Source organism: Hirundo rustica, chromosome 18 (genome assembly GCF_015227805.2).
Source record: "Hirundo rustica isolate bHirRus1 chromosome 18, bHirRus1.pri.v3, whole genome shotgun sequence".
In the NCBI taxonomy this organism is placed as follows: domain Eukaryota; kingdom Metazoa; phylum Chordata; class Aves; order Passeriformes; family Hirundinidae; genus Hirundo; species Hirundo rustica.
The window spans coordinates 4,890,025-4,946,003 of NC_053467.1; the positions used below are offsets into that span (position 1 = coordinate 4,890,025).

Consider the following 55,979-nt stretch of genomic DNA (forward strand, 5'->3'; position numbering starts at 1 on the left):
GAGTGCCACATCCACTCTCCCCCTAAACACCGCCAGGGACAGGGACTCCACCACCTCCTTGGTGCGATCGGGCCCGGGGTGGTCACGGGAAGGCGGTGTGCAAAGAACACCATGTGAGACACTGAAGGGGCACTGAGGGGGCCTGTGGCAGGCGTCCCAGCGGCTTTGAGGAGATTAAAGATTTGAGAGGACCAAGGATACTGGGAATGGCATGGGGAAGTTGTGTTCAGGATGGGCGCGGTGCGGAGCGCGGGGCGGGGCGCGGTGCGAGGCGCTGAGGGCGACCCGGCGGCCATTTTGCGAAGGACAATGCCCGCCGCGCGGGGCGGGGCGGGAGCGCGCGCACGCAGCGCGCACGCAGAGCGGCCGCGGGTGCGCGCGCGCCCTTCCCCTCCCGCCGCCGCCGTGTTATGTAACGGCCGCGGGGCGCGCGCGCGCTCCCTCCGCCCCCCCTTCCCCCTCCCTCCCTCCTCACCCCTCCCCCCGCCCGGCCCTGCCTCCGCCCCCTCCCCGCGCGCCGGGGCCCAATGGGCGGCGGGAACGCGCCCGGGGGGGAGGGGAGAGCGCGGCGGGTGCGCGCGCGCACGGGGCAAGGCGCGGCCCCGCGGCTGTGCGTGCGCGCTCCCGAGCCCCCCCCGCCTTCCCCTCTCTCTGTGTCCCTCTCTCTCCCTCTCTCCGCCGCGCTCGGCCGGCTCTGCCCCCCCTTTGTGCGCGCTCCGAGCCGCCCCCGCATCGCCGACTCGCCATGGCCGACGAGAAGCCCAAGGTGAGGCCGGCGCGCTCCGCAGCTCCCGCCGCCGCGCTCGGCCCCTCAGGCGGCGGCTCCGGCCCGCAGCCCCCGCGCCGCCTTTGCGCGCCATTTTCCTGCGCGGGTAGGGGGGGGCCGAGGCCGCGGCTCCCGGGGCGGGCGGGGGATCCCCGGGGAGAGGGGGAGCGAACGCGGGCCGCCTTCCCGCCCTCCGCGGGGAGAGAGGCAGGTCTGGAGGCGTTTTTTGCTGCCGTCCTCCTCCTCCTCCTCCTCCGCGGCCGAAGCATCCCCGCCGGCCGCTTCGGCAGCCGCTGCCCTCACGGTCCCCTCACGGCTCCGGCCCCTTTGTGCCCCTTCTGGGCCCGCTGGGGGCCGGGGTGGGGGGGGCTGCGGGGGCTCCGCTCCGCACGGCAGGAATTAGCAGAGGCCGCCGCCGGGGGTTTGGCTGGGTTTTTTTTTTGTTTGGTGGGTTGTTTTTTTTTTTTTTTCCTTCACCTCTCCTTCCTTTTTTTTTTATTTATTTATTTATTTTTTTTTTTTATTTTTCTCCTCTCTCTCCCCCACACGATTTATAAACCGAGTTCGAGGTGGCGGAGGGCGCGGTGCCGCGCGCGGGCTGACACATGGCGGGACCTGGCTCCCAGAAAAGAGGGAAAACAAAGCTGGAATGGGGGTGCCGGGCACCCCCGGAGTGGAACAGCCCTGATCCTCGTCCCTCTGCCCTGAGGCCCGGCCAGAACACGAGGGACCGAGCTGGAAGCTGATCCTCCGCAGTTTTCCGCTCCGAGAGGGTCGGGCTGCTTGATGTGGAGTTTTTTTAAACGTTTTCTGAAGGAGAAGACTTTGGCCACTTCTGGTTTTATCACCGTTTCAAATATGGCCCTTTAAAGTATATGGAAAGTTTTTTTTTTTTAATGAGGACGTCAAACGGTAGGAAAAAGTTTAGGATGCAATGAGAAAGAGCCTTGATGCTGATTGGGATCACAGTTATAACACAAATCAGCTATAACGGATCATAGTTATAACATAGGTAACTTAATTCCTTTCAGTGGGAACACTGGTGCATATTGTTGTGTGCCTTTGAGAGAAATTTTTTTTTTTTTTTTTCTAATCTGTTTTGAACGCCTGGCCTGGTCAGTTCTTCACTGTTAAATTTCTAGTCTGCAGAATGACAGCTAATACCTTTTTTTTTTTTTTTTTTTTTTTTGTATGTGGCTTTTTTCTTTTAAATTTTCAACTGAAAAGTGCTGACCTTTATTCCCTAATTCAAGGTTTCAAGTCAGTAAACTGCTTTAATATCTTTATTTCCTCCTTTTTAATAACCTGTTGCACTTTGGTAAAATGTTAACTTCTTGTTTCATACCTTTTTTAAAAAGTGTTGGTTATTTTTTTTTTCTTTTATTTCCTTTACAGGAAGGAGTGAAGACTGAAAACAATGACCACATTAATCTGAAGGTGGCAGGGCAAGATGGGTCTGTGGTGCAGTTTAAGATTAAGAGGCACACACCACTTAGTAAACTAATGAAAGCCTATTGTGAACGACAGGTATGGTCTCAGGAGAACAGTGTCTGGGGGGAGAGCTGCTCTCCACAGAAATAGAGGAAGACAGAGTCTTAAAACTTAAGTAAATATGCAAAATGATAGAGATTGAACAGAAACTAATTGTGCTGTGGGAAGTGTATTGTCCTTGGGTTCTGTTACAGGGTGGACTGAGAGGGTTGTGACAGGAAACGGGAAATAAAGATCTGTTGTCATCTACGAAATCTGCATTTATAGGTGGAGGCTTCTGGGAGGTAACGGCTGCTCAGAAATATTAGTGTGGAAAGGGTGGTTTTGCAATGAACTCAAGGGGGGGAGAGAGTTAAGTGATAATCAGGGATTTTTATAGCTCTGAGTAACTGCTTGGACTGGTCATTGACTTCTGATTTATTAGCTTGATTGTACTGAGATGAGAAGGTACCTTGAGAAGGAGCTTGTACATTTAATGATGAGCTTTGTTTTTTCTCTTGTGCCCTGGTTGACAAATGAATCTTCTGAGAGACAAACACACCCCATGTATTTGCTGATGTGGTGGCAGCTGCAGCCAGTCTGTGAGGCTGCAGGCAGCTATTGCAAGTTTTAAAAACACCTGTTTGAGTAGAGCTATGGAGCTCTTCCTTCTGAAGCTTCTGATTAGGGAAGCTTTGTCTCTGTTATCCACGATTTTTTTTAGTGACTGTCTGCCTTTAAAAAGTTCTAGCTCTACAAAAGTGCTCAGAATTTGTGAATTTTTCATATTTTAAAAGAGAAATATTCCAAAATACTGCTGCATACAATAAAGTCAGTATTAGGATATTAGTGCAGCTATTTCATCACCAGGAAAAAAACCCCTGTGATTCGCATAGAGAGTGGTAAAACCTCTTTGGTTTACCTCGTGCCCCAACAGAGTAAGAGTAAAGACAGGAAAAATTATCTCTTGCTGAACATGTGAATATGTTCTTGTATGAATGTTCTGTGGAGAAATTAGTGAATGTTGGAAGCTGTGAGTTTGTTTTTCCTACCTCAGTCATATAAACTCTTGTTACATTTTGCAAATCACTATGTTGCTTTTTCCAGTCATAGAGTGCAGTTATATCTATTATATATAGTTAGGGAATTTGAGGATTGGTTACTTGTCTGTAAAGTCCTGGCATATAAAATTTTAAAAGTATCATTCATTCTTAGTTACTTTGAAACAGGCAAAAGTAAGATTCCAAATTGTTCTTAGATTGCCAAAATGTCTACTCTGCTTAAAGAAAAACAAAGCCAAAGCCAGCAAAAAAAAAAAAAAAAAAAAACAAACAAAAAAACCCCCAACAACAAAAGCAGGTATCAGTTGGAGGAGAATAATCAGTAAATCTTGAGAATGGGAGACGTTTTTTCTGATCTCAGTTTTAAGCTAATAAGTATCCAAAGAACATTTTTTTGGATGTAGATTTATCTTTAGGTGTTTACTTCTGAAATTTTGCTTAAAAACATTTGTTCTGAGTGTGTCTACAAGTTAGATTTAATTCATGTGTTTATTTACCTAACTAGGTACACCTTAACTTAATTCCTTAAACTGTGGACTTTAGATTTAATTTTGGAGAGGTGGTAGAGAACTTAGCAGGTACGAAGGATGATAGTCATGTGTCCTGTGTAGTAGATCTAAAATGGAAGTAACCGAACTTGAGTGATCTGTTGGAAGATCAAGACTATTTGTGATTATTTAAAGTGATGAAAAAGTCATCCATGGACCATACTTTATGTTTTGTGGACATTAAGCTCACCAAATGACAGTTTTTCATTATGTTTTCAGCTAACATTTATTTACCTCCTAAAGTTGTCATGAATCTGGAGAAAACCAACACTCTGGGAATAGGACATACATGTTTCTTAAAACAAATGTCATAGAAAAGGGCTCAAAGCAATTGTTGCTGTGCAGAAATGTGTTGCTGCCATGAGACTGAGCCACGCACTTTCCTTAGACCAGGTGATGTTCTGAGTGAGCGCTGCAGGGTCTTGGTCATGCTGGAGAAGGCATTTTGCTGTGAACCATAAAGTTACTAAAAAAAGTTTACTCACATTAATTAAAATATTTTTACTGACATAACTACTCCTCAGAAATAATTACTATATTGTTTTCTGTTGTGTGTGAGACATCTGTGCCAGGCTGAAAGAAGGCTTCTCTTCTAACTCAGAGATGCCAAAGCATGACCCTGCAATCCAATGGATTGACTTCAAAACCAGATTGGGCTCTTGGATATTTAGATACTCTGGAGAGAATGGACAGAACTGGAAAGGAAGTTTGTATCCCCAAATGTCACTGACCTGCCTTTGCAGAATATAGGGTGCTGTAAAATACCTTGGAAAATTCACTGGTGATTTTGGAGCTGATGTTATCAATAGATTAGGGTTTTTTGTTACTCCCAAGTTACATTTTTCTGTCTGTTGGCTCAGGTGAGAGTGAGATATAATCTTCTAGGGATGGAAGAGGTCAGCGAAATGAGTGTTGTGTGGTATAAATGCTTATCCAAAATACTGGCTAATTTCTGGAAGTAGAAAATTCCTTTAATTTTTCCATCTGTGCATGGAAAAACATTTGATACAGATTTCTTTATAATAGGAATTGGCAGTCAAAAAGTTCCCATTGCTTACTCTTTGTTGCTGCAGACTAATTTTGTTGTTGCATTTCTGGAAGGAATGTTTTAGAATACCTTCGTTTTTGGAGAAGATCAAAAAGGAGTGTTGAGTGTCGCTGTTAGACATTTGTTGCCTAGAGTGTTTCACCTAAGTTTTTAAGTGAATTATTCTGAAGCACAATAGACCTGCTGGCCTTTGGGGTGTAGCAGAAACGGCTTTATTTTAACTCAGTCAGTGGGGGCACTATTGCTTCTCATGAGTTGTTGGACACAATGCAGTGTTTAATACAAAACAGATTGCAGGGATTTGGAGTGAAATGCCTAAAAGTCAGGGTATGATGGAAGGACAGATTCTCTGGTGGCTTTTAATGATGGTGCTGCAATTCAGCAAGAAGTTAAAGAGTAAACCACTGAGTACTTTTACACCAGATTTATTTCCCTTTGTGTTGCTTCTCTTTGTCCAGGGGTTGTCAATGAGGCAAATCAGATTCCGGTTCGATGGGCAGCCAATTAATGAAACAGACACACCTGCACAGGTAAACAGCACAAGCAAGGCTAAAGAACTACTTGAAATTTGCTGCTGGAGTTGATGCTTCTGTTTCCTATCAAATAGCTATGTAAATGTGTATATTATTGATAGAACTGGATCTTTTTTACCATTATTTTGGTGTGACTAGGATGATTAGAATGGAACATTTTATTTAGTGTTTTGAATAATAAATCTGTATCACTGTAATAGTAAAACAGAAAAATCAAGTACAGTGTACAGATAGTGAGTCCTGTAAAACTTCTGCTTTATTGATTCATGGCTCTGAGATAAGGATGGTAAGTTAAGAATTGAGTTTTTCTTGAAGCAATGGCTTTATTTTTTATATAAAAGCTTGCCAGGATGTTATTGGAGAGATCCTGTTTGCAAGCTTGCATTTGTAATACAAAAGTAATTTTCTGTTTGTAATCCGAAGCTGTTTCAGCAGCATTGAATTAATGAATATGGTGACATTTGGGTTGTCTGTGAGTGTTTGAATTAAGGTAATTCCAAGAACAGAATGGTTCCTTGTGGCTCTGGAGGATTTTTCTGTCCTGCTCCATGGAGCTGTGTTTAATCAGCCTGGACAAGTGATAGTTTTATCTGCTGTTCAGAACCTCTTGTAATGAAATAATGGGTTTTAGTTTTGAATTTTCTAAGCTGTTGCTTCAAAGATTGTGCCTCTCGTGGCCAAATGTATGCAACTTTTTAATTTGCAGTACTGATAATTGAGGCAACGGGATAATTTTTCTTTCCATCCATGTTATCCTGAAGCTCAGGATCAGTCTTTTTATAGCTGTGGTAAATGGCATAGACGAGCTTGACTTCCTGAGCAGCAGTTGAGTCTGTCTAGAAATATAACTTGCATTTGTTACAGTAGCACCTTCAGTTTTGGTACAGATTTTGTCAGTAGGTGCCATTAACATCCCAGGAATATCAACTGTAAAAATTAGGGTGAAAAAAGAGAATTATATCAATGAAGTATTGCTGTTCTTCACTGGCAGTTGTTATATGGTTACATGCAAAGTGTTTTTAATTTTTTTGTACTTGCTGATCCTTGGTTTTAACTGCCTGGTTAGGCAGAGGCCTTAATTCCAGTCTGGTTCCCCAGTGCTGTAGCCATTTGAGCAGCAGCAGCCAACTGGAATTGTGGACATGTTGTAAGGTAAAGTGAGGGAGTAAATAGGAGAACAAAGACGCAATGGCAAAGCAGGCAACAGAAATTAAATATTATAAATCTGTTCCTTAGGAGTCACACAATGTACCCTGAAGTTAGTACTAGAATTCATTCTATGTCAGCAGTTATCAACTGGCTTTTTTTTTTTCCATGCAGTTTCTTTGCTTTTGAGTTAGTGAGTTTTGTTAAATGTACAAAGGGGTGGTGGTGGAGGGGAGTGGGGCTTCTCTGGTTAAGTTGCATAAAAAGTAAACATAAAGTCAGGAACTGTAAGAACAACCCAGGCTGCTGCAGAGATATGAGAAGAGTTGAAAGCCCTTTTTTCTTTTTTCTGCTGTAGTTGGAAATGGAGGATGAAGATACAATTGATGTGTTCCAGCAGCAAACAGGAGGAGTTTACTAAAACAAACACACAAAAAAGAACCTGCTACTTTCCTCTCCAGAACTGTGCTCCCACAGGCGACACTTCACAATTAGAAAAATGAGACTTGGTTCAGCCACATCCTGACTACTGCAGTATAGTTTTCTCTCTTCTCTCTGATTTTTTTTCTTATTCCTTTTATTGTACATAAAGTAACTGGTGATGTGCACAGACATAATGCATATTTTTTTTTAACTAAATGGCCAATGGTATGTTTTGATCAACATTTAATGGAGATGGGGTGGGAAAACAAACTGGTTCTGTGAAAATGCCCCTCTCTCCCATAGTGGCATGCTCCTTCTACTTTTACAGAATCACAGAATCCGAGTTATCTTTATATTCCAGTAAGTTATTTTGCTCTCACTGTTCAAAAACAAAAAACCTTGCATACCTTGTTTGATTGGATAATTTCAATGTTTTTCTTTTATCATTGTAAAACCAAGGGCAATTTTATAACTTTTTTGTACGTAGCTGTTACATGTAGAGCAATCTCTGTCTAAGTAGGGGTAAATTACTCTTTAAAAAAAAAAGAAAAAAAAAATCCTAGATAGTTTTCCCTTCAAGTAAAACGTCTTGTTGTTTAAATAAACTTCTTGTTTAAAATAACTAGTTTTCTTTCTTTTTCTGTGGAGTAGTAGTACTCAGCACCTGTATTTCTTTGTCTGGAGCACTTTACGCTTCTCAAATCTCAGCTTTCTTTGTAGTAAGCAAGCATAATCTCCCTTGTCTAGGCAGAAGACTGTTGGAAAAGGAAAAGCTTCCTTGAGACCTGTCAGTCAGCAGTTGAACTGGAAATAGAAATCAGTTTTCTCTTAAGTTTGATTTATTTTTATTTTTTGTGAATGTTCTGCTAAGCCAAAACTGTTTGATTAGGCAAACTGCAAAATCCTGAACTACTTAGTAATGCCTTTGGGTTGAGCTCTTCTTTTCAGTCTTTAATAGAAGCATCAATATTGTTGTTGCGGTAGTTTATTTAAGACTCTGTATTTGAATGCTTATTGATGTAAACATTAAGTTAAAGAGAGCAAATAATTTCATTAACCGTTCAGTTTACCATGGTATCAAATGGGAGCTGCTTGGAAATGTAAAGCAAAAATAAAAAATTGAGTTCAGTTTTTGGTGTATTTAGCTATGGTGGTGTAGATTCCAAGCTCTGCTTTACCCCACTCTGCTGTTCTGCTTGGAAGATGGAAAGAGGCTGGAAGTACTGAAGGGCAATACAGTGATCGTGGTGTTTTTCAGAAGTCTTTTCCACAGTTCCTGAGTTCTTGGGAACTTTTTGGGGCAAGTTTAGATGTTGGAGTGAAATCCATGGAGATTCATGGAAGGTTATATACCTGTCAAACCCACAGCATTCTCTGATGTCCTAGGAATGTTCCCATACTTCATAGTGTTTGCAGTAAGTTAATGCTTTTTTAGGTATAAATTTCTTAGAAGAGGCCATTCTTCAGTGGTAGTTTTTGTAACAGTTAATGCAAGGAGTGATTTTTACATGTGAGGTCTGTGCCTGCTTGAGCTAAGAGTTTTGTGGCGGAATGATGGGTGTGTGCATTTAGCTGATGAGTTGTGAGCTATTTGTGTTCTGTCAGGAATAACACATTTGATGCTACATTAGTTCCATCTAATGGAGATACAGGGAAAATTAAAATCTATTTTTGCTGTTGCTTTTGACTCTAGCTGAAGAATGTAATCTACTGCGTGCCTCTGTTTTAATTCAAGAAAATGCTACTGCTAAGCAGATTACTTATTCTGGGATGTATCTTGTAGATTTCTGTGGTGTTTTGCAGGATTGAAATTCCTTGTGAACAAATGTTTACATATCCAAACTCTAAAATGCCTAGAAAAATCTACTTTGAAGAAAAAAAGAGGGTGGTAGGGGAATATATTTCATCATCTTTCCTAGGTTACACATTGCTCTTTGGGTTTAGAATCTCTGGCTTTTAAGTTGGCTAAACTTCTGATATTAGTGAATAAAATTCTTTCAACTTGGTGTCATGCCAAGACTTTTCCCAAGAGAAAGCTGTCTTTATCTTGTTTGGCTAAAAAAGTTGTTTGGACTTGCTGAAGTTTCTGAAGAAAGGGTGAGGTCTCCTTAAGTACAATTTTTTTTTTCAGCTCAACTTAAGATCACGAAGCTCAAAGCTCCCTGTTGTATCTTGCCTTGTACTTTTTTATTTCCCGAGGCAACAGAAGTCAAGTGACAGGTACTGAAGAGCATTTAAAAACAGTGTCTTCGTTTCCTGAATTAGTTGAGTGTTACCTCATCTGTCATGAACTTAATGTGCAGTATTCACCTACATTCCTCCATTTTTCACATCTTTTTGCTGTTACCTGGGCTTGCTCATGTTCCTGAAATGATTCCCCTAACAATGCTGAATGGGGTTATGGTAAGGTGGTGACTGCAGCCAAAACCTGCAGTAGTTTCTTGTTTTTTTAATCTAGTCTCAAAAACATCTCAACTTCAGTGACTTAGTTCCTCAAGAGCCTCAAATGTTGAATTTCCATTAGTGTAGCAAACTAAAGTGGGCTGATTTCCAATTCTGGTTCTGATATATAACACATCTGGGTAAAAGTAATGCAGAAATACAGTCCTTTAAAAAAAAAAAAAAAAAAGAAAATTAGCACTCTTCCTGCATGGTCTTGCAAATACTCTATGTCAGAACTTGTTTTTGTCTGTACTGCTCTGGTGCTACAGATTCACCTGTGGATTTGTGATTGCTGAAACCCTCAGTGGTTTTACTGTGACTACTTCTTTTAAGGAAGCTGCTGCTGGGGGTGATTTGGAAGTGGTATGGAAGACAGGGATATGGACAATATAAATCAACTTATTTGGATTTCACTTTGCTGCTTGGCTTGGTTTGTGGCAGTTCTCAGGTTTATTCTGGTACCACATGGACTTCTGGAAGTCCACATGTCAGAGGATAAAGGAAAACTGGGCAAAGAGGTCTTGTCAGGCTGGTTGGGAGGTAAGTTCTTCATGTTTTATTAAACAGCTGGGATCTTTCAGCATCCTGGGAAAATGACATTATTACCCACAATTTTCAAATAATGTGTTCTAAAGTGATTGCCGTGCAATTTAGTTAATATTTCTCCCATGGTTTTTAAATGAAAAAGGATGGAGTAAGTCATAATTAGATACAGTCCTCTGGTGAGTTCTGGTGGATGGCTGGACCCTGCCTTCAGCCTGTGCTGGGGTTTTAGTCCCTCAAATGTTATGGGCATGACCAGTTATTTAAAAATAGGTAACCAAAGTTGTGTCATGTACCTTAAGTAAGGCATTTTTATTCATGTGCAGGGGAGATAATGACAGACTAAAATCTCACCTGGTTTGGGTGGTTGACACCTGAAGATCAGTGCCTTTGTTTATCTGGGCAGTGGGGATCACACCTACCCCAGGGGGCACCTGTGGGGGGTCAGTGGTACCTGGCTGGGGGTGCTGATTCAAAAGGGGTTCAGGAGTGCAAGGCTGCTCTGGCATGGAAACTTCCAACCTGCCAAGACTGTAAAGAAATACTCCAAGTGGTAACACGAGAGATTCCTCTGCTGGCATATGGAGGTGTTTTAACAAAAGAAAAATCCCTGAAGTAACACTAAGATAATTGCTGCTTCAAGATAACTGCAATATCAGAACAGAGACAGCGTCTCTGCAATGGTTAAGGTCAAAGTGAGATGGTTTTCCAGCAGGAATTTTACTTTCTAGTACCTTCACTTCGTTATGTCCAAGTCAGTGTAACATAAGTGCTGTCATTTGCCTTGTGGATGCTGGTTCTATTGTGTCTCTTACTGCAACATTAATGAAAAGTCATAATGTGGCTGGCTCAAAGAGAGGAGACTTCCTAGGCTTCAGCCAGCTGGAAATAACTGAATTTCTAAGGAATAGCAATTTATTGTCAAATCTAAAGATGAAAAGATGCCTCCTTTGTCATCAAGTGAACAATAAATCCAAGTATTTTTCTTGGAATTTTAGGTAGTGGCCTCTTCTCAGTACATGTGTGTCAGCTGCTGTGATGTACTCTTGTGGAGTATTAATCTAAAACCATTTAAATAACTTGGATTATTACTAATTATATTACCAGCATAATTAATGCATTTAATTCTCTGGTTTATTGAGGTTTGTTCATTCTGCCTGTAATGAGTTTCCAGACAATGTGTTCTGATAGGAAATAATCAATCCTTTAGTTTGTCTTGCTTTTTAGTACTTAATGGCAGAAGGAATCAGTGGTACAGCACTTCTCCTGGGTGATTAGGATGTAGGAGTGTGAAGATAAATGGAAGATGGAATTTTGATCCCTATTCTCAGTTTTTGATTGACTTCCAAGATGCTTAATGACAGGGGTTTCCTGGTTTCTTCCCTAGCAGCATGGGATGGTGATCTTACTGTAACATGGACGTGCTGGGAGCCCCACCCAAGGTTTATGGAATAGTTGAAGTCCCTTTAAGGGAAGAGTTTTCCCTTATCCCGGAAGGAATTCAGTTTACATGGGAGTGGTGAGGTGGGGTGGGTGATGCTGTGAAAGGACTGACTGGGTGTCAGCAGAGATCCCGGAGCAGAAGGTCAGCAGGTGCTGGAGAAGGGATGTGTGTGTCAGTGAGGGGCTGCAATAGGAATGGGGACTGTGGGAAGAGCAGTAGGTTTAAACAATCCAAATATGAGAATGACTTTGGGGTCCTGGGGAAAGGCGAAGGTTATGGAAGCCTAACTAGTAAATAGAGTTTCTCCTTTGGAAAGGAATATTCTTCAGGGAAACATGGATGCAAAGGATACACTTTGTGGTGAATTTTGTGTTGGTTTTGGGGGCTTAGATCTCCCCCTTCCAGCACTCAGTCCATGGATCCCATCAAAGCACATCTGACGCCCTGCAAGGGCTCTTGAAGGATCACTTGAATAAGAAAACTTAACTGTTTAAGAAAACTGAGACAAAACAAAACTGAGACACTGGCTTCTTTTCCCAGTTAAGGAGGAACACTGGAACACTTTGGAGTCCACAGCCAGGCTTGGTGTTGGTGGATGCCCATACAAGAACAGCAGCATGAGTTGGCCGCTCTGCTTTTTGTGTTCAGAGCTACATCTCTGCAGCGCTGAGAGAGGTCTGGGCACTGTGGTGCAATGCCCCTTCCCAGACTGTCACAGGCTGTTGGGAACTTTGCCTGAAGATGTAGAGAGGTACCAGAGCAACTTTCACAACTCATGCAAACAACAGCATCAGCTCTTTGGGACAAACCATTGGGTCTGTAGGATATCACATTCCACTGAACCTCCATGCATCACTCCAGATGCAAAAATCTGACAGTGGCAAATCCAGCTGTGACAAGGATTGTTTATTAGCTGGTACGTCAGCTGTGGATGAAACAGGGCAAGAGAAGACTGAGTCAAACCCTCTTTTTTTGTGCCTCATGCTTGGAATAAAGAAGGCATGCCGTTTGTGGCAGCCATAAGTAGCAGAGACTGGCATGAAGAAACCCTTGGTCACAGAAGGATGACCAAGCTGAGGCTTTTCTCAAACCAATGATCTCTCTCCTTGCCTAACCCTTGCATTTTCTGGAGTCTTGTTCAGACTTCAGATGATTTGTGCATTCCTTGCTGGTGGAATTTCAACAACAGGTGGAATTGTTTGGTGTCTGAGTCTTCCAGACAGCTGCTGAGAATTGTTCTGGTCAAATGTCATCATCCTGAGATGGATTGTAAGCCCACTTTCTGTAGCCATCTTCGTAAACCCCTTCATCTTTTAATGGATGGATGAATAATCAGAAAAACAGCTTTTATTTAAGGGCCACCCTGCAGCCAGGCCTGTGAGAGATCAGTGGGCCCCTTAGAAACACTTAAGGTTTAGAATTCTAAAGCTCCATGTGAAAACTGGCTTTGTCATAGGGAACGGGTTTTTCTTCATCTTGACTTTTAAAAGTGGCTCTGTGTGTGTCTCAGGGGTACAAATTAAAGAGTAAAATCCTGTGGATTTGAATAAGAAGCATCTAGATGACAAAATACTTCTGCAAGTTCGTGAGAGAGCACATGTTTACCTGTGTGCAGGTAGGTATCATTTGACTTCTTAATGTTTAAGCCTAAGGGTTAATAGAATTAAAACAACTGTATCACATTACATAAAATTTCCCTTTAGTCTACCTCTAAAAAATATGGTGCAACATAGAATTCCCTGGGGATCTAAATAGTGGTTGGAGCTTAAAAAAACAAAAAAAACCAAACAGGATTTTTTTTTTTTAAATGAATCCTAGATTAGGAAAAATAAAACACTGGTCCTGTTTGTGTATATTTAACAGTTCTTCTCTTTCATGATCTGCGTTAATATTAAGTCCGTTGTTTAATTCAGATACTGGACAACTCATGTTGTGCATAGAAGGATGTAACACAATCAATCCTTGTGTTCTCCATACCAAAAAACCCTCCTTTTCTAGAGAAAGTGTTTTGGGAGTATTAAAGGCTTTTATTAGTGCAAATTGGGAGGGGTGGCTGGAAAAGATGGGTTTTCTTTGTCCTTTCTCCCTCCTTTATGCAAGTGCTAATTGAAATATTGCTGATGCATAGGTTTTGGAGTAAAAATTGTGATCAGGGAAGCATCTGTGTCTGTGGAAGTTGCAGGGAACCCACAAATCAAAGATGGATGTGACAGATGGGTCAGCAGCCAACAAGTGATGGTTTAAACTCTGTCCTCTGAGTTCCGTGCTGGCTCTGGAGGGAGATGCACAACCCAAAATGTGCAGCCTCGTGCTTTTGACACCCAGGTGAGCAGCATTGCTGGGGCTTGTACTCCAGCTACACTAGCCATGCTGGAACTCAATTTTCATGCAATAATCCAAAATAATACACTGATATTGCAAATTATTTTATTCTGCCATGGTTTTTGAGGGGTTCGTGTTCCCCACCAGGCCTGTGGCCCTGTAGGCCCTTGGCTGTGTCTCAGCCCTCGTCGGATCCGGCCTCCAAAGCCACAACAGCCTTGTGCCAACACCTCCCGCACCGCGGTGGCCTCGGTGCGGTTCATCCCTGTACCTTCGAGCCGCTCCATGACACCTCTGAGGTCCCTGCGGGTCTTGCACAGGCCGGGCACGGCAATGAGTGAGGGAACCAGGCCTTGCGCAGGCACGTGGGTGCCAGGGGTGGGTTTGGTGGCGCGATGGCCGCTTTGGCGGTGTGTCCTGGGCGGTGTCTGTGGGGACAGGAGCCATGCGGGGGTCGCGGACCCGGCGATGGGGCGGTACAACCTCGCTCACGGCCCGGTCCCTGCAGAGCGGTAGCATGGCGGGGACTTTTGTCTGGCCTCAGGTGCGGCTGAGCCAATCACAGCTCGCCGGCGGTGAGCGACAGCCTTCCCGCCAATCATCAACAAGGGGCGCTACCGCCTGCGGCCAATCACCGCAGAGCAGACGTAGTGCTTCACCAATGGGCTCTAAGCGGTGAGGCAAGGCGCCTCGGAGTAGAGAGGCGGGGCAAACGGCAGAGTGGCAGGGCACTGTCCAATAGGAGACCGCGACTGCCTTTGAACCGGCCAATGAGGAGGCCGAATGTGGGCAGGGCTTGCGGTGTATATAACTGGTGCGGCGGTGCGGGCGGCGGCCGCAGTTGTCACCGGTAGCGGGAGGGTCGGTCGGCACGAGCTGCTTGGCCCCCGGGACCGTCACTGTACAGAGCCCTTCCCTTGCCGGCCCCTCCGCCATGACCACTACGGCTACGTTCTCGGGCATGGACCCCAATGGCAGGAACAGCTCCAGGTGTGCGGGGGCTCGAGGGCCGCTGGGACCCGGAGGGCGGTGGGTCTTGGGGTCCCGGGGAAGGCATGGCCGGAGCGGCTCCAGAGCGCTGCTAGGGCGCGGTGCTGGGGCGGGGGCTCCGTCCGGGCCGGGGCCGTGGGTGTGCGGTTCCTCCCGGCCTCTCCCGGGCGGGTTGGCCGGAGACGAGGGCGGCCGCACCAACCCGGACCGACTGCGGGGGCATCCCGGGGCCGCGCCGTGCCCGGGGGAGGGAGGTGCGGGAGCTGCCGAGACCCGCCCGGGCCGCTCGGTGCGGCCCCGCCGCCGAACAAAGAAGGGAGGCGACTCCCCGCCTCGCTGCGCAGCCACGGCGCGGGGGCGGGGGGCACCGCGCCCCTCCGCCCGCCTGCCTTTCCCTCATCGCCGCGGCCCCCGCGCCCCTCGGCCCCGCGGAGCCGCCGCGGGCTGGGTGGGGTCGGGCGGGGCCGGGCGGGCTCCATTGTCTGCGCTGCCCGGCTCCCCCTGCCCGCCCCGCGCCGCTCTGCCCGGGGGGCCCGTTCGGTCCGCGAGCTGCCGGTGCTCGGCGCCGGGCTCGCCCCTTCCCTGGGCCGCAGCCCCGCTCCCGGGGGCGACTCGGGGCTAGAAGGGGCGGGGGGGGGGGTGAAGCGGGGCCTGTCTGGAAACAAAGAAAACTTGGCAGGTTGGTGTGTAGGAGATGCAGAACGCTGGGTCGGGCACCCGCGGTCTCGGGAGTCACATCTGGAGAGGATCGTGTCGTTTTCCTCGCTATCGTGGCTTTTTTCTGAAAGATTTTGGCCTGACAAAGCGGATGCTTCCTGTTCCCTTTTGGCTTTTCTGCGTGCTTTTTAAAGCAAAAAAAAAAAAAAAAAAAAAATCTTTACAAAGCTTGTTTCCAAATCTTTTACCAGAGCTCTTGTTGGAGCTGTGGGTGGTTTTTCGGTGGACGTCATTGACTATCAGGTGGAATTTTAACAGCATTTCGTTGCTTGAAGTATTAAACGTGGCTTTCATAAAGCAGGTTACAGCATTTCGAGGCTATGTGAGGCTTCTAATAAAACCTGTCAGCCTTTACCTGGGGCTGGTAAAAGGGATTATTCCTTTTTAACAGTTTGAGTGATGGATATTTTTCCCCCTTCAGTTGCCTCTTCTGTTAATGTCATTAAGTCTGTCAGTGGAAACTGTTGTGCCCTTAAGAGAGTACTGGTTTCACTGGTCTGGTAAAAAGGAGATCTAAGATTTGGGAACAAGCTCTGCTTTGCACCTGTTCTTCAGATTAGTAACTGCAACACCTATAACTACGAAAATAAACCTTCTATACATTACCTCAGAGGGAAAAAAAAGATAAAGGAGCGATTCAAGACCATTACACTACATCTTGATTCAGAAAGGAGACAAAACAAGCCATAATAAAACATACTTTCTAGTCTGCTGGGATCCTCCCCATTAGCAGCTGAGCATTAGTAATTCTTAGAAAAAGAATTTTGTTAGGAAAAGTATTTTTCTGGTTGTGTAACAGTGAATATCCATGTCACACACCTTTAGGAATTTCCCTTGCCCTTGGGGTGTTTGGACTCTGTAGGCTGGAAAAGCGTTTTTGTGTTGCAGCTGGAATGTAACAGGCACAAATTCTCCCAAGATGTGAATTGTACAATTGGACACACTCTTTGTGTTGAATTCCCAGGTTTGGAGCATTAACAAGCTGGGTACTGTTTCCTGTTCTAACTTTGATTCTTTAAATTATTTGTTAAGAAGAGGAAGTGTGCACCATCCTTAGTTTGTCCTGATGTTCATTTTGGAGCACTGGCGGTGAAGAAGCCTGATGTTCTGTTGGTGTCCTCACTCTGGGAGTTTTGAAAGTTCTCACACACAGTTTTGTTCTCCTGGCTTTTGTCTGGCTTCTCCACTAACCCAAGATCTCCTGCTTATGAAAATAAGATCAGGCAGAGTTTATGTTTCAAGATTTATTTTGCTGCAGCTCTGCATTTAGGTTGAATTCTGCAGGCTGGAAAGCAGACTGCAATCAAGCTCTTCAAGTACTGAGCAGGCTTCTTTCATGTCTGAGAGCAGATTGTTAGATTTAGGTTACATATCTGGAGCTTTGTGCACGTGTCTCTCCTAATAATAGTCAACGCTGAGCTGTTTAATTTCACCTTTTACTTCTAGACCAGCAGCATGCTGCAGACTTGAAGGTGTTTTCCTGAGGAAACAAATCTAACTAAAGGCTGCAGCCCCCAGCCGTCAGTGGTGCAACCAGTCTTTTGGTTCAAACTTCAATCTTTGCTCTGCAGCTAGTTTGAACATTAATATTAACCTTCCCAGGGTACTCTTAAAAAGGCTGGAATTTGACATGCCCACGTAGTTATTTTTATTTTTTATTTGGCTCAGAGTGGTGGGAGCGGCCCTTGGTGATACTGGATGGAACAAGGGCACAAGAAGAGCGTGAGAGTATTTTATTTTTGTAAGTGCCATTGAAGAGCAGTGGAGATACAGTGCCAGGATGGAATTCTGGCAGGAGCTTACCTGGATAGTTGAAATGATGTGCTGGGAGTGCTGCTGGCTGCTGGCACGGGGTGTCAGGATGCCTCTCTCCACAGAGTGCTGCGTCCTCCCGGTGGCGGCTCCAACTTCTCCCTGGGCTTTGACGAGCCCAAAGAGCAACCTGTGAGGAGGAACAAAATGGCATCCAGCATCTTTGGAACTCCTGAGGAGAACCCACCTTCCTGGGCTAAAGCATCAGGTAAGGCTGTACTGCTTTGTTTCCATATCTGCTGACGGGCATTGATTCATTTTGTGGCTCAGCCTGATGCTGCTGGTGGCTGGTGTGGAAACCAGAGTTCCCTTCCTACTTGGTCCTTTGGGGTTATAAATTATGTCTGCTTGCCGAGAGTTGTTTATTTCTCATTAATTTCTTCCAGAAGGGTTTATGCAAGTGTTGGGCATGTTGCAAGCAGAAAATTGTATTTTGGATGCAATTTCTCTGAGTTAAGTCACACAAGTGGACTTGTGTCTTACTGTTTGGAGTAGCACTGATTGGTCCTGATTATTTAGAGGAATTTTAGCTTTGTGTTCTCACAGCTGGGTTTAAGCTTCCTTTTCTGCAGAGCACTGCCAGTATGGGTGGCCTTGGGACCCCAAACTCCCATCTGTTTAAATTACACCCTCACTGCATGGGATGCTGCAGACAATAATTTGTGAGTTGTTATCTAAAGGACCAGGGCTTTTTAGAATGGTAAAGCTCTAATTTCAAAGAAAAACCTCTCCCAAAGTACCCAAACCTGTGATTATTTATGATCTGCTTTCACATTAAGTTTATTTTGCTACCTGATTAGAATCAATCTCTCCTTATAGGGGCTAAGCCAGGTGAAACCAGAGACAGCTGTGAATCCTCTGGACCACAAAGAACAAACTCAACTGAGGCAAACTGTGGAGACTTTGTAGATCCCAAGGTCAGTACTTGACTACAAAGAGCCTGATAATGGACAATTCACCTCTGTGTGGGATTGATTTATCATGGATGTTCACACAGTTGGAAGCATTGTAGGATTTGAATCCTTTCTCTCAATTTTGTTTTTTTCTTGAAGGTTGCCCTTTCCATCTGATACTCTTCCAGTATGCTGAGGAAGGAAAGGCTGGATTTTTCACAAGGGCCACTTTGTAGAGCTCTTAACCCATCTCATTGCTGAGACAGTAATGAAGTGATGTGAAATCTAATTTCAGCTCTGTGTGTGATTGTGGGTTTAAACATCTCAGAAACAATAGTTACTGAAGCAAAGTCTGTGAGTCTGACAAAGAACTTGGTTTCACATCCCAGCAAATTCTTAGCTCAGTAGTATCAATGCTTGTTTTGTTTTAATAATACCATCGGGTGTGTTATTTTTTAGATAAATTCTTTACCTAGTAGCAATATGGACCATGATTTGTAGTGCTAATGGTGTTAAGTAAAATTTGCCAGATGTGTAATTACATTTAATGGGAAAAACAGGTTCTTTTGAAATGCAGTAAATTCAGTAAACAAACAGTAATTTGTCTGAACTTAGATCCCTAGGAATGTAAGATAGCCTTGTATTTGCATGAACAAAGTGGAAAAAAGATATCTTGTTTAAAACTCTCCATCCTTTGCTTTTCTGAAAAGAGCTGGGTAGGTAAATAAATATCTCAAACGTTGTGGCAGACACCTTTTATCTTAGGTTTTATTTTGGCAATTGGCATCAAGCACCGCAACCTATTTTTGTTATTAATTGTAGCTTTAAGTCACAAAACTGTGCTTTGCTACAAAAAATGTCTTGTTTCAATTTAGGAAATATAAGAAAGTTTGTCTTCTGTGGTATATTTTCAGCTATAAATTTAACTGTTTAGTCTAATTCATTCTGTGAGATTGTTTAAAATACTGTGGCTCTCAGCTTTGCAAACAGATTCTTCCCATGCAGAACACTTTCATTTTTTTCAGTAATTCAGCTGCAAACAGCCTGAGACTTAAGGTGATACATTTGTGTCAGTTTCTGTGCTTTTTTTTAAATCCCAATTTCTGCAGTTTCACTGTGTAATTAGCAATGTTAAATCTATGAAAGTTGATAAACCTGATGCCATTGAGGAGCCTAGGCTGCTGCTGGGAGACTCCCTTTCTTTGTGTCAAGCTGCAGCCTGCAAACAGATTCAGCATATAAAGAACTGTTTATGTAGTGAAGGAAACTTCATCAGGAAAAAAAAAAAGCTGATCTATGCTTCACAAATGAAGTTAAATACTCTGGACAGAACAAATGCTCTTGGCCTTGCCAACAGATAAATGTTTGGTGTTGCAAAGAGTTGCTCAGTAGAAAGCAGAGGACACTCAACTCCTGCTTGTTGCTGTCAGTGTAATTTTTTTGCCCTGCCTGCTGGGCAGTGGGAATATTCTGGATCCTGTCAGTGCTGCTTGATGTGGGTTGCTCTGTACAATAAAGCATTCTTACCCACCTCTGTCCTTCTCTGTAGGAATAACAAACGTGCCACATGTCATCAGGATTACTCCAATATCTATTTGAACTTCTAGAAGTATGTTAGGCAAATAAAGAACTGGTTAGGTTATTAGTCAGTCTGTAAGAAATGGTGCATTCAAACCCATGATTTCAATCTGCAGAATTATGAGTGCAGAACCCACTGTGCCACTCTGGGTTCTGTCCCTCAGAGCCTGTTCCTGCACTCAGAATGTGGTGCCACATAGAGCAGTCTGCCCAATCACCATGTCACACCGTGGAGGAGGATCCACTCCATGGGATAGGAAAATGCTTTGTGAAACATGAGGTGTAACATGTTCCTCTCTCTTTTCTAGGGAGGAGATGTTGGTGCTGAGATTTTTGGTGAGTAACTTCCTTGGACTCCTCTAGTAAAAGCCTGTTGCAGATGGCTTTGCAGCAGAAGAGCATGTAGGATCTATAAATGGTCATTTATTAGGAGAGAGGCGGCCTGGGGTTGTCCCTGGAACCCATCAGATCAACAGTGACCAGTTGCTTCAGTGGAGTTTGGGCATGGAGGGAAATGGTGCTGTTGCTCATCAGGGTAAAAAAGGAGAACATCCTGTTGGTTTATTTTGCCAGCAGCTGTTGGTGTCAAGATTTGTCTAAGTACTAGAAGGTCAGGTGGAGACTCTTGCAAAGGGTTCAGTGATTGAAAGGCCACGCTGCTGTTAAAGTTGCTTATAATTAAATAGGACAGTCAACATAAAGGATTTTATTTTAGCAGTTTCTTTCTTGCCCATTGTCTTCCCATACAGTAAACTCCACATTCACAGAAAGAATCAAACCCAGTTACTGCTTCTGCAAGTGTCTGCATTAACCAGCTCTTGACTTCCTGTTGCTTTTTAAATGCTGATTTTTACTAAGGAAGTTGATCTGCATACTGCAAATCTCCTGTAAACAGGCATTTCCCCTTCAAGTGCTTTTTCTAGCTCTGAGGCTGGAAATGTCTCCTTTGCAAGATTTGCTTGAGGAATATCTGACTTCCTGATGACAGGAATGTGTGTGTTGACTGCTGCTTTCCAAGTGCTACTTTCAACACCTAAGAGTGGTGGGACATCCCTGAGGCCATTAGCACCTCCACGTCCTGAAAAGACTTCGCTGGGAGGGGGGAGAGCTTTTCCAGAACATTTCCACTACCTCTGAGTGTATCTGTGCCAAAAATAAGTGTTGCCTTTCTAGCAGGCTGCTTCTAGTCCAACTGTACAGGCTCTAGGATTTCTTTCCCATGTCTGTCTGATCTTAATTAGCACTTGTAGGCATCTAGAGTTTATGCATTGAGTAGGAGGATGTGGTTTGCTAATACAAGAAAACTGCTCTGAGGGCTCTGCTGCTTTTCCTGGTGCTTGTTTAAACCAGCTCCCCACAGGGCAGAGGAGATCCCACAAACAGCAGGGAGGTGAGAAGGGCTGAGATGCCAGGAAGCAGAAGCAGGGTTGCCTGGGATCAGGACAGCTGGCTGAAATTCGGAGTGCAAAGTGGTATTCTTGACTTTTTTTAGAAGTTCACATTTTCACAGGTGTTGTATTTGTCTTTTGGTTTGTTTCTGGCAAGTGACAGTGAAGGAAGTTTGTATTAAAGGTAAGGTGAATCTATGCTGAGAGTAGTTAAAAATCAAGTCTTATGGAAGGTAACTGGGATTGTTTCCTGTTGTGGCCATGACTGAAAATGAAATTTTTAAAGGTGGCCAAGATGAAATAAAAATGGCAGTCGAAGGTTTGAATGTTAAACTTTTTACTGATGGTACTTAGGAAGGAGTAGAAATTAACGAGTCCTGGAAATGGTGTCTGTGGCAGATACCTGAACATCCTGATGGAGTGTTAAAGGAATTCCTACCGTTGATTGCTTTGGGTGTTGTAGCTCAGTGGAGCCCAGTCTTGCTGATCTGACTGTCACTCTCCTGGATTTTCCTGCTGTGGCATGGCAGACCTGGGCTGCTGAACATCCCACTGGTACACCTGTGACTTTGTACTGGCATTGTAGGGCTGTCTCTGGGTTTGGGAGGGAACAGTGAACACGCCTCCAAGCAAAAGCTGTCTGCTGACAAGTTCACAGTGCAACCAGATTCTTAATAGATTTCTATAATTAAAAATGTTTATTCCTTTGAATGTAGAAATTATTTTCTGTATGTAACTGATTATAAAACCCCAAGTATGTGTCAGGTTGGATGTGTATGTTTATTAATCAAGCCTGTCTAGGGTAAAAAAAAAACAACAAAACAAACACATTTCTTTTGCAGCAGGGCTCTCGTTTCTTCTTTGGGAGCTGTATTTCCTTTCTGGGCATCAGAGTTCCCAGTGGCTTGCAGTGCACTCAGCAGGGAGCTGTTTCAGGGTTTAGACCCTTTTTAAATAGGGAAGAGCTTTAATATTTTATCTTATCCTGTTGGTTTTACCACTTACCAGGTTGGCAAACTTACCTTGATTATGTGGGAAGTGCTAACGTGGCAGCTACACAAGGAGCTACAGAAACTTCCCCCAAAGCTTCCTGTCTTGGTAATTCTGGTTTCTTTTGTGATTTAGGGGCAGTGTGAGCTGAATGAATGTGAGCAGCTAAGGAGAATTAGACAGTGCCTGATTGAGTGTTAGCAGTGCCTGACTGTACATGACCCACAGGAAGGTGGAGCCTGGATCCTGCACAGTGCTGGGACTGTCCCCAGGCAGGGACATTCAGCACTTGCTGAGTCAGCAGACACTGGGACACAGCAGCTACAGGAGCTTTAGGCTTAAAATGTGGTGTTAACTGCTTGTTTCAGCTGTGCTGGGTTAGTGAGCACAGCAGAGAATCTGTAGTGGAGAATATTCCTGATTGCATGGGGACTGTGCTCAGGTGCCGGAGTTCTTTGAGATTATGGTAAGCGTGGATAGAGGGGGGTTTCAGTGGACACAAGTGAGGTTTTGGTGTTTCTGATAACATTTTACATTGACAAAAATAAACTGAGTTGACACAGAATGTGAGAAAAGCTGCTGCTGGGGGTAGGAAACGAATAGGAGGCAAAGGGTGGGACTTGGTAATTACCTTCAGGAAAAATGAGCTATGGGAGGTGATGCTGGAGGTGTTTTTATTCAGTGTCTTCATCCGTGACCTGAAAAAGGTAATGAACAGTGAAGTTTCCAATTTTGTTGGTGATAGTACCTCTTTCAAGTAGTCAAATTGTGCTGATGGTGGGAAAATCTCACTGCCAGGACTCAGCTAAATGAGGCAGGCAGGTATAAAGGCAGGATAATCCTTGTGTAAGCAAGTGGAAAGTAATGAATCTAGGGGGGGAAAGCCCCCAAAACTAAACCATGGCAGCCTTGTGTTCAGCTCTGTGCTGTGGTGCTCCCAGGATTTGCCTTGAGTGCTTCCCCTTGACATTGTTTGAGGTGTTTGGAGGCACCACCAAAATACTGAATGTCATCAGGGAGAGGATGGAAATTTACATCCTTTTTTCTGTAAACAATGGTGGTACCCCCATATCTTGAGTTGTAAAGAGTCCTTGACACATGAAGAGCAGGGGCTTGTAGTGGAGGTGACAGGGACGGTGAAGGGGAAGATGAAGGGGTGCAGTGGCTGCTCTGTGAGTTGAGATTGGGATAGTTGTGCCTGTTCAGTTTGAAGAGAAGGCTGGGGGAGGGAATTTGATCAAGATCTGCTAAATCATGAAGCTTAAGCTCAGTGTGCAGCAGTTCTCTGAATTCTCCCAACCCAGAATTAGTGATCATGAGAGGAAACAAAGGGGTCTGTTGGAAACAGGTGAGGTTCATCCTCATCCCCAATATCAGGAGCCTACTTGGTGCTGATTTTGGCCTTTGGCTCAGAACTGGTCATGATAATCTGTAAAAAAGTGAGATGCTGATGTACTTACTGTACTCAATTGTCAGCAATGCAGAAACATTAGTTGTTTGCTCCAGTATGTAAAGTGCTTCCTGTGAAGAATTCCTTCTGTGCTCTGTCTTCACTTGTGGTTGCTCAGAAGGATTTAAAAGAAACTATCACGTGCTCTCCAGGGAGTGTACAATCAGAGCCTCCCCATGCATGGCTGTTCCCTGGTGTGTCCTGTGTGAAGCCTCAGAAGTGTGTCAGATCCTTTTTCCTCCAGTTAGGAAATTTGGGATGCAGTTTGAGCTATTGATGGCTCTTCCATGACTCCCAGCACCTGCTCAGACCTGAGTGACAATGCCAGAGTCATGACGCTGACTGATTATATGTAGAAGAATATGTTATTATATTAAGCTGCTTTCCATCAAAAGAATGAATTGCTGGTGTCCCCTAATAGCAGCTGGGGGAATGTGGCTCTTGCTGAAGGCCTTAGATTTGATCTGAGAAACTTCTGAGGGCTGTCTGCCCTGCCAGTGGGTGATAGCATTGGAGGGTGTCTGTACCCCTGGACAAAACTGAGAGGAGCTGAGCTTCCGTCTGAGCCAGCCAAACATCTGGCTCTCATCATCCGCATCAAACACTTTAAAAGCTTCTTTTCTTCTAGAAAACACTGAGGCTGATGTAGAAGCTGCCCCAGGTCAGAGTGAAGAAAAGTCCCTGCCTGCTGCACCTGTTCCTAGCCCAGTAGCACCAGCACCTGCACCCTCCAGGAGAAATCCACCCGGTGGCAAGTCCAGCCTAGTGCTCGGTTAAACCTTCCCCTTCCTGACTGTTTTGAACTTGTGTCTGTTTTCTTTCCCCCATGCTTGTGATCTGCACAACTTGAGCCTGACTGTACATCTCAAATTTCTTTCATTAAAAAGAAGCACTTTATGTACTCCATCTTTTTTTGAAATATCAAGGGTTTTTTTCCACTTCTGTCCTGTGTTTCCCCCAGATCTACTGGAAGTGACATGAGTGTTTTCTAGTGATAGACTCGAGGGAAAGCTTTATGAAGTATTGTAATGTAATTTAAAGGAGAGTAGCTTGGTTCTAAGTGTGCTTAGAGGGTTTTTGTACTGAGATGTTTTTTTTTAGAACCCCTTAGCTTTACAAGGGTCTAGAATCCTGGTTAACCAGGCCAGCAAACAATCAGCAAGAGCAGTCCCTTCCTCCCCATGCGGGATTTAGGGATCTAAAAGGCTTCATTGACTGCATGTGGTAAATGCCTTGAGCCCTGCTGTGCCATATAAATCATTAAGTGGTTAATGTACACCATGCTGCCTTTAAAAACAATCTTGATACGGGACTACTGACACAGGGTCTGTGCCAAATAGAGGGCTGATGACCAGAGCCACCTGGCCTAGTGCTGGGAAGGGGCTGATTCAGACTTTATTCAGTAAAGGTGGAGTGGATCATATAAATAAGAATTACAGGGCATTTTTTTTTACAACTTGACTCAATGATGTGCATGATCATGCTGGTGCTTGACCATGAGGTGAAAATCTCATCCTTTAAAGTGTGTGTTGTAATTTCACAAAGCTGGATTGTTGCTTAAAAGTAAATAATATAGAAATTTTGAAGCAGTGCTTCCTGTGTGGGTTTTATTTCACGGGTTTGGTTTCGCTTTGTTCTCAGTTGTCCTTGTCTCAGCCAATCTGCCGTGCTCTAACAGAGTTCTTACACCTGGCTTGAGGTCACCATTTGCCATCTTCCCCTGAAGACAGACTCTCGTTTATCTCTTCATTTTGTCTTCTAGATCAGAGAACTGTGGAATATGGCTCGATACATATAATCTATTTTATCCAAAATACTAGGGTTTTTACTCAAGAAAATGGAGAAAAGTTTATTGTCCTCATTAAAAAGAAGAAAAAGGAGGACCCTAAAAAGGGAGGGGGTGGAATTGAGACCAAGCCATGAAGTTCTCTGCTGCCCAGTAAGCTACAGCAGAGGATCTGTATGGAGCTGCGGTGTGTGCTGGTGCCTTTTCCACCCTTCTGGAAGAACAGGTGCCTGAAAGCACCCTGGCTTTCCAGATCACTGCTGGAGAAGCCCTGCCCTGGGGTGCTGAACCTACCGAACTGGATTTGCCCTGACGTGCTCCTCCTTTCCACCATCCGGGAGGGTTCCCTGTAGCTGATGTGCACCATGCCCTGCACCGACTGCATAGAGAGCCACGGGGACTAACCCATAAATGAATATTTCCTTCGCAAGCCCCATGCCCGGGGGAACTTGTTAATGCTCCTTGATGGCTGCCGAGGCTCCACCGTGCTTCTTTCTCCTCGGGGCGGGGACCTGGCAGCCGCATCCCGGCCGCTGCGGGGTCCCGAGGAGTAGCTGGGGGCGGATTTTGTGGGCTTTTGCTTTTCTTCCTGCCGGCGCCCAGCCCCGTTCCCGGGCGGAGCTGCCCTCCAGCCGCGCCGCCCCTTCGTGCATATTCACGCGGTTCACACATGTGCACGGCCGCTCTCGCGTGTGCCGGGAGCGGCGAGCCGGGACCTGGCATCGGGATCGGGATCGCGATGGGCAGCGCGGCCGCGCCGCTGCGGGTGCTGGTGGACATGGACGGGGTCCTGGCCGACTTCGAGGGCGCGGTGCTGCGGGAGTTCCGCGCCCGCTTCCCGGCGGAGCCGCGCGTGGAGCTGGAGGAGCGCAGGGGTTTCTCGGTGCGGGAGCAGTACCGCAGCCTGCGGGAGGACCTGGCGGTGAGTGCGGCTGCGGGGCCAGCACACCCCCCCCCACCCCGCTGGGAAACCTTTCTCTGTCCGCCGGGCTGTGCAAAGCTCAGCGTGGGACCAGTGTTTTTTAAAAGCCCCCTCAATTACCTGCAGGGTTTTTTTTCCATGTGTACCTAGATGGGATTCGTTTAAGGACTATTCACTTAAACAATAAGTCATGTTTGTTTATGTAAGACAGTGACCAAATTTATGCCTGCTCACTGTATTTACAGGTTCCTAGTTCCAGGAACTTTTGACCATCAATAGTCATCGATCAGCTCTGGAGCCTGTGGAAATGCTGACTGGATTCATATTCTGTCTATCAGTCAGTGGCAGGAGCCTGTACTTCTCTGTAGGACAGGAGGGAAATGAAATTGTCATTTCTTTGCAGTGAAAAACTACCAGGCTCAGTACATGATATTAAAATGGGCAATAAACTTCTTAAGGAAAGTGTTCAGCACAGCCTGGATCAGCATCTGCTCCATTTTTTTACAGAGTCCTGTGGTGACCAGAAGGAAGGTGAAGTCTGGATTCACAGTATTTGTAATTTTGCTTTGCAAACCTCTCAGTTACTCATTTAGCCATTAGCAAACATTAAAAATGGCAGAAGTTTGCATGGATGGAAGGTGTTCCACCAGCTTTCTCCTGCTGTTCCTGATCTCTTACCTGCCGTGCACTTGGCTTGTCAGGGCATGCAGAGAGAATATGGATACAGGACTTCATTCTGTACAAACCCAGAAAGAACATATATAGTTCTGGTCCTGCTGTGGAGCTCTGTGAGCACGTGCAGAGTGTTCAGGGAGCTTTGAGTAAGTTGTTATTCTGCTGCAAAGCAAGAGCAAGAACATGAGTAGGTGAAGAAGACGGAATGGTTTGATGGCAGAATTCCCACACACGCGTCCCTCTGTGTTCCAGGCTGGTTATCCTTCTGGGAGAAGTCACTGATTATCAGTACACAAATTAAGGCTGCATGAAACACAAAATTAGAAATACTGTGAATCCAGACTTCATGCTTTCTTCTGGTCACTGCAGGACAGTCAGAAAGGAACTCTGTAAGGAAATGGAACAGATGCTGATCCAGGCTGTGCTGAACACTTTCTCTGAGAAGTTCATTGCTCATTTTAAGATCCTGTACTGGGTCTGGGGTTTTTTTGCTGCTAAGCAATTGCAATTCACAGTAATTTCACTCCTGTCCCATAGTGAGGTAAAGGCTCTTGCATCAGAGTGAGGGACAGGAGTGCTGATCCAGTCAGCATTTCCACAGGCTCCAAACTGCCAGAGTTCTGATCGATGACTATTGATGGTCAAAAGTTCCTGGAAGCAGAAACCTGTAAAATATAGTCATTAGACAAAAATTTGGCTATTACAGTGCAAAAACAAACATGACTTTTTTTTTTTTGTTTGAATGAGTTTTCCTTAGATTAATCCCATGGACACAAAAACAAACAAAAAGTTGCAGGTAATTCAAGGGGTCATGACTTTTTATTTTTTCTTTTTTTGGAAGGTCTGCAATGTGATCTATCAGAAAATTGCCTTTGTTCTATTTCTGGAATTCTCATTCCCTAATTTGGTTCGTGCTCATCCTGTTCCTCCCCAGACCTTAGGTGTGGCAATGAAATAACCAGATAACTGGTTTGGATCCCACGCACACCAGCAGTGGTAGAAAGCTCTTATCTTGCTGTTCTAGCCTGACTTCCTTAGGAAATTAGCTTTATGGAGCTGTGCTGTGTGTCTGTCTCCTTCAGCAATCTCTGGAGCTTTGGGCTGGTTTAGCTATGTTTGGCAGAACAATAAAGTTACAGTTTTAAAGATTTGAGGTTCCTTTGGGTTTTATGTAAATGCCACATACATCAATTTAAAAACAGAGCCTATGTTTGTTCTGCTATGGCTCTATAGAGTGTCCGTGGGATAGGAGAATCCCTGTGGAAAGTCTCTCTTTGGCTCCAGCTGCAGGGAAAGCTTTGGCAGGAGCCCGCAGCCCACGCAGGACAGTTTGTGGGGCCACGTGTCCATTGGGGGAAACTGAGCCTGCAGTTTGTCATACTGCAAGGAGGGGATCAGCTGGACACCAGGCTGTTTGTGGCAGGTGTCGGCTGTGTCTGTCCATAAACTTCCAGGGTGGGGGATATTCTTGTGACAGGGCCTGGGAAGTACTGTGGTGATGATTTATGCATCACCTCTTTCTGAGTGGTGTTTATGCTTAGTTGCTGCTGAGCAGCTGCCCCTTGAAACTTGAGCCATTACTTCATTTTTGTTTCTGTTTTGATTGCAAGTTGATCATTAATTTCACGCTGTAAATCCTTTTTATTTAGAAGTACTTCTAATCCATTTTATTTTGTTGAAGATTTTTTCACTGCACTTGCCTACCTGCCCTCCTGTGTGTGTGGCCATTTTCTTGGTGGGGATTTATCCCAATGCTTCCTGGCCCCAGGCAGTTTCAAGAAAAGGATTCAACATTCCCACCAGTGATAAAAATTTCTAGAATTATTTTTAAGTCCTGCAAATGGGAAAGCATAGGGACAGTTACAGTCCCTCTAGTTTTCTATTCAAATTGTTATCTTACTAATGGAAATGCTCAGCATTGGTGGCATGAAAATGAGGAAAGAAAATGGTTTTACCTTCTTTTTGTAGTCACTTTTTTTATGAGAGGAAATGGTTTTTGCTTCCAAGAGTCATCATATCAAATTTCTTTCCCCAACAAAGTCAGACTTTTTGTGACGTGGTGGAAACTTGCCAATTTCTGGTGTCTTGCTGTAGGATGAAAGAGCTTTCAGACAAGAGTTCCAAGTCTGTAATTCAATCTCCTTGGGAAGAGCTCCAGGGAATTGTTCCTGGGATCAGGGAGGCTTTGCATGGAAACAGAGATCCGGGCAGATTTGATTGCCACGTCTGAACCTAGACAGGCTCCTTAACCTCTCCTGATCAGCATGTGAAATCAGGCAGTGCTTCCAACTTTCTGCTGTTGATTTATGAGTATTTGTAGGTGGTGATAACTGAGTGAGCTTCAGGATCTGGGAGTCTGGTTTCATGCTGTCTCTTCCTCACTGCTGCTTAATTGAAATGGGTTTTTGTTCATGTTCCACTGGTGATACAGAGCAAGGAAACCTTCATCTGGATTCTAAAGAGCTGGACTCTTCTAAGCAAAGGCTGCAGCCTGCCTTTTAAGAATACTAAACAAGAATTAAGTTTTCCAGACTGTTCAGTGGCATGGGAATGTATGGCTTTAATGATTGTGGAAAAATGCTGCTTTGACAGCTCTGAAGTTCACTGTGTTACCCCAAGGAAGTTCAGATTCGTGTGTCTCAAGGTAAAGATATATTGGAAGCTTAACCTCTCTGTCTGAAGGTGAAACTTAGGCCTGGAAGGAGCCTCAGCCCTCAGTGCTGCTGTGGATCCTTTACCGTGATGGGATGTCAGATGAGGAAGGGGAAAACCCATCAGCTGTGACCTGCTGTGAAACACTCACTTCATACAGGCCACTGAACAGTCACCAGGCAGCAGTTCTTAAAATTAACTAACCAGAGCTGGATTCAAACCAGTAAGTTTCCTAATAATAAAAGGTGTGAAAATGTCTTATCAGTAAATTAAGAAGAAAAAGGACTGGAAAGACAGTCCTACCTGGAAATGGCCTTGGAAATACTGTTCTTCCTTTCAGAGATTAAAGATGCCACTGTACTGTATCACATGAAATACCTTTTTGTCCCATTTTTGGCTACATTAGCCTGGGATAACATTGTTCCTCCAGTAATCTTTCCTATTTACACTCACTTAAAAATTGTTCTACCTTTAGAGCTAACCTCTTTCACCACTTGTTTATCATGAATTTCCTCTCTGGTTCATGTGACATACCACCTGTCTGTATGGAAGGTGAGTTTACACCAAGAGCAGGTGCAGACACAAAAGGGATAAAGACCTTGATTGCAGAGCTCAGCCCTGTGCTGAGTCAGCCAGGTGAGGCACCCTCAAACCCTGCCCAGATGGGGTTCATGGGGTGCACAGGTCACCTCACAGAACCAAAAGTTCTTGGGGAAGCACAGGGATCACCTCTGAACTTCCTGTTGCAGTTTCAGACTCTTTGGAGCAGACTTTGCACCAGCCCATTACCTCAGGGGAACCTCTATCCAGGCTGAAGTCAAGGCCGCCTGCTCCTTCAACAATATTTTAAGTGGGTGATTGAAAATCAAAAAGCAGCAAAGACATGGAGCTTTCCCAGCACTCTCATCCTCATCCTTCCCTCTTGCTGAAGGGATTCCCCCAGGTGTGGCTGTGCTGGCCTGGCCATTGGCACAGTCACCTCTGTCCCCAGTTTGCTCTGTGTCTGCCAACCATCTCCGGTGAATTCCTGAGCCCTCAGCTAATCTCAGCCAAATGTGACAGAGGAGCAGAAGCCTCCAGCTCGTTCCTTTGGTTTTCACCAGAGTCAGCTGAAAGACACCTGCTGGGAAGGGGTGGGGTGGGAATTCTGCCTCCCTCAGCTCCCCCCCAGAGACTCCAGTGAGCTGGTTATGGGAGCAAAGCCAGGCCAGGGTCAGCTCTGCCTCCTCATGAGCCACCAGAAAGTGATTTCTCCTTGTGTGCCCAAGCTGGATCTTTCCCAGAACCCAAAGGTGAGAAATTTTATAATTCACTCCTGGGGGGAAGCACCAGGGGGTGACTGGAGAGTGCTGTGACAGAGCACAGCCACTGCTCATCGTTCTCTGTCTCCTGCAGGCCAAGGTAGCCAGTGTCTATGAGTCACCTGGCTTCTTCCTGGACTTGGATCCAGTTCCAGGAGCCCTGGAAGCTGTGCAGGAGATGCTCCAAATGCAGGAGTAAGGACATTTGGCACCCTGCAGCCCTTTTCCAGCACCTAACACACTTTGCCCTGACTGCTAACAAAGGCTGTTTCTTTACAGCACTGAAGTCTTCATTTGCACGAGCCCTCTCCGGAATTACGAGCACTGTGTCGTGGAAAAGGTGGGAAAGAATTGGTTTTATTGTCTTTAATGTTGCTTTTGCAAGGTCTTGCTGTTTCATACTACCCAAGTTAGGGCTACTCCTTTCTAAAGACAGTAGCTGCTCCAGCTAGCTGCCAGGCTTCCCTCAATCCCTATCTAAAGAATAGCTTCTCACACACCAAGCAGTAACTCAGGACAGGGAATCTCCAAGTGCCACATGGTGCCAGAATTACTGTGGAGCATGTGAGCCCTGGGCTCTCGGAGCTGGGCTGGGACCAGCTGTGTCAGCAGGTGACAGCAAAAGAACTGTTATAGTGTGGCCCACAGGACTGGGGTATTCCCAGGGGATTCCGCTCTGGAGAACCACCAACCAACAAAACCTACTTCAGTCTAAATCTGGAACCTGAAATGTCCCAAAAGAGGTCAGCGCTGTGTTGAGGAGGCTGTAGTGTTGGAATAAATCCTTTTTGCCCGTGGCATGAGAATGGAAGGGGGACTTTGGTCACTGGAATTACTTAGATGGGTACAACCCATGTGCTCTGGGCAAGCAGCCAGTGCTTCTCATAAACTCAACAGTGGGGCACAGCCAGGACAGTGCTGAGTGAAGGCTGTCACACAAACCAGTTTAATCAGCATCCTGGGCCACAGCCAGTCTCTGTGTGGGGATTCCTAGAAACAGATGAAGGTTTACAGGGGGAAGACATTTTTCTATTAGGGCTGGTCTGATGTCAGTGATCTGCAAACTGAGAGCACAGTGGGATTTTCTGCTATTCCTTGTCTCTGCAGTATAAGTGGGTAGAGAAACACTTGGGACCCAAGTTTGTGGAGCGGATCATTCTGACCCGAGACAAGACCATGGTGGCTGCTGACCTGCTGTTTGATGACAAGGACACCATCCAAGGTTTGAACAGCATTTGCATGGCTGGCTGCTGGCTGGGGAGCTGCCCCCCAGCTGATTCCAGCTTTCCCCCCCTTCCCACAGGCACGGAGCCAAACCCGAGCTGGGAGCACATCCTGTTCACCTGCTGCCACAACAGGCACATTCAGCTGCCGGCCCCACGCCGGCGCCTGCGCTCCTGGGCCGATGACTGGAAGGCCATCCTGGAAAGCAAGCGCAGGCAGTAGTGCCGGAAGAGAACCTTGTGCTCTTCCCACTGCCAGGAAACAACCAGCCCATCCCCTGCCATGCCCAGGAGGCACTGTCACTGCAGGGATCAACCATAGTAAGAAATGAGCTGCTCCTGTCAGACACAGTGCTCTGTGTTTCTGGAAGATTGCCTGCTCTGCACTCAGTTAATTGCTGTAGTGTTTTGGATGTTTGCTGTTGGAGAAGAGAAACTATCAACTACAAGCAGCTGTGGTTGGATTTTTGTGTCTTTGATCTCACTCCTTTTTGGTTTGTGCTGTCTGGGGGCAGAGGGGAGAGAAAAAGAGGAAGGTGGCTCTCAAATGGGAGCAGATCCAGTGTGGGCATCTATCAGCACTGGCCACAACAGTCAAACCTTTCAAATTTTACATATTTAGCTACTCTGGCTATTGGGTTTTGTCTTGCCTCACAGCTGATAAGAGACTAGGCTGGCTTCAATTTCTTAGCCTGTGTGCTTGAGTAAGAGTGGGCAAAGGCTGTCAGTTGCACGTAAAAATATTCATGAGCTCACACAGAACTGATTACACAGCATTTAAGTTAATGTTTTATTAACAGAAGGTTTTACAAGACAGCTGTTCTCATTAACCTTTTTTTTTTTTTTTTTCCTCACCAGTGGTAATGAAAGACAAACTTACCACTTAATTTATGGGGTAGCTACAGCCTGCCCCATGCAGTGATCCTCCAGCTTCCTGCCTGTGCCCTGATTAGAGGATACCATAACGAGTGCCACAGGGATGGAGAGATTGTGAACTGCCAGGGCAGGGAAACTCCCTTCTCTGCAGGAGGAATAAATTTCTGTGACATTTCAGTGACTTGAGCTGACACTTAGCATCACTTGTCACGGACACTGAAGGAGAGGTGCAGCACAACTAGCCAGGAACTGGAGTGGATATAATTTTGCCCAATAACCTGAGCAGAACACCCCTCATTGCTGGGAAGGCTTATTTGTGCAAGCTGGATGCTGAGCTACACTTGGCAAAGTACTTTCCAATGTGCAGCCATGACCTGCTTTATTTTAAATATTTGCTTGCAGGCTTAGCTGTGTGCTTGGCCCAGCTGCCATGTTAGTGCTGTTCCATCCTGTTTGTTAACACCAGCACTGGTGGGACCAACTCCCCTCTTTAATGCTGCTTTTGACCTGCTGAGCAGAAAGCCAGAACAGTGGGAAATTCCCCTCTCCACAGCCCTGCTCAGTCCTTGGGCAGAGGAATCCCCACTGCTGTGTGCTTGCTGAGGTTCCTGGCCTCCTCCACCTGTGGAGGGCTGCAGTAATCCTGCAGGAAGATGGATGCCAGGTTACTGAGGCGTGTGTTGGATGAGAGTGAGAAGCGGAGCATGCACTCCACCACGGGCAGTGCCGTGGTCTGCGCATGTGACCGCGGCGTCGTCAGGAACATCAGCGTGGTCACTGCCGACACCACGGTCTCCTCGTTGGAGCTGGACAGGCAGTTGATGATGGGCTCCACCCCGTTGGCCTCCAGGATGTACTCTTTGTTTGTTTTATCCAAGCACAGATTGCAAAGACCACCTGGAACAGCAAGAGAAAATAAGTGTCTGAGGTGAAGCAAATTCACTGCTCATCCTGTTTCTAACACTCAGATCTTCTGTATGGATGGAAAATTCTTAACAGTTCCCTAGGTCATGATTCTTTTTCTTTCCAACGATTTTCCACAAGTATGCTCCTCTTCCTGTGTATCATTAGAGGGCACTGTTACTGCTCTACATAACTACTTCCACAGAATGATTCCAGGAATGCTCACTCATCCCTAGTGGAAGACACAAGCCAGCACTTTATCGCAGATGCTATAGAAAGCCAGAGAATGGAGGTAACAGAGTTAGTAGCCAAGAAGCATGGAATGTTTGGAACTTGAAACTTTGAGATGCAGCCACAGACCTTAAAAATCAAATACACTTAGTATCATCACATACAACTACTCACAGCATCTGGCCCCTTAGCTTATGTTCAGATCATGAAAAATCACAGTAAGGCAGTTCCTCAAAAAATTTATTAAAAAATGTCAAGTAAGTATTCTAGAAGACAGGTTGCCAGTAGCAGAATGGTTACATGGATCTGTACAATGTACCTGGAAAAATCTATGTATTAATGACTGCTTCTCTACAGGGAGAGAATTCAGTAAAAAGTTAATCAGGTAGTGTTCAGGGAAAAAAAACAAACAAACAACCAACCAAACCACAGTCCTTTCCAGATAGTGTCTTCATTAAGCTCTGTAAGGACATGGAGGGTCATGCCTGCCTCTGACTTCTCTCCCATTCTGCACTACACGAGGCTTTATCAGCACACTGTGGGTTTGTTTTTGAAGCCCTGCGTGCATTTGGGGCGGATTAAGGACAAACCGAGCGCGGGGCGCGGTGCCCCGTGCGCAGGTGACAGCCGGGGGTGCTCGGGGCAGCCCTTACCCATGGCAAACTCCACGAGGGTCTCGTTGTCCTCGGTGAGCATATCGAGGAACAGATCCAGCACCTGCAGCTGCCGGAGATACTCGTAGTTGCTGGGATCGTAGGCGAAATTCGCCAGGTTCGCCAGCACCTGCTCCTTGGCCTCTGCAAGGAAAAAGGGTCGGGTGTGTGAGGAAACGCTCGACACGGAGAGGGGCGAGCGAGCAGCGGCGTTTGTTACCTGTGCTGTCCGTCACCTGGAACTCGGTGACGAGCGCCTGTAGGTACTCCAGCCGGCCCAGTTCCATCGCGGGACACCGCATCCGTTCGCTCGGGCAGAGTCGGCTCAGGGACCGGTGTACCAAGGAAAGGAGAGGAACCGGCCCCCTCAGCATCGCAGGAAGAACCCACCCGCCGCCATCTTGTGGGCGGGACAAGGCGGTACCGTCTCCCCTCAGGCGGGGCGGGAGCGGCCGCCATTTTGTGGGCGGAGGGCGGGTTCGCTCCTCTCAGGGGGAGAGGTGTTAGCTGCTGTTCGTGTCCCTCTCTCTGAACAGATTATATATAATTTTATATAATTTAATATAATCTTTTTATAATTATATTAAAATTTATTTTGTATATATATATATAAAATAGATAAAATTAGTCCGTGTCAAGGTATTTGACTGTCTCATTATATGGCAAAGTTCTGCTGTTTAAACACTTTATTCTGCAAAGCAGCTGACCTTTCCCCACTGGTTACTTATTTAAAGAATTTTCATCTCTGTATATGTTTTTCTGCTCCATCCCAGTGCTGCTACCCTTGTAGTAGTGCTGCTAGCCTTCTGGTAGTGCTGCTCCTGGATCAGTTCCAGTTTAAATAATAGCATCGTTGGTGAAGCTGAAGGAGGAAAGGTAAAAACAGCACAATACATGCACAGTGAGGTAAATTACCTGGGAAAAAAATGAAACAAAGCCGAGGAGTGTATTAAAAGAGCAGCAGGTGATTCCACCTTGGTTGTGGAAAGGTTTGGGCACAGAGCAGAGCAATTCCCTTGTCTTGAACAGGCACAGCTCAGTGAAACCTCCACAATTTAATGTACTGCAAGGGGGTTCAATTATGGTTCATGTCATGCAAATATACAAGGTAAAGGTTAAGAAAGATCATGAACTGGGGGAGTGGACTCTGCAGAAATTTGTACTGCTTTTATTGAAGCAATTACATGCATGGATGTTCTTCTGTGGATAAGGCAAGGAACAGGCCGTGAGAACATGTTGTCTTTTGTGTTATCTCAAATACAATTGATTTTCATATCCAGCAAATTAGTCATGGACTGATCCACATGGCATCAGTGACAAGAGTGGTGGGCTGATAACCCACCCAGCTGGGGGCACTAAAATACCTGCCTATGACTATTTTAAATAGAAGGATGAGCAAAGAAGCTTCACTGAATGCAGTAATGCTAAATATTTTAACATCCTAACGGTGTAGAAAACACAGAACATGAAAAGGAAGATATTTATTTCTACCTAGTATAAAAGTTTAAGCCTTGCAAAGTGCTAGCAACTTCAGCTCTTAGCATGATTATCAGCTGAAGTAGATATGTATTTATGTATATGTCTAAATATATACGTGTATTTTTGACTGCATATTTGAGTATATCTATCTGAAAATGAAAGGTGCTACAAATTATGTCTATATTAGAATGTTTTGCTAATGTAGTAAGAAGTATTCTAATCTACGTAGTAAGAAATCTTTTAATGTGCGCCTTTGTAAGTGGTGTTAATATATTTGAAGCCTCATCTGTCATTAGAGGGCAAATGAGTAATGTGGGAAAGAAGCAAAGAAAGCAAACACAGAGAGCTAGTCCATACATCAGAGCAGACCTGGGATTGACTGATAAGGGGGGGGAAACTGTGTTTAAAAAGGAAAAGTGCAATTATTCTGTTTCTAAGAAATGCATTTACCCACCCAGTGTTGGCTGTATAGTTTAATGGTCTGAGTACTCAAAGCACTTGCTGTTTGCCAGGGCAGTTCCCAGAGCATGGGCTGGTGTAGCTGGGTTAGCTGGGGTAGTCACAGCTCCAGGGGCTACTCTGGTGACTTCCACAGCACACTGAAGTCAGAATTCAGGAAATTTTAATTTCTAGTAATTGTTTCTTTTCTTATAGCTACATGTCTGCAAACAACAAGCCAAGCTCTTAAAATTAAGTGCTTTTGCACTTTAGAAGTGTCTTAGGATGTGTAAGATTGCTGTAAGCTTTATTGCTATTAAATATAAATAAATAATATTAAGATTAAACTTTCGCAAGTATTACCCTGGCAGAGAATCTTAGGCTTTTAAGGATCATGATCTTGCAGTATTTCCGTGTGAACTTCCCAGTGAATGTTTCATTTCAGTGAGGAAAGGTGCTTCTTGCCAAAATGCTTATCTTGCAATGGTCAGAATATCTTCAATGATAAAGGGAGCAGGGGAGGGGCAAGAGGGAACATGAGGAGCAAGGAACATTTAATTCTGGTCAACTTTAGTGGCTCTCCAGTTTCTCAGAGATTTGTAACCTGGCTGAGTTATTAGTGTTTGTCCCAAATTAAAGCCAGGGTTATTTTACTGTCTGCAGATGTTAAAGAAACGGCTTCAGTGCAGTTGCCTTGTGTAAAGGGATGACCTAAAACTAATGAGGGGAACTTTTATTGCTTTCTTTTCCTTTTGGTCACCAAGATTCCTAAGGACTGAGTGTTGCTGCACCTGTAGGATCCCTCTGAGGGGGAATATTTATTATTCTGTAGCATGCTCAGGTCTCTCCTGTTATCCATTGCCAAGCCCCTGCTCAAGGCAGCATGGAGTTCAGGCTGGAAACACACTTGGGAGAGAAGACCCATGGAAAGGAGAGGAGGGGGTTTCTTTTCTCTGTTATTGGAACTCAGACATCTTATTCACCTGTGGAAATACAGCATAAAATGTTACTTCTTGTCTGCTGAGGATTTGGTTCAAAACTATGGGTTGTGGATTACTTTTAAAGGATCTGTGAAAAGCAACCAGGGGAGACAACTCTGTTTTCAGGCGTGAGTTCTATTAGAAAGGTTTCAGTCAGCAAATTGAGAAATGTTAAAGTAACAGGTTTGTGAATTTGTTGGGGGTTTTTTCCCGGAAACCAATCTCTATGCCTGTGAATAGGTCTCAGTGACCCCAGTGATGAGTCTGGGAGTATCAAAAAGCACTTCTGCAAAGCACACTCCTTGCCTTCCATACTAAATTATCTTGCACTGCTGTGCACAATCAAGAAATTATCAAAACAGGTATCTTTGCCTTGGTGTAGGAGGAGCCAATCTCTGTGTTAGCTTCAGTTGGTGAAGATTTTTTGGTTTTGCCCTGTACATTTCCTTATTTATGCAGCAGCCCAGGTGAAAGCATTGCAAGTGGATCGATTTGCTCCATGCAGGAGGTGCCTCCCATTGCTTCTTCACCTAACCTTTGTTTCCTGTGAGAAATTTTGGTGGATTGCCTCTTACACCATATCTTGCCTGTTTTGCCCAGGACATTTGTAGCTGTGGGATCTGGGGTCACATAACCTCATATTTCCATAAGAAAACAGAAAGGGAATGTAGAAAGATGAACAGAATTTAAAATTTAAGAATTACACACAGAGATGGTAATGGCTAGAAGAGATTTGGGACTTAATCCCTTTTTATTGCTTTTTTGTGAGAGAGAAAGCACCCTCATTTTCCTAGGAATGTACAGCAGTCTGTTTTGGTAAGCCAAGAAGCACCAGTCCCTGTTAACTTCATAGTTATGGACCATGTTAGCTTTACATAAGTTAATAAACACAGGTGATAAGAGATTAGATATGTATATCTCCCACTAATCATCTTATTTAAGTATAGGTTTGATCAGGAGATGCAAATCCTCCTGGGTCCATAATCCCAGGGCAGTATTGGAGAAGATACTGAGCTATGAGAGCAGGAACTCTTCTGAAGGGTTGATGCCCCCTCTGTATAAAAGCCACCTGTGAAGCCATCATAGTCTCTGAAGACCTTGGAGTCAGTTTTCCAGTGGTTTCATCCAGAGTGGTGGGGTTTTGGGGGTGGTTGGTGCTTTTTTTGTTTGTTTGTTTTGCTGTGTTTGTGGGTTTTTTTGGTTTTTTTTGGTTTTTTGTTTGTTTGTTTGTGTGTAGGGGTTTGTGGTTTTTTGTTTGTTTGTTTTTGTTTTGTTTTGTTGGGGGTTTTTTGTATGGTTTTTTTTTGTTTGTTTCTTTTGGGTTTTTGTGGGTTTTTTTGTATTGGTTTGTCTGTTTTCTGTGGAGAGCTCTAATGAAAACTGTTGGTTTGTCGCTAGGAATCTGATAGGATAATTCTCCAAATATGCACTGTAACTGAGTTTGATATAACAGTTCTTAGACAGGCACTGCAGTTCCATTGAAAGCTGTTACTTCTTTTATTTCACTCCCATTTTGTGCTTCCATCTTTCTGATTGTTCTGATGTGTTGGGTTATCTTTATCCGCATGCTTAATGAGCATCCGCGTCTGTCGGATCAGGAACGAAATAGAATATGAACAGTTTGCACCTTGAGCTGATGCTGGGTGTGGTGCAACCATAGTCTGAGCTGTGACAAGCCTAAATCCTGGGAATGTGGCAGAGAAGGGCACTTATAGTCGAGGCTGTATGGATAGAAAGTCAGCAACACTGGCTTTTCTCAGTATGCTTTCCCCATAGATTTCTTTCTAAGTTCTGCTTGTGCTCATAAGAAGTATAAGTTATGCTTGTACAAAGTTCTCTATAATAAGAATGCTGATGTAATGAAGTTCAAAAGTCTAACACTAAAGACCCGAACTGATCTCCACAAAGAGGAAGTACAGTTGCTTGGAATTTTGCCCTATAAAAGGATGCATATCCTTATTCTTAGGTCTGATATCACCCTTCCTGCCCCAAATGGGTTCCATTTAACGCTGAAGTGTGTTTACATGAGCCATGAACCTTCTTTTATTATATATTAAACAGCACTTGAGATATCAGTAGTTATAGAAAGCAGGCACTCCAGGGCATGGTGGGTTGTTTTTTGGGGTTTTTTTTGAGGCTCTGGAGTTGAATTTTGAGGCCTTGAAACTGTCCTTGGCATGAAGAACTCCTGTATACACTTCATAGGAGAAAATAGTTGATCTTACTAGAGACTTGTCTGAGTTCTACAACCCACGCAGCTGCTTTTGTATAATATGTAGAGATGTGGAAAATAACACCCTTCCTATGGAAGATGTTTGTCTTGCCATCCCCAACATGGGATGCAAACATGAAGCCTGAGCACCAAAATTGCATATGGCAACAATAATTCTTTGTGAAGAACTACCCATTAATACGTAATATTCAGCACTTCCACCTGGAACATGCTTGTGAAATTCCAGTGACTTCTTCAGGTGGTGACTTAACCCAATTGAACTGTAACAGCTTTTGTCTCCTGGTACTGAGTCCCATGGCTTGCTTTAGGAGAGCTCAGATCTCTCTGCTTTTTCTCCTTGACTGGTGCTGGGTTCTGGGATGGGATCACTGTCTTGGAATCTGGCAAGGTCCTATGGAGTGGAAATGCAAAAGGAAGATGTCAGTTGTTGAAAGCAGACTGCTTTTTTTCTCATCTGCCATCAGTGTTGGGCCATGTGTTGCTTTGTACAGACCACTTCATGGTGTTGCTCGTTTTCCCACTTTATTTTCATATGCTCGTGACGTACTCAACTGCTGGAGGGGATTGACTTTCAGTCTTTGGTTCTGTTGACGTTTCACTGTATTGATATCTGGAGGAATTGTCCAAACGTGCTTTGGAAGCCTCTCTCAATTTGTTTTGTTTTTCAAAAGCGCAGAAGCTGAGCCCCATAAATAATGCAGCCGATATCAGGAAGAAGCTGGAGTTGTAGAAGACGTAGTGGAAATCACTAGTTACATCTACCAGGAGACCTGAAATAGAAGTCATAGCTTAGCCAAAGTGAAGAGACACACATTTACATGAATGTGAAACTTGAATCATTCAGTAAACTGCCATATACAAAAGACGAGTGTTCTCTGATGAGTTAAGTTCTCTCGTCTTCTATGGATTCCAGTGGTTATTTAGTCTGTTATTTGTACTCACAAGTCAGGTGATACTTCTGTAGAAAGTATTTCTTAATACACAGAGAAATCAGGAAAGAAAGGAGCTTATAATTTTTCCCCAACCTGCTGCTTCATTTTGTTTGCTCAGGAGAAGACCCTTGTGCCACTGCCACTCTGTGGCTTTTGGAGTGAGTGACCCTATTACATCCAAGGCCAGAAAATAGAACAAATAGATAGATAAATAGCTCAGAAATTTATGTAGTAAGGTCTCTAAACTGAACATTTGTCTCTAATCTTGTGTAATGAGGGATAAGGAAATTCACAGCACAGCAAGATTATGACTAACATTAAGTGACCTGAATATAAACCATTTAGAAGCGTGAGGTATCAAGGGAGTAATTTAACACTAGCATTAGAGATGGAAAAGTGATACTTAGGCCAAATACATGATGCTTTCCATAAGCTGCTTATCAATGTGGAAATACTGGAATAATGTCTATTTGTTTGTATTTTTCAGTCAAGATTGGTGATGTTTCTTTCCACAGTGTACTTTTATGTAGCAGATTTTAGGACTATAAACAGAAATGGAGCTGCTTTTACTGTGCTTTGTTTTGCTGATCTGCTGCTCCTGTCAGACATGATCAAGAAGGAACCTTTTTTGCTCTTCGAGAAAAGTGACTGACATGCTAATGCCAGGGAGTACCATGAAATACACTGCATGTTACCATCACATTATTGAACAAGACATCATTTTCTTGCTGAGTAGCCACAATTTATTGTCTGGAGAAGAGAACTGAGGTTGACATCCTCCAGTTGACATTTGTTGTTTGTTAGTCCTTTGAATTTACTGCTGTACTGCAGGAGCAGGTGTGTCTTGCACAGGTCACTTAGTGGCATTTGGAGTGAACTGTGAATAATTTATTGGACTGAGAGTCATAACTAGCTTCTTTCTTGTCTCCAGAGATAAATTAATACTCTCCAGAACTTGGAAAGAAGATTGAACAGAAGCTTTTACTATGGGGCTTTTGAATAATGTAGGACTGGTAATAATTTTGAACACATATAATTTGTTTAATGGGATGCTTACAATTCCTTGAGACTTCATGGATAAAACAATGCAAACTGGCAAAATGGTGAAAAAGTTCACAGTAATTCCTATCAGCTTCTTGCCACTGGAAAAAAGCTGTTACTGCTCTCATATGTATCAGATCACTTACCAAGTGTAGGTACATATTAAAAAGTAATTAAAAGTAATGTTTTCAGTTTGCTCTTGATGCAGCTGCAGAAATTACTTTCCAGCTGTCAGAAGAGGCTGATGATTCCTTTCCACCCTACCTTTTATATTGCTCCCTTTACATAACTCACCTACACCATGGGTCTGGAAACTCTAATTCCTCTCCTTGATGCTCCCAAACACTTGTCACCAGTTTCCAAGCCACCACCTTTCCCCCAGCCAGCTTTCATAGCCTCTCTCACCTGTGAGGGGGGGCCCAATGAGGAGGGTGATGCTCTCTAGGATGGTGAAGAGCCCTAGAGCACTGGAAAACCTGTCCATATCTACCACATCCATCAGCACCTGGAAGACGAGCGCCCCGACGCCACTCATGGCTATGCTGAGGATGACGCAGTAGAGGATGAGCACACTGAACTCAGCTGAAATGACACAGATGAAATTGCTGAGCCCACAGAGGAGCACGGCCAGGCTGAACAGGTAGATGCGTCTCCCTGTGAAGATTCTGTGTCCTGAGAGCAGCCCAGTGACAGGGCGGATGAAGATGTTGATGAACCCGATGATGGAGATGAGGAGGGCTGCCTTGTGTTCCTCCACCCCATTGCGGATGGCATAAGGCACAAGGTAGACATGTGGTAAGGCAAACCCCATCATCATCCAGGTCACTCCAATAGTGTAAATCTGGTAACCTTTGTTTTGACAGAAGATGTCAAAAGCCAGGTACTTCTGCAGCATCTGGAAGCATTTTGTCCTTCTGGTATGCTGCTGGAGCGAGGGGTGGTAAGGAGATGCTCCATTGGACAGCTGTGCCTCTTCTGCTCCACTCCCTGGCTCCTCTTCAGGCTTGGCAGAGTGTGGAAGTGACCCTGATGCCAGCTGAATGGGTCTCATGATGGCTCCACAAACACAGCAGTTCAGTAGTATTCCTCCAAAGATGAGGAAGGTGTTTCTCCAACCCATCTCTTCCAGCAAGTATTGAGACAGCAGCGGCCACAGTGTGAAACCGAGGGAGACACCGGTGGAGGCCACAGCATTGGCCAGTGTTTGCCACCGTACAAAGTAGTAGCCCAGCACAGTCACTCCTGCCTGGAAGCTGAAACATGATCCCAGACCTAAAGGTGAGAATAAATGATCCTTTGTTGTCTTAAAGGGTGAAAAGAGCCCAAATTCAGGGTGTACCCTCAGATGACTTCATCTGCCACTGAAGCATTTTCTGACCTGCCAGGCCACACAGCCCCCAGGAATTGATTATTACTCAGAAACCCCACACCAGCGTTGAAGAAGGATGTTGTGTGTAAATGAAACTATTTGTGTTCTTGGATATAGTAAATGTACTGATCTAAGCTGACTTTTTTCTGGGACACACTGCAATTCCTAAAGTGGTTAAGGAATTGTTCATTAAAAACTTGGGGTTTATAACACATGCAACAAGCAGTGCTGCTTTCCTGAGGCTTTAATCAGGGCTCAGGGAGTTGCTTGTTTTTCTCTATGCAGTGACCACTACTTAACTTGCAGGATCCAGCAGGATTGGTTCCAGAGTAAGGAATTAATTTCTCTGTGTTATTAAAAACCAAGAGTTGAACGTCAGTTACATAGGAGAAATATTTGGAAAGGAAAAGTTCCCATCTGTTACTTCTGTTCAAAACCAACAGGATCTTTTTGTTAGAAAAAGATGTCTTCATTTCTCCCCCAGTTTGGGAGTGGTGAAATACAAGTCCAGGGAACCTGGGAAGGATATTATCCTAACACATTATGTTCCAAGATTGGAAAAACAACAAAAACCCCTCCCTTCTTGAAAGACAAAAGGCTGAGAAGCTCCTAAAAAGAACAGACAGCCTTTTCCTCTGGTTTATCCTCTGGAGACCTGTAGCTCTTTCCAGAGAGAAGCACTTCCCAGCGAGATTGAGTGGGTGAGGTGTGTGCTAAAGGGGTGTGAAGGCCAAGTCTAGTGGCTGTAGGATTTCTGATGTGCTGGGACGCTGCTGAGTTCTCCTATTTCACAGATGAGTGGGAAAATGTGACCACGTAGTCGGGGCTCTCCCATTTCCCATCTCCAGCACAGCAGCTGAGTCTCCCTGCTCTCTAGTACATACCCGTGATGAGGCCAGCCGTGACGTACAGCTGGCTGATGGACTTGCAGAAGGAGCTGGACACCATTCCCAGCCCGCTGAGCAGCCCACCCAGCATCACCACAAACCTGCAGCCAAACCGCTTCACCAGGATGCTGCAGAGGGGCCCTGCAAGTAGAAAAGAAAAAGGGAAGCAGTTAGGGAGGAGGGAAGTATTTTGTGTCTGCTGGATTGCTGCAATTATCAAATGATGTAGTCTAAAGAACCTGAGTGTTGTCCCAGCAGCTTAATGTAGTGGGGGAGACAGGAAGAGAAAATATCTTCTGTGATCCTCTGAAGTGCTTGGCCAGCTTGTTGGCTGAGGGGAAGGCTGTGATCTGCTGGGGTTTTGACCATCCTGTAGGATATGATGGATTTTCATTAAAACCCTTGGAAATGGACTTCTGGTGAATTCCATGCAGTTGTGATAAATTACTTGTTAATGACATTTAACATCCTTCATTTTGGGGCAAGGAAAGACTAGTTCACACCTGCAGCCCACCAGTGGGAAGGTGCTTCTCTCTGCATGCTCTGGCAGAAGATGATCTGAAGGTAGAGTTTATTTTTCTGTTCCCTCGAGGATCCTCGAGGTTTTCTGGATTTTACTAGCTTCAGTCCCAAATCTGAACATTTAAGGTTATGGAAGCAAATGCAAAATTACTGTCAGCTGCAGAATTAGGAGTCAGTCAGTAGGGAATATAACTTGTGGCATATTTGTGACCTAAATCAATGTCTGGTTTGAAATAAAATCCACACAGTCAAGTGAACAGTGGAACAGTATTAAAATTAGGAGTGCAGTTGTCTGTATTTTGATCTGCTTGGGAGATTTTCGCCTCAGACTTCACTGGCCTTTGAAAAAGTGTCCAGCAAGTGTGACTGGATTCTTTTTCCTCCTGCTGAAGACATTCAGGATAGTACTGCTGTTTAACTAGCCCAAGAAGGCATAAATTGAACACTACAAAATAATGAGATTGGCTCTAAAAACCATAAGGGTTTTTCATGATTACTGGTTACTCATGATCCTGGTTACTTGTTGCCTGGGTTTCAAATGTTATTTTTCACTTGCTCGGGGCTTTTGTGCTTTCTTTTGCAAGAATAATATCAACAAAAGTGCTGCATTTGTATGAGTTAGTACAGAGTGTTCGTGTGCGTGGATATCTATGAGAAGGAACCTATAAGGGCCTGAAATCCCCTTTTGGAGACTGATGTAGGACCCTGAAGTCTCTCAAATTTTCTTATAACAAAATAATCATTAATGGCTTTTACCTAGGAACGTAGCACCGATAATGGGATATGTTTGGCTGAGTTATAAGCTATTGTTTGCCCAGTGCCCCTCCCCATTTCCTTCCATAGCTCTCTTGCATGGGACCTTCTCCCAGTACTGGCTGCTCTGAGAACAGGTTGCTCTATCCATATCCCTTTCTCTTCCAATTTTTGTAAAAAATAAATTTTTTCTCTTCAATTCTTCTGAATTAAAAAGAATAAAGGTGAAGAAAAGAGAGTGGCACCTCTAAGAGATACTGGTGACAGCAGCATTCAATTTTGGGAAAGAATTAAGGGCTGAAATGATGGATGTAACAGGAGAACCTGAATCAAGTAAAGCCTGGCCCCCTACAAAGGAGGTCAGAAGTTACAGCAAAAGCCATTGCTGTGCCTGAGAGGGAGACTTTGATCTCTGTTTATTTTGTTGTTTTTTTTTCCTTCTGGTTTATGTTACTGCTGCCTCATGCTACTGGGGGACAAGAACAAGCCCTCCTGTGCTGTAACACCCTGCAATAGGAGACATAACTGGAAAGCAAAGTACAACTCTCTGGCTGTGTCCTGACAAATTCTATTGTGAATATCAACAGAAGGCTATTCTTTCCTTATCTAATTTATAACTTTTGGATCTATGTATTGGCTGTCTTTGTGTTACCTTTTACTGTGGTTCTTGCCTCCTACACAACAATTACTTCATTAAAGATGACAGGATAATTGACATTCTTTTGGATACCGCCAGAGTTGTCCTTCTTGGACATGCTGGGACCAAGCTGCTTCTGAGACCATTTCCCAGCACCAGCAAGTCCCAGTTGGATCCTGCCCACTAATCACAGAAGGATCACAGGGGCTGGAAAGCAGGATGGGGAATGCCCAACAGCTTCCAAATTCCAAGCCCTGAGGATACCACTCTGTTTCTGCTGACTCAGTGGTCACTGAGACAGTCTTTTGTCACTTCCCTTGACATCTCTTTCCATGTGCATTTTGATATTCCAGACCCAGCTGTTTCTGCTAAGGTGCAAACTCTGAATTCCATGTAGGTGGCCGCCAGCCACATCCTGCATGGGACAGACTGAACCTGCCATAGCCTTTGCATCAGTGTGACTCAGGGCTCTGGGGTTGGTTTTTTTTCCATTATAATGTAGTATCAACTTTTACCAGCACTGGAAGGGAGCAGGAATGAACCCAGAGAGAAGCTCGGGTACATGGGCAACCTTGGAACTTTCCTTCTGTTGCCTGGTAGGGTTTGGATTGTCTGTTTATCAAATAAGCACAGGATTTGCATGAGTCACAAAGCGCAGACCACTCATTGGGAAGTCCTTGACCTGCTGGGGATTTGGTTTTCTCTCTGCAGAAAAAGAGTCCCCACATCTGTGTGTGGAATACACCCACGCTTCCCTGCAAAATATTTTATTTAAAGGGAAAACCAGTGATTCACTCCACTACCCACAGAGCACAATGCTCCCTCCACCCCTGCAGGGGGAGGGTGCTGCCTGACCTACATTCTGCACTGATCCAGCCCTGCTCACATCCACCCTGATGCCTATGTAGGTGTGCACTCCATGCCATCGCCCAAGGAGCTGCTTTTAAGGCTTTCCCTCAGCTGGCAGCTCTGAGGAGCTCAGCTTTTGGCATTTCTTCAGCCAATAAGAATGGAGCTGTCAGTTGGCACTTGGAAGGAGATGTACTCTCATGGACAAGATGAACCAAGAAATCACCAGAGCTCCAGCATTGTGTACTGGCTTATCCAAAGAGTTTCTGTGAGAAATAACTATGTTCTTGCTGATCTTGAAAAACTGGGCTGAGAAAGGGATTTGCCTTCTTTGAACAAGGGTCTTGGCTGACTCTGAGAGTGACAAAAGGGAGCATGGAATCTGTGGACATTTAGCTTTGGACTGTGGGATCCAAGTGGCTTGGAGATTCTGTGTACTGCCAAACAGCCACTCTACTTGGACCTCCCAGTCCCTTCCACCACCCACCTTAATGAAATGCTGAAAGTATCCTCATTACATCCCCCCACCAGCAGCACAAGGGCAGGAAGTGGAGGAGGCCATTCTCTGCCATCACTCACCCCCTCCATGCAGCACGGCTACCATGATGGATGGGAACCACGATGTCTGGCTGTTGCTGGCCTGGAACTCGTGCTGGAGGTCCGTGAAGAAGACACCGATGCAGGAGGAAAAGCCCAGTGTCAGCCCCTGCAGCACCACTGCAGCCAGCAGGACCATCCATGCCCATCCCTGGTCCTGGGGCTTGGCAGTGCCGCGTCCTGCTGCTTCTCCTTGGGACATGATAGCTCCGTTCTCCTCTAAGCCAGCCTGCTGGGGAAGGGAGTGCAGCTACCATGCAACCCTCAGCCCAGCAAACAGGCCTTCAGGGAAGAGCTGATGGTGTTCCTGAGGCTCAGAGCACTGGTGTGTCCCATACCTTTCCCAGCTGACACTCTTGACTTCCTCTGCGTTTCTTCCAGATCCTCCCTTCCTTCTCACTACAGGATCCTGGCACCAGATTGTTTAAGAAACCACTGCCTTCTCCTTTTATATTTCACAAGACTGTGACCACAGCCAGGTAGAGGACAAGACCACACCTCCTCTGAGATATGCATTGGCTTTACCTAGTTCCGCCCTTATTTTCCTTTTCACCTGCTTTCATCATATGGAGTCTCCTTGCTGGCAATTGCTAAGGTCACGCAGTCCCCACGCAGAGGAGGAAAAACTGCAAATGCCAAGTAAAATAGAAGCCTATAAAGGCTGCGTGTTACGGCAGAGCTCAGTGCGAACCTTTCAGGAAAACTACACCTACCTACAAAGTGCTGGTGGTGAAAAAACATTTTAAAAGCCATTAATTAATTACAATCCAGCGATGGCAGATAGGCTTTTGCTTTACCTCTCTAGATCTAGAACTGCTTCTGAGAGATCCCAGTTTGGATTTCTCTGAAACTGACAGCACGAAACATATAGCAATAGCATTCCCCATCCTCTCCACATGAATAAACATGCATAAAATAATAATCTCTGGCAGCTGGATGAGCTCAGAAAAAGTGCCCATAAGGTCACTGCACAGCACAATATTTACTTAGCACTCAAAGAGGTTTTTTTCCCTAAAACAACAGCTGCATTTAGGTTTTGTGTCCAGCTTTAGAGATGAATAATAGTTTGATTTTGCTCATTATTTCAAATGTGCCATGGTGGCAGAAAGTTTCGTACCTCAGGCTGAGACCAGAATTGGTCAAACGAAGGGCGGCGCCGCGTGGCTGCGGCTCATCCCGTGTGCGCAACCCGGTCAGCTCATGGCCTACAGTCAGACCCTTCTGCTTCAGCAGCGACTACAGCCTTTGATGAAGTCTTTTGCGATATTAACCTAGGCATCATTTCTGTAAACAGGGCTCTTATGCTGGCTGGCTCACAGCCAGAAAACGAAACAAAAAAAGGCTGGGAGCAGAGGGGGCCCGTGGGAAGGGGCTCTGAGATGCAAATCACGGTGGTGGTGGTGCTCAGCACACTTTAATCCTTTGTCCACTTTAGCTGGGCGCAGATAATGCAACTAATTCAAGTGCTTGTCTCTGTGGTGTGAATTAGCTGGATGACAGCCTGAAACCTCTCCCCGGCAACAGCAAACCTGCAAAAAAAGGCAGAAGCACAGCTCTTCTCTGTTCCCAGCTGCCCTTTCCAGCTTTTGAGTTTGTCCAGCAGATTCCTGGCTCCTCTTACATCTCCCTGGGCGTCTGCTTACTGGGGAGAACTCTCCAGTGGGGCTGCAGACCCCGTGGCTTTCGTCCACCTTCTGCCCTTGGTTGCAGGACACCTTTTCCCCTGCCCGACCGGCGCAGTCGCTGCAAGGACCCTTGGGATGTGCCGCCAGGCGCCACACGACCTCCTCGCTGCCTCCTCGCTGCCTCCTGCCTGCACAAAGGTAAAGGAACAAGTTTTTTCCAGCTCTGGCTTAGCCGGCTGTGCCGCACCGAGCGACAGCAGCGCCGAAAAACCTTGGATTAACCCTTCCAAGGTATCCAGATAGGATGGACAGTGTGAAAGTGAAGGTCTGGTGTGTGTTTTGCTCGTATGGGCTTGATGCTCTCAGGCAACCTGCTCCTAGTGTTGAGCAATGAACGTGACAGGATTGGGACACCTGCAAAACACAGGCAGATTTTCACATGCACGTGATCATCCCATATTAATAGGGTTGGGAATAAGACTGGAGTTCACAGCAATAGCCACACCTGGGTGCCTACTGCAAACACTGTGCATTTGTTGGGAGCAGGTGAACAGTGCAAAGGTGCTCTCAGCACCTCCACCAGCTCCACCTCCTCCTCTCACAGGTTCCACCAGCCTGTGGAGCATCTGAGGACACTTGAATGCCTTGGATGGGACACAGGGAACAACTCCCTGTTTCCGTGTTTCTCTCCAGCCACTCTCTGGCAGTCACTGTCTGCCTTGGTAAACTAATCTTCTCCTGTTCATGTCCAAACATTGTTTCTTCTTCCAGTGATCCCCTAGACATCAGCATTCAAACCCTGGATTTCCTTAGCTGTTGTGGAGCAGCCCTGATAGCTGTTATTTATGGTAGCAGCCCAGGAGTGTTCACACAGTGACTCTTCCTTCTTCTTCTGTGCCTCAGTTTCCGTCAGCTCCAATGGGGAACAAACACCTGCTGGCATGAGGGCTCTTGGCTGCTCCCTGCAAGAACAGGGAACCCTTTATGCCAAGTAACACAGGAGCCTGGGGCATTTATGTAGCTCACCTCAAAGGAAGAGGTTTATATTTCACAAATTCAGGTTTATGCTGTGCAAATAATTATATTTATAGTCTTCAGTAAGAGCTTGTAGCTGGTGGCACCTCTGCAGGGAGATGAGCAGCCCACTTCTTCTCTGGAGCCACTGAGGAGGGAGACTCTGCCACATGGTCCAGCAGGGAAGTCAGGAGTGTGGCTGGGGGGAGGCAGAACCACTGCCCAAAGCAATGGGGCTTGGAGGCGTGTTTAGAGACTGGACAGTGCCTGCAGCTTGAGAGCAGGAATGGGGATGGAGAAGAAGATTTCTCACACCTTCCTGCCATCGAGCTCAGCCCTGGCAAGTGCTGCACACATATTTTATGAATGTGTAAAATAAGCTGCATGTACAGAAGCAAGATGTTTACTGTAAACTGAGTGGGGTGGTAAACTGCTTTTTGGGGTCACTCAGTGTTTGTTGAGGGTAGGAAAGCCAATCAGTTGTCTTGGTAAATACCTTTATAAGTGACTTTTTAAGTACCTTTTCATCCTGATACCATGGCTTGCTTTGCCATCCTCTTCCATGTAGCTTTTGTTATATCCCAGCTGACTTTTCAAAGGTCACCCAGTGAGGTGACAGCAGAGAATCCAGATTTAGCTCTGATTAAAGTGTCAGCCCAAGTGGTGCAGCCTGGCCCAGCACTAGGGGCTTGTTTCTGCTGGATGTCACTTGTCAGCAGTTGGTTGCAGCCCTCAGGGGACAGGCTGTGCCTGGGGCATTGTGGAGGTGGCTGCAAGTCCTCTGCTCTCTCCCTGTCCTTAGCAGCACGTTACAGCTTGGTAAACAAGCCCTGTGCTCGGGAGCCTCAGCAGCAGCTTTGGGGCTTAAAACCATGGTTTACTGGTGGCCTTGGCAGTGCTGGGTTAATGGTTGGACTCAATACTCTTAAAGGTATTTTCCAACCTAAATGGTTCTGTGATTCTTTGTGACTGGAAACCAGTGTGCAAACGCCTCAGAGCTTGCAAATCACATTTGAGAAAGACCAGTTGAATTTGTTCCAGAGATTCAGATTAGCAAATCCTCTGGCAGATTGATTCTTGCAGAGGAAGTGTGGGGAGCTGTTTAATTTTGGGTTTTGTTTTTTGTCTAAAGCAAGGGAAATTAAGTGAACTTTCAGCTATGTGATTGCAGCGTACTTTGTGTCAGGGAGCTGTTCCTCCCCCAGGTTCAATCACAAATTAAACTCTTGTTCTGATCCATCCCTAGGATGTAAACAGACCCAACAGAAACTGAGATCTCAGAGCACCTGAAAACAGGTTTCTGAGGCTGGGACAGGATCTGAACAACCCTGGCAGAACCCCTTCAGACCAGCTCTGCTAGTACTGAGGAAATGGTGCTGTGCCAAGGATGGAGGAAGTGCTGGTTCATCCTGAATTTCCCAAGCAGTTCCCATAGCATCACTCCCATATCCTCTCCCTGCAAAAGGCATCAGGGTCCTGCCTGCATTAATTGCTCTTAATTAGCCTGACCAGCCCCACCTGTGTTCTCCTCCCACCCCTCCATCCTGTTTATTCCCCACCTGCATTTAAGTCCGTATCCTTGCATGGCTTATTTTTGCTCCGTTTCACCTCTGCTTTCTGCTCTCCTGGGTTGACTTTGGGTCTGCCTGGCTGCTTTATGCTCATTAATCACGGACAATGTGGGTAGAAAACCAGGTAAGAAATCCCCCTTTTGGGATTAGGTTTAATGGCTATTAGCCAGTGCTGGCAATAACATGGTTTAGCCTGGAGATGGGAAACGGGAGCTGAGGAGGCAGCTGGCACCAGAGCATGCGCTGACAGCTCCCATTGGCCTGCAGGAATTCAGCAAGATGTGGCTTGTCCCTGCTCTTTGTCCCAGTGGTAGATCTCTGGCTGGTGGGTGACTGCAGATGGTTTGTGTGCATGCTGGCCCTTGTGCCCCTGACTGCCACCACCCCCCTCTGTCCCCGGCTGTCCCAGGGCTTTGTGTACAAGGTGCAGCACCAAGAGGGGCACCATTCCCTGAGGCAATGGGGATCTGGAGATGAGTCTGAGGAAGACATTGCATAAACTCAGCTGAGGGTGGCTTTGGAAGTGGCTCTGGCTCCTGCTGGGTGACACTCTAACCTGCCACACTGCCCCAGCCTGCCCTGGGAGTGGACACAGAGAGACACCGATGGTGGTATGGAGTATCTGAACAGATGGAGGTCCTTGCTAGGAACCTGGCTGAGGTTACTGAGGGTATTGAAGCTGCTGGTACTATTCTTCCAGCAATTGCCTGCATTTGGGAAGGTGAGGAAGGGAGGATGTTCCTGGGAAAATGAGGCTTTTCAAGAACTGAAGTTACCTTGTCCTTAACTGCAGGAAAACTCCTGCAGTAGGTGAGGATGTGACAGAGGAAGGGGGAACTGAGATGTGATGCAGCTGTGGGTGCAGTCTAACCCTGCTGCTGGGCATCTCTTTAATAGATTGAAATTTTGATCCTGAGCAGTGGCTGAAGGTTCCCTCTAACAAGCTTTTAATTATCATTCCAATGGGCTTTTATTAATAAGGAATAAGGGACTCAGTGGGAATAGGATCAAGAGAAGTGTTTCCTTGTGGCTGATTGCTGGATCTGTGGAGGAGGTTATGGGGGGTTGATGGTGTTCAGCCAGAAATTTTGGAGCATGGTGTTTAGGAAGCCAGCTGGGTTTTGGGCTCCAGCTATTCAGCTTTGGCTCTTTAGCTCTCAGCAGATGCTCTGCCATCCCAGCCAGGCCCTGCTGTGATCTCCTGTCCAAGGAAGATGTCCTGCTCTGAGAAAGATATAGATGATGCTTGGAGGTCACAGCAGGGTAGGACAGAAGATCCAGCAACTCGGTGCCAACACTGAGGCTCTTCCTGCCCATACCCAGAGGGATCACGATGTTCAATTTTGTGATTTCTGGGAAAGGAAAGGCAGGAACTCTTTATCCCAGTGGGAAGTGCAGATCCCTGTGTGCCTTTAGGGTCATATTGTTGGGGGGATGGGGTATGGAAATAGCAAAATGTGGTCTTGAGCCTTTGTTTCATAGGCAAATCCCCTTTGGTTTGGCAAATATGACCCTCTCCTTCTTACTTTGTGCGTGTTTCTTAGTATTAAAATTTTAGATAAAAATACACTGCAACATTAGGTTGAGGATGACCATTTATTAGGTGTTTTCTATCTGTTTAGTGTCTAATATGCCTGCTTTTCTAAGACATCTTGAGCTCAGTGCCCAGGCTAAGGGCCTGTCTCCTTGCTTGGTTGCCCAAATGGTTTTCCTCATTTTTAGACACTGTCATTTGAATTCATCAGGATCACTGGTGCATGTTTTCCTGGCTGTGGTAAAGGACCTGCTGCCCAGATGGCCCTGAGCTCAAGGATATACTTGGTGACACACAGACCAGTGGAGTTCTCAGCTCACTGGTGAGACTTGAGGACTCTGTGCCCTTCAGAATGCTGATGGGCTTGGGTCAGACTCCCATCTGCTGAAGTCTGGGAAACACCTAGGAGGGATGGAGGCCTCTAATGGGAAATATTACCAGTAGGTCAAACATCTTTCGAGATAAGCCTTTGATCATCTTTTACACCACAAGCTGAAGATAATTACTAGGGCATTGCAACACTTTCTTTACTGTGGTTTAGAGTAACCAAGGTTTCTCCAGCCTGGAAAGCAAGAGGGTATGCGGTAGTTATTTACCCATGTGAAAGTTGTAAACTTTCAATAACTGCCTCAAAACCAGATCTAGGTGGAAGGACATGGCCAAGGTCCTTGTTTCCCAAACAAGTTAGTAAGCTGAGTTGAAAATACCTGCAGGCTTCCCGTCTGCAGACAGATCTGACTTGATTACTTTGTTCCGGGTGAGGGTGGGCGGGTAAGTGAGGAATTGACCTTCGTCGGTGTGTGAGAGCCCGAGGCAGAGCAGAAAAGCGTGTGGAGAGGTTGTGCAAGATGTACTTATGGCCGTGGCAGGACCTCTGCACCGCTGCATTTCACCCTCCCACGTGTACAGAGGGGAAATGCAGCCTCAGTTTCCACTGCATTTTGCTGGAGCACCAGGCCAAGCAGTTGGATGCTGATAGGTGCCTGACACTGCTAAAACTCTTTCCTATCTTTAATGTCATGTTACTATTTCCTCTTTGTCCACGGACATGAGCAGGCAGGCCAAAAAAAAAACCAAATTAATCAATTGTGCTCCAGGCAAAACTGTCAGGGGCAAGGTGAGCTGCCAGTTGGGGTGACTAATGGGAGCGTTGTGGGAAGGTGAACGCCAGCCACAGGGAATCTGGTGGGCCCTGGACACAGCCTGGGGCACAAGAAGGGAGCCTGAGCCTCCCTTTCCACAGGAGAATGTAAAATTTCTCCTTTAATGTGCTTTCCAATGCACAAAAGTCTGATGAGGGGATTTTCAAGTACCTCTGCCACAGCTTAGTGCATGTACTACCTACTGACTTTACTCTGGCTATCAGAAAATCTGTGATGTTTCATCCCTCATCTTTCCCCCAAGCACCTGGCAAAGCCACCTTGAGAATCTTTTCCCCTAGTAGTTTCTGGGCCTAGGAGGGACCAAATCCTGCTATGGGCAGCTATGAAATCCCTTGGGTGTTTTTGTGGTGCCGCACACCTCCTGCCTTGGTGGTGGGCCCAGCCCCATGGACAGAGCCCCTCACTCACTGGAGCTGCTTGTCCCTGGGGATGTGCCTTCACTGGGTATCCCACATCTTCTTGGGGCAGCAGTGTTTGGAGGCAGCCTGGGCTGCTCTGATCAACCCAGACAAGAGTCAGGGCTGTAACCCTCTGCAGAGGCCAGTCCTGCTGCAAACCATCCCCCCTTTCCCTTCTGCTGCTGCAGCAGCTCTAGGGCAGCCTGGGTTTGGCAACAGGGAGAGCTGAGCTTTGGGCTCCTGGCAGCAGCAGGACTGGCACATCAAGAGCTGATGTACAGGGTGGATTTTTATTTTGGGTAAGTTAACGCACGCTGCCAATCCCGCACAACCTCTCATCACTTGGTAATGCTGAGGCATCACCTGTTTCCTGCAGCAAGTAAAGAAATTAATTTTTAAAGGAGTTAATGGGTTTCACAGCCTTGGATGGGAAAGTGAGGGATGGTGCAAAGACCTGGCAGCTGCAGATTGCCGTTTCTGTAGGAACCACTGGGTAATGCTTGCATCTCCTACGTGGTGACATGGCACTGTTAGAGGAGCCACCTGCCTGGCAGACTTGGAGCTGGTTAAAGGTCCTGCACAAAGGCTTTTCCAACTTATTCGGCCTTAGAGGACAGCCCTAAGTTGGGGTAGCAGGGAGGTTATGGCATTTTGTAAATGCTGGCTCTAACCTGAATTTCTGCTGACAAGCCCTCCCCGGTGAACAAATACGTGTGTGGTGTCAGCAGTGCCAGCCCTTCAGTTTCCACCTCTGCCCAAGACTCTGCTAGCACTTGAAGTGTGGCTTTGGGCAAATTCACTGGCAGTGCACACTGGCAGTCAGGTCTGGGATAGAGAAATGGGTCAAGTTTGAAAATACTGTCTTAACTCATGCTGTGTGATGACTTGGCTCAGTCATGGTTTCTGCTGAGCTCCCTGAGTGGGGAGAGTCTTATCCTCTTCCACTGTGCTGGTGTTAAACCCTGGGTTTTGGGGATGTGTCAGCCCATCCCTGCTCTGTGGCAGTAAGGATGGAGATGGGCAACCTTCAGAGTACCCACAGGAGGCCACTTATAATCAAGAGCAGGATTCATTCAATCCAAGACTTTCCATTCTTCACTTGTGTCCTTGCTCTTCCTTTTCACTGTGTTGGGCCTGAATTGCCACTGTCATCCAACTTCTGGCAGTGCCA

General features: G+C 45.6%; 5 protein-coding genes across 8 annotated transcripts; 3 read left to right on the forward strand and 2 right to left on the reverse strand.

The window, feature by feature from the left end:
- Positions 1-591: 591 nt before the first annotated feature.
- SUMO2 (small ubiquitin like modifier 2) lies at positions 592-7,617 on the forward strand. The gene is made up of 4 exons (XM_040081682.2): positions 592-766; positions 2,162-2,293; positions 5,352-5,423; positions 6,931-7,617. Exons 1-4 carry the CDS (start codon positions 746-748, stop codon positions 6,991-6,993), a joined length of 288 nt encoding a protein of 95 aa, XP_039937616.1. The 5' UTR covers positions 592-745; the 3' UTR covers positions 6,994-7,617.
- A 6,919-nt stretch (positions 7,618-14,536) lies between these two features.
- On the forward strand, positions 14,537-25,150 carry JPT1 (Jupiter microtubule associated homolog 1). Of its 2 annotated transcripts, none has more exons than XM_040081702.2 (5): positions 14,537-14,736; positions 17,331-17,473; positions 18,085-18,182; positions 20,045-20,072; positions 24,193-25,150. In XM_040081702.2, the coding sequence occupies exons 1-5, from the start codon at positions 14,681-14,683 to the stop codon at positions 24,339-24,341; spliced, it is 474 nt and encodes a 157-aa protein (XP_039937636.1). In that variant the 5' UTR covers positions 14,537-14,680; the 3' UTR covers positions 24,342-25,150. The 2 variants fall into 2 exon arrangements, with proteins under 2 accessions (XP_039937636.1, XP_039937635.1); XM_040081701.2 differs by having other exon boundaries at positions 14,559-14,736; positions 24,178-25,150.
- Positions 25,151-26,074: 924 nt separating this feature from the next.
- Positions 26,075-32,687, forward strand: NT5C (5', 3'-nucleotidase, cytosolic). 2 transcript variants are annotated; one of them, XM_040081963.1, is made up of 5 exons: positions 26,075-26,272; positions 30,995-31,095; positions 31,180-31,240; positions 32,008-32,122; positions 32,204-32,687. In XM_040081963.1, the coding sequence occupies exons 1-5, from the start codon at positions 26,090-26,092 to the stop codon at positions 32,344-32,346; spliced, it is 603 nt and encodes a 200-aa protein (XP_039937897.1). In that variant the 5' UTR covers positions 26,075-26,089; the 3' UTR covers positions 32,347-32,687. The 2 variants fall into 2 exon arrangements, with proteins under 2 accessions (XP_039937897.1, XP_039937896.1); XM_040081962.2 differs by lacking the exon at positions 26,075-26,272 and adding an exon at positions 28,964-30,891.
- Positions 32,688-32,899: 212 nt separating this feature from the next.
- On the reverse strand, positions 32,900-35,244 carry ARMC7 (armadillo repeat containing 7). The gene is made up of 3 exons (XM_040081961.2): positions 35,007-35,244; positions 34,787-34,930; positions 32,900-33,896 (listed from the first exon to the last, which is right to left on the reverse strand). The coding sequence occupies exons 1-3, from the start codon at positions 35,158-35,160 to the stop codon at positions 33,559-33,561; spliced, it is 636 nt and encodes a 211-aa protein (XP_039937895.1). The 5' UTR covers positions 35,161-35,244; the 3' UTR covers positions 32,900-33,558.
- Positions 35,245-38,410: 3,166 nt separating this feature from the next.
- SLC16A5 (solute carrier family 16 member 5) lies at positions 38,411-47,919 on the reverse strand. Of its 2 annotated transcripts, none has more exons than XM_040081782.2 (5): positions 47,842-47,919; positions 47,486-47,735; positions 44,143-44,286; positions 42,295-43,161; positions 38,411-40,686 (listed from the first exon to the last, which is right to left on the reverse strand). In XM_040081782.2, the coding sequence occupies exons 2-5, from the start codon at positions 47,703-47,705 to the stop codon at positions 40,445-40,447; spliced, it is 1,473 nt and encodes a 490-aa protein (XP_039937716.1). In that variant the 5' UTR covers positions 47,706-47,735; positions 47,842-47,919; the 3' UTR covers positions 38,411-40,444. The 2 variants fall into 2 exon arrangements, with proteins under 2 accessions (XP_039937716.1, XP_039937717.1); XM_040081783.2 differs by having other exon boundaries at positions 47,486-47,732; positions 47,842-47,907.
- Between the last annotated feature and the right edge of the window lie 8,060 nt (positions 47,920-55,979).

Coding starts and splice junctions, on each gene's coding strand:
- NT5C (XM_040081963.1), top strand. CDS start 26,090: ATGGGCAGCGCGGCCGCGCCGCTGCGGGTGCTGGTGGACATGGACGGG. Junction 26,273..30,994: donor GCCTGCGGGAGGACCTGGCG/GTGAGTGCGGCT, acceptor TGTCTCCTGCAG/GCCAAGGTAGCCAGTGTCTA. Junction 32,123..32,203: donor TGACAAGGACACCATCCAAG/GTTTGAACAGCA, acceptor CCCTTCCCACAG/GCACGGAGCCAAACCCGAGC.
- ARMC7 (XM_040081961.2), bottom strand. CDS start 35,160: ATGCTGAGGGGGCCGGTTCCTCTCCTTTCCTTGGTACACCGGTCCCTG. Junction 34,931..35,006: donor CCAGGTGACGGACAGCACAG/GTAACAAACGCC, acceptor TTTTCCTTGCAG/AGGCCAAGGAGCAGGTGCTG. Junction 33,897..34,786: donor CCTCGTGGAGTTTGCCATGG/GTAAGGGCTGCC, acceptor TTGCTGTTCCAG/GTGGTCTTTGCAATCTGTGC.
- SLC16A5 (XM_040081782.2), bottom strand. CDS start 47,705: ATGTCCCAAGGAGAAGCAGCAGGACGCGGCACTGCCAAGCCCCAGGAC. Junction 44,287..47,485: donor AGCCGTGCTGCATGGAGGGG/GTGAGTGATGGC, acceptor TTCTACTTGCAG/GGCCCCTCTGCAGCATCCTG. Junction 40,687..42,294: donor CATTGGGCCCCCCCTCACAG/GTGAGAGAGGCT, acceptor CTTCTATTTCAG/GTCTCCTGGTAGATGTAACT.
- SUMO2 (XM_040081682.2), top strand. CDS start 746: ATGGCCGACGAGAAGCCCAAG. Junction 767..2,161: donor TGGCCGACGAGAAGCCCAAG/GTGAGGCCGGCG, acceptor TTTCCTTTACAG/GAAGGAGTGAAGACTGAAAA. Junction 5,424..6,930: donor AAACAGACACACCTGCACAG/GTAAACAGCACA, acceptor TTTCTGCTGTAG/TTGGAAATGGAGGATGAAGA.
- JPT1 (XM_040081701.2), top strand. CDS start 14,681: ATGACCACTACGGCTACGTTCTCGGGCATGGACCCCAATGGCAGGAAC. Junction 18,183..20,044: donor GAGACTTTGTAGATCCCAAG/GTCAGTACTTGA, acceptor TCTCTTTTCTAG/GGAGGAGATGTTGGTGCTGA. Junction 20,073..24,177: donor TGTTGGTGCTGAGATTTTTG/GTGAGTAACTTC, acceptor ACACTTTAAAAG/CTTCTTTTCTTCTAGAAAAC.